The sequence below is a fragment of the Ornithodoros turicata genome, unplaced genomic scaffold (assembly GCF_037126465.1).
Source record: "Ornithodoros turicata isolate Travis unplaced genomic scaffold, ASM3712646v1 ctg00000882.1, whole genome shotgun sequence".
Classification (NCBI taxonomy): domain Eukaryota; kingdom Metazoa; phylum Arthropoda; class Arachnida; order Ixodida; family Argasidae; genus Ornithodoros; species Ornithodoros turicata.
This window is the reverse complement of record NW_026999409.1, coordinates 357,530-429,618: the sequence shown is the minus strand read 5'-3', so window position 1 is coordinate 429,618 and position 72,089 is coordinate 357,530. Positions and strand designations below refer to the sequence as shown.

Below are 72,089 nucleotides of genomic sequence, written 5' to 3'. Positions count from 1 at the left end.
ATGATATGTTATGACTATTTCCTTGTTTACGGTCATAAATTGCCTTCTTTGCGACTATTACTGATCTAGGCACTACAATTGGATAGTATGGGACTACTTGCATGATTTATGACCTGATATGACTATTTCCTTGTTTACGGCCACAAATTGACTTTTTATGACTACGACTGCTCTATGCACTACAATGGGATAGTATGGAACTCCCCGTGTGATTTATTACCTGTTTTGACTATTTCCTTGTTCACAGCCATAAATTGATATTTTTGTGACTATTACTGCTCTATGCACTACAATGTGATAGTATGGGACTACCTGCATGATTTATGATATATTATGACTATTTCCTTGTTTACGGCTACAAAGTAATTCTTTATGACTATGACTGCTCTATGCGCTAGTATGGGATAGTACGGGACTATGGGATATGGGACATAAACAGACAAACACGACACAAGGCTTAGTTGCCTGGGAACAAGAACAACTGAAATATGCATTCATCGCCTGATAATGCCTGATAACAAGTCTGATAATGGAGGCTTTTGAACCACATGAATCCCTTGTCGTAAATAACGAGCTCCAACACGAGCAGGAAAGCGGGGGAATTGTTAAGTGCTTAGCGTCTAACAACACCGCATTCACGTCATTCAATAACAAGGGGCGACACTGTGATCTGGAAAATATTTATTTTCTTTTACTATACAAGCACGCTGTCCGGACATCTCACATGTCACGGCCGTTCATAGCGTCGTCTAGGTGCTTGAAGTGATTCCAGTCGTAGGCCGCAGAGTCTGAACGTTGAATTTTCTTCATTGCTTCTTCCGCAACCTGAAGCAATATGTTGTGACGGTATTCTCTTATAGTCATATCTTGCGGCCTTGCAAGAATTTCGTCCTGCCTTTCAGTGAGGAGTGACTTTACTCCAAGTTTAAATTTAGAAAACATTTCCTCAATAGGGTTGAGAAACGGGCTGTAATGGGGGCAGATACTTTGTAGAGTGTCGCGTGCTCAAGCTCGCGTCGTGCACACGTTTGTGTGCAGGCGCGTTATCCATGAGGAAGACAGCTTAATTCTTCATTCGGCTCGGACTCTTCCGCAAGGCGCGACGCCTCTGCTATAAATTCGTTATACGTCTGCCACGAAACTTTGTCCACAATTTGCCAGTGCAAGAGACCGCCCGATGACATACAAGCAATCAAGTTGATATTCGTACCTTTCGATCCTACTCTTCGGCGCACAGCTTTTGTCCCCCGTTGCAAGCGCCCGTAGCTTCTGCTACACCATATGTTAAAGTTTGTTTCATCCACATAGTAATGGAGCAGCTGTGGAACCTCCCTTTGAAGCCAAGTTGCGTATTGTTTCCTATGTTCTTTGACATCAGGACGGTTTCTGTCGACAGGTTGACACGAGAGTAGCTTTATGGTGTACCCATGACCATCTAAAAGCCTGTTCACGGACGATGTGCTGATGGTGACCCCGTGGCATTTCTGCGTTACGATGTCACGGATTTGTACCAAAGTCAAGCTTGCGTTCTCGTCTACTATTACCTTCAACTTACGGACTATCTCATCACCATACCTCGTAATGGCCCCACCTCTTTAATTTGTTTCCTCTCTGTCCGTTATCACAATTGAACGGGCGGTCTTTATATTCACTTCGAGCATCTCGGCCAGCTGAATTAGATCACCACCGCGCCTTCAATGATCCTCCATCGATCTTGGGGCGACACGCGTTTGTTTTTTCTTCTGGTGTCTCCATGCTGCTTTCGCGGAGGCCCTCGCGCATTTCTACCACGTGCATTCATTCCGGTTCCCGGATTCACACCGATTGATCTCAAAGTGAAAGGCAGCACGATGGTATGGTTCGCTGCATGCGCGCCTGCAGATAGTCGTCTGCTACGTTATCCTCACTCTGTCGTCTGCTTTCGTAGACGACGTCGATTACATATACTCTCAGTTTGCGGTGAACATTTTATGAGGAAAAGAGAAAATGCATATGTCTCAGGCAAAAGTAACTGGTATTGGCCGATTGTCAGTTTTCGGCCTCCTGCAAAGATGCAGACGACGGTCAGTAGCGAGGCAGCATCCGACAGCAAGGTAGCGGACGGCGCTGCGATGCGATACGTCTGCGCGTACGTGGACCTTGTTTCCTGCTTCGGTGCTTCGGATTTCTCGCATTTTTCTTTTACAGTAATAGCTGTGAAGTGGCGGTATCAAGCGCGGCACACTCTAAAGTCGGCGGAAGAGCGTCTGAAGTACTCAAGTTCAGCATGTTGACCAAGAGACCAACGGTTCAGTATGTTGACCAACGGAGGAGACTCCGCCTCTTGGATGCCGACCAATAGGAGGAGGAAGGCGAACACTTCGCAAGCCTCTGTTCTCTCCTGATCTCTCGTCATCGTTACAAGTGTTGTACGTCCCGCTATACACTTGATGAACGTGCTCCAACAGTCTGTTCATAGAGGCCAACGTTGAACGCCGATGTGCCCGATGCCTATGTGAGAAGGGTGGTGTATATGGCACTCACGCTAGCCAAGCTAAAGCGAGGGGGCAATGGCGCTGAAGTGCTAGGAGTCAGCCATTTATCTGCTTCCCAAGCTGAAGGAAAGGAAACAGTGTGTGATCAAAAAACAACAAAAAGAGACCCATATTTTACATGCAAATCCAAACATGGCGAATATATTTGAGCAGTTGGCCACCCAAATGAAATCCAATCCTTGGTAATTTTCGCCAAAGCAACGAATTCCAAACCGGAAATGTGATGTGCCCAACTTGTTCCATGTATGGCAACTTTTGCTAGCCAAATAAATTTTGCGCAACTTTGAACAACATTTGGCATGTCACTTGGGCCTGTATTCATAAATAATAATGACGTTTATCATTATTATTATCCTCATTGGTCACTTAGCATTTTTCTTCAAAACACGTCGAGCTAAAGCATGCCCAAGTGGTCCAGAAACACACAGTACGCACAGAACGGGCGAATGATAGAAAAAATCGCATTTTCACGAGCAAAAATTTAGCGACTTGTCCTGCTGATGACACTAAACAAAACCGTTTAAAATAATTGTCCGGTATGTCCGGTGATAAATATTGTCCGATGTTTCTTTTTGTTTTCTTTTTTCTTTTTGTGTAGTTATACTGAGTCTGTGTCTTTTTTCGTTATTGATTTGCACTAAATGCTGAAACTGCGTCTGCACTATCTTTCAAACTAAGGTTGGACGTTTATCCCGTTCTTATTCATGACACTGCCTCAGCATACTGCTACTATTACTGTTGATTAGAAAAGTACGGAGAGACATTTCATTTAGCGAAATGCTCCACAACTATAACGTTCCATTCTTCAGTGAACAAAATATCCACCACGCTATTGCTTGCGTATGCAGGCGAGGTCGTACGATATTCTAAAGCTCAGTAATCAAGAAAATCCGACGCTCGGACAACGCACGGTGAACGGCCGTTACTTGTGAGATATCAGGACAGTCTTCTTGTATACTGAAAGATAACAGTCTCCTCGTGTCGCCCCTTGTTACTGAATGCCTTGTCATCTTGCAAGGTTATTAGTCGGCGATCACTTACCTAGTGGTCCGCTTTTCAACACTATTAATGTTATTGCTTTATTTCATTACAGTGTACTATGCTGCACATAGCTCATAATTTTTCCCTTCCTAATATAGTCTCGGGCATCCGTAGTCGGATCAGACCCGCGTTTTCGAATGTAGCAATGCCATTCGGGAAATACTGTGACGGAGGTCATTTCATCGCCTCCTTTGTCAAGAAGCACTTGGAGAAAGCACCAGAGGTGTATGCGTCTGTAACTTTCTCTCCTGCTTGAGGTAGATGTATTTGTGTCATTTTTGTCTGAAGGTTGAAGGGTTGAAAGGATGCAAACGGTCGCTCTGGGGAAGATGACCTCCACACTGTTGGAGTTCCCCTGAGAATATATTTTGCTAAGCCGTTGCTTCTTTGTAGTTTGTGAAGCGTCCGCTAATGGAGCTGTATTATCGTTTGTGAAGTTAGTTTTATTGCCAAGAGTTTAGTGATGTTAAGCAGGGGAAGTGAAATATTATGGATGGAATTGTCTGGGCCGTACTCATGTTCGAATGATCAAATCAGGGTTTTTGGGAATCGGGTCTTCGGTTTGGTATTCCGATCTTGAGAGATCTGGAGGTTCAAGAAAGTTCGGGAAGAGATGGTCAGTCTCGACCTTCGGTAATGTACTTATTATCATGTACATAGCGTAATTAAATCTATATAGCTGTTGTTACTCCTGAGCTATCATTCCTTCATTTCAAGTACGGACTCGCGTCATCCCGCCACAATTCCACCACGACAACTTCCCTTGAGACTTCGATCTTCAACGGTGGGACGATGAGGGCAGGAGTTGAGTAACCCGTATGTGGCGCTCATAGTTAACTCAAGGTTTATTCTTGAAAACACAACCTTGTAGCTTAATGTAATGTAGCTTAAAATTGTAATAGTAATGGGGCCGTGATGTCACATGTAAGACGTTTCTGCCCAGTGTGATAACAATATTGTAAGTCATAAATCATGCAGATAGCTATCCCATTGTAGTGCTAGAGTAGTCGTAGACATAAAAAGTCAGTTTATAGCGGTAAACAAGGAAATAGCCATATCAGGTAATAAAGGATGTAGGTAGTCCCATACTATCTGACTGTAGTGCATAGATCAGTAATAGGCGCAAAGAAGTCAATTTATGGCTGTAAACAAAGAAATAATCAAAACAGGTATTACATCATGTGGGTAGTCGCATGCATGACGCAGATTGAGATCCAGTGGAGTACTTTCTATTGTATTTTCTCGGAGCACCCCATATCCTTCTTGTGAATGGAAGACAGGTGGTATAACGGAATCTCCTGCAGAAATAAGGGTTTCCCGTCCAGTTTGCCGTTCAAGTAGCGCGTAAAGAGCGCACGGCGCTGCCGTGATGTTGCCATGCACTTCGATTTCTCGGATGTATGTAAAAGACACTTGCAGTACTTCGGTGTCAGCACACAGTATTTCGAAATATTCGTTAGTTCTGACGCAAATTGTCTGTCTGCCTTCCACACGCATTGTCTACCTCTCAGCAGCAAAAACCGTAGTATCCATCCGTAGTATCCGTCGGTTTGTATTTCACACATGAACACCTGCACGACGAAAAAAAAAACGCTTGTTTCGGCTTACACAAGTGCTTCTACCTGATACATGGAAATTTCACAAAGCAGTCCGTGTTCACGGCACGGTGAGCTACTACTGAGGACGGATGTGATTCCGACTAATCTCTGGACGAGGAATCTTCTGCTGCGAAGAACACAGTTTCCACCACGCTAACGCACGAACAACAGTTCTGTGTGAGCGACAGTTCTCGAATGCGGAATTCCAGCGCACTCATGTTCAAGAGGCTCGACATTCTCGACGTAGAGAATGGTCACAAACGCCCACTGCCATTTTCGTTTTCGCCGGATTAGCGCCCGGAAGTGCACGTATTACATGCGTCCTCGACAGATGGCGCAGGGTCATGCAATTATTGATAGACTGCTCGGTGTCCTACTATGTCCCTGGACATGCAATTATGAAAAATTCGATTACAGAAAGACTACAACGATTTCAGCGGAGTTCTTTGATATTTGAACTTTTGAAGGTTCAAGCTTTTCGTTGAACATAAAGTTTCGATAGGTTTACATTCAGGTCCCTTTACGCCGTGTGAAATGACAACCAATATTCCCCATGTGTTTCTCTACGTTTGGCAAGCCGAATTTCCGCGGGCAGAGAAAGCTAGTAAAAGTAATACAGAAATGGAGTCAAATGATGGAAATATAGCAACACTGCCAGTCACAAATATGCACATAAATATTTGACCTTCAACCACTTGTTGCATTCAAACCTATAAAGCACACTGCAAATAATTCCACAATGACTAGCCAGAAACAGCGAAGACTCTTCCACCTTCTGCATTGGACGTTGAAAGCGGGAGGCCTGAAAGACCGCATAAAGCACACCATGAATCGATTTCGTCCAAGCGACAGACAAAACAAATCTAAAACCAAAACGCCAAAACGAAGATGTCCAAACGAACGCCCTGCTGCTGTTTACCTGTATCTTCGTGGCTGACTGCAGAATATCCATTCCCCATGAGTTCCTTAAAAGTTTCACAAACTTCTACGTGTACAACTCGCCCTGGTGTCCTATGAAACACAAGCCAAGCAGCTCGCAGGATCACTGTTCGGCGTCGACGCCATCATGGAGGCGTTCGAGCTCAAATTTGAAACTCTCGCTGTAACGTTTAAGCGCGATTTGTTTAGGAGTCAAAGAGAGAGGAAAGGCGAAGGGCAGCGGCAAGGAGATTATGCAGTGAAGACGCCTTCAGGCTTTTTTGTGAGCGTTTAACCGTCAACAGAAAATTTTAGGTGTAATAAGTAAAGTGTAAGGACGATTCCATCTGGAAATGACGGCTAATATAAATGATATTCCGCCTAAAGCGAAAGCCGTAACACTTATTCTGCCTGATTTTATTGTTAATAAACGCGAGGGTAAGCCTGACGGCTAAAATTTGTCGCGTTTTTAGCGTTTTACATCTAAATAGGCGTCAAAAATGCTGTAAGTGGTATTTTAAGCGATTCAATACTGAGAGTGTAAGAACGTAAATGTAAGCTCAAGTCATTGAATAATTAACATTATCGATATACTGCTGCAGATCATACCAACAATAGCACACAATATATTTTTTATTGCGTGTTAGCGCCGCAAAGCAACTGTGGCTATAAGCGGCGTACAGACGTGGACATGTGGAGTGAGAACAGCAGGAAGGAATAGGGGGGCTAGTATGCGTCCTGGGCCGACTTCAGGGGGATCTGTGCCGACATTCATCTGGAAAGTATTCGGAAAACCCAGGGAAAACCTCATACGGCACAGCCGGTAGTAGGATTCGAACCCACCACCTCTCAGTCCTCAGCACGACCGTGGTTACCACCAACGAGCGAACGCCTTAGCCCACTCGGTCATGCCGCTGGTCACATAAGATGTTCTGATATGTTCTGCAGTAATGTCTCTGTACCCACAATATTAGTACAGCTGCAAAAAAATACATAAAACAAGTTTTCGTATACATGACACCACTTGAATGCAACACAAGCTTCTGTTGCAATGCCAGAACAAAACAGCTGACAGATTTACCTTACTTAAACCTGAGAAAAAGAATGTACTGTTGCACACGTGATGCCGTTTGAATGTAATGCTCAAAAGTCTCGATAAACACATAATTTATGACCGAAACACATCAGCTGGAAGGTTTAGATTTACCTTACTCAAAACTGAGAAAAGGTATGCGCTGTTGCACACATGAAACTGCTTGAATATAACCCTTGAGGGCCCTGGAAGAACACCTTATTTGTGACCAAAATACAACAGCTGAACCAATACTTAAATTTATACCTTAATCAAAATACACAAGATGTGCTGCCGTGCATGTGATACTGCTTGAATGTACACTCTGAAATCACTGGACTAAGAACATAAACACCTCAGGCATGGTTGCTGTAAGCTAGCGAGCAGCAGCAATGGTATACGAATAAACAAAGTCGAGCACAAGTGATGCAATGCACTAGATTCATCAGAAAATGAAATGTCTCAGTACCAGGTGCGGGTGTGACTGTTCCGTCAACAAAAACAGACAAACTTTGAAAGGGCATCTGGTTGGCAGTGGTGACAGCCTACTGCTTGCAGCCCAGAAGGTGAAAGTTGGGACGTGTAGTGCAAACGTTTTGGTGGTGCCAGAATGTCTGCGAAATCATTTAACAAACAAGGCAAATTACAAATCAGTAGTGAAAATAAAACATGAATATACACCCGCTGGAAACTGGAGAACCTCGTAGATTGTAGCATAGTAAAAAGACCATTATATTCACGAGGTATGGTGCAAGAATTTTAGGGGAATACAAACAAAGAGCCAGGAATACCACTTAGTTGTCCTGAATCTCTACAATTGGAGGCAATAAGTTGATTGTATCTCACATTTAGGATGATCAAGGAAAACTCCATATCAAGCAGTTCTATTGCGCATTACAGTTCGCCAAGTTGCAGCACACGACACATTTGCCAGTGTCGCAACTCCAGGACCAGACGAAGAACAAATAAGGAACATCTTGAAGCAGTATTCATAGTGAAACTGCAAGGAAGCTCTCCTCTACCGTGCTCGGAAAGAGAACGGGTGCCGTGCAGCTGATATAGGAAAGACACTGACAACGTTCGCTACCAGAAGATTGAATGGATAGATGCAGAGGCATTCTAAACTGGAGCTCAATCATGTTCTTGCTCGCTACAGTATTGCCATAGATAGATAGATAGATAGATAGATAGATAGATAGATAATATGGATAAGATAGATTAGATAGATAGATTAGATAGATTAGATAGATAGATAGATAGATAGATAGATAGATAGATAGATAGATAGATAGATAGATAGATAGATAGATAGATAGATAGATAGATAGATAGATAGATATGCTTTATTTAAAGTGCACATAACAGCACAAGGGCCATATATATGTATATTGCACCAACATCTAACAATGATCAACTTATGGAAGACACACCTTGTCAAGTAGTACGTAGAAACAGCACTTTTAAATAAAGAGAAAAAATTAAAGAGGGCAACATCCTGGGGAAATGCATTGTACGCAATCTGCAGCCTAGACGAAGGTGATAAGGTGGAATATGCCGGACAAAAAAGTAAAACCACTGTTATGTCTACAACGAACATGAAAATTCAGAGCGACAAGGAATTGCTCACTCGAAATAATGCCGTTCACAGCCTTGAACAAATACAAGGTGTCCCGCATTTGTCTACGGCTATAAAGTGCACTAAGACCGAGTTGAGACAAAAATATATACGTAATCATAGTAACACCAACGCTGAAAATATCTCTCATCATATACAATACGGACATAAAAAATGGCGATACACGATCATATACGGCGACAAAAAAAAAAAAAAAGAAAGAGAAAAGACACAGATATATGGGGTGGACGAGAGAGCGATCTAGCTGTAAGGTGGTTCTTGGAGGAAATAAACTGACAAAACAGGTACTGCGTTTGTTCCATGATGTATGAAGAACACTACCGTAGACTCCATGCAACTGTGTCAACTATGATCCTATTTCTGGCTCCGTTTTCACAAAGAACCAGATATTCTTGGACACATCAGTGGTACAAAACATTTGCATGAGTTGTTGGTATAGTTCATGATTATGCATGTGCATAAGCGTTGACTTACAAAATGTAAATGTTCTTGAAACATATTTCGACATGTAACAACAGTAACTGACATGGTCCTGTGAATGACAAGAATTATATTAACCATGCGTTAGTGTCATCAGGATAAGTTGTGTGTGCATCCCAGGATAGAAAATACTGAAAAATCACTGGCTGCAGGAAAATAATATAAGCTTATTGCAAAGCAGAATACTCGATGCTTCCAGCCCCCCATTTCCATTTCTGCAACCTTTCTCAATGCTTCCTGTATGTACTACACTCATGGTAACTACGCTGCATCAGGTTGAGAGATGACAAAGCTAGGCTAGATGCGCCACAAGGAATGTTACCCATATGTGGACTAATTTAGCGACACAGAACTCATAGTTTATAGCTTAGCCTTTTTCATAACAGAACCTTTGCATAATACTGTGCACTATGGCATCAAAATGACGTATCGGGTGCACCAGTGTTCGGGGGGAAGCTATTTATGCTTGTATACACCAAAATTATATTTGGCGTGCAAGCTTCAGCTGCATGTGATACAGGATGTAGCGCGTAATTTCATCATAACTGCTTCATGGATGATAATAGAAAATGCTTGGTTAATAGAGGGCTAGCCTACAACAGTAGTGCGTGATTCGTATTTGACACAGATGACGCTCCATGTAGTCTACAATGAATGGTTTTGATATCAGTTCGAATTTCAATAGCATTGCAGTAGGATGGAGGACAATAAGAAGGAAGATTTTAAAATGTGTTTATTACAAGTTTCCTACCACATTACATTTTGTATTTGCACACCAAATCACACAGAAGCAGTACCTGTTTTGTTTGATGAATGTCACATGTGCAGTATTTGTAGTAGCCCAAGCACCATGAAGTCAACAAAAGTTGGGAGTATCTGCGTCAAGAATTGTAGCAATGCAAAGCGAGAAAAAGTTATCTGCAGAGAGTTTCATGTGCAAATACAAAAACTATGCCAGACTCGCTCGGACTGTTGTGTCACCTTTACATTCGTAGTCACGGTTTATTTCTTCTTGTTCCCTTTCTTTTACTACAACCACTTCCACTGTACGATTTGTATTACGCTGCATTGTGCTAATAATATATTACTCTCGTTTACTGGTTTCATTTGCTGTTGCAGTTATTTGTGGATCAGACGATCACAATATATTTTAGGAAACATGATTGACATTTATTATTTGCGTATCACACGCATGCTGTTGTTACTGCGAAAAATGTTTATAGTGCAGGAGGTTTGCATATGTGTGCTGCACGGGGAATACCGAGGTGTGTGTCAAATGACGACGAAGGTGGGATAGATGCAATAGATATAATATATACAACATCAGCATGTATACAACAGCAGACCGCCAGTTGAAATGCTTAAAAATACTGCTTCTGACAAAAATGATCGTACGCACCACGCCTGAACAACGTAGTCGCGGTGTTCACATTTATACTTATTCTCGTTATGCGATACTATTCGAGGATTACGCTTTTGAGGTGATGTAAATTTCATTTCCGAAGAGGTAGAGACGTAGTGCAGTCAAACCAATCGTACTGTGACAACAGCATTTCAATGTAATCGAATAGTGTATTTTGGAGTACGTGAAATCACGTGCGTGAAACAGCTGATACCTGAAATCCACCATCTCGCGTTCCCATCACGAATTGGCATTGATGGGGTACTTGGCCATATAAGTGTAAGCATATATAAGTATATAAGCGCTACAATAAGGCCGTGCTCGGAGCCGTTTATGAGGAGAGTTTGGTCATCCTGTGATCTTTTGCCACCCGGAGAAGGGGAGCCGCCGTGACGTCAGAGCCGTCGTCGATCCGCCCACTTGAACTGGATGAAAGGCGAGCCGTGGCGGCAAGGGGGATTTCAAGGCTGTGCCTCTGCTCCAAAATGGCGGAATGGGATATTTCAAGGCGATAGCGCTGACCCAAAATGGTGCGACTGGCCTTGGCGCCGCCTATCGTATGACGCCAAATGGCGCGCTTTGAGACAGGCTCCTCCCAATGGCCAATCTCTCCTAATAACGTGCTCTGGACGAGCTGTTGTGTGCCGTTGAGGAAGAAAAGCTCCTCCGTTCATCCTAGAGCACTAGAAAAACAAGTTTCAGAGTACCGCCAGCCTTTTCCCTCGCCGCGGCGATGGCTATTGGCCGAATCCACCCACGTGACCGTGATCCGCCTTATCCCTTCCAATTATTTATTCATTCGGATATCTGTTGTACATGTAATGCTGCTGTTGATCACTGGCTCTGTTAATTAAAACACTACGGTCTCACGTCTGTGTTTTTAAATCAAATTATTGTATAACTGAGATTATATTATCGCTACATAGGAGAACTTTTTCGCTTTGTGATTGTCCAGGTCCGTGTATCTGTACGCACAGTAGTTTCTGTACCATCTAGGATAGTGTTGCACAGGTAATCTCACGCGAGCTTACATAAAATTGAATTTGTCGCGGAGCGTTAACACAGCGGCCCATATTGGCGTGGAGGGGAAATGGTTGCGTTGCCTAGTTACGTCAGGTGAGGCCAAGTCAAGCCAAGCGGTTGGCGGTATTCTGAAACTTGTTTTTCTAGTGCTCTAGTTCATCCGCTTTGCTCTCCCTCTTTTGCGCTCTCTCACCTTTTCTTCTAGCCTCTCTCCTGATGATTCTAACGGGCTGAGGGCGTGCCAGACAGTGTTGCTACATCTACAGATTTGTATGGAGATCCACAAATTTTCGGCAACATCTACATATCTACAGATTAATTCTGAAAGCTACAGACTTTTTGAATCCGTGATGAAAGAAGCCTAGCGTGGGCTACACAAAATACACGAACATACACAACGATCGTTGTGTATGTTCCTGTATGTTCACATGCTATGGCTTGTTTCATCATGAATTTCATGCAGCAGCTACCCTGCACTTACGCTATGTTGTCAGATTTTTGGACAATCGTTAACAAAGTTGTGACGAGAAGCCCGATTCACAATGGGCTACTCTCGGATGAAAAAACAACGAATTTTCAACTTCACGTTTGTTTCATGATGTGCGTATAAACAAAAATGACTGTCAGTATCATCTTTCATATTTTGTATCACTCGTGACATGGAAGCTGTTCGCACTGAATCACACGGTGTGTATACCAACCATCATGGTTAGATGTAGTGATTTGTTTGATGATGATGCTTGATTTTTTTCTTATTCTTGCTGCCTCCAATGGAAGCTAATAGATCTCGCGCAGTCGCCGGGGCATTGACACCGACGAACAGGTGGTGATGGTGGTGTGCCATTTCAGAGCGGTTTCCCTGCCGGCTTGTTGCTCGGTTCTTCTTAGAAAGCACAGCTGGCGCCAGGATTCGAACCCGGGAGAGCCAACCCATTCTGCCCAGATCCCCAATAACTTTTGCCATCACATATTTCCGTTACTTCCATGAGTGAAATAGAAAATGCCAGACCATGAAACGCACAAACTCCTGGTCTAAAAACGATGTTAATTAAGCAAATTATATGTTTTACTGCCATCTACAGATTGTTACGAAAGTCTCCATACGTTCTAATAAGTGATCTCCATACTTTTCCTCCGACGAGTGTGGCAACACTGGTGCCAGATGCGCGGGCAAGTCTGAGCGTGCGGGAGGAAGTTTGAAGTACACAATGGAGTACGAACCAAGCACGAGTGGGCCAAGTAGTCGGCAAAGGAAAACAGAATGCGTTCGACGGCGATGGGCTGCCGAGACTGGAGAGCAACGTAAGCAACGCCTGGCTGTGGACGCCGCGGTTCAACGCCGAATCGCGCAAACGAGACCGTGGAAGACCGAGAACTTTGATGTCTCGTTCGTTGCGTAGGGTGGCAGAAAGCCTGAAAAAAACTCTATAGGAAGATGCATTGGTGGATCCCTTGGAAATGCGCTAGCATAACCCTTAAAGTAAACGCTAATACGGACCCCGAAACGCAAGAGGAGGAAGTAAAAGAAGGAATCAAAGAAAGAAGCAAAACAGAAGCCAGGAAGCAAAGGAAGGAATGAAAGGCTTCAAGTGATCCACCAATGGATCTTTCATTTTCTTTTATTATACATTATTATCTTTTCGCCCACCCCTATCTCTATTCTCTCCTCAATCATCAGAAAGAATATAATCAGGAAGCCCTGTAGTTAAAAATTTAACTAATTAATTGCGCCTAAGTATTTAATTGGTGCCCATGAAAAAATTCAGACTACAACACGCGATTCCGCACAATCTTCTGCAGTTTTAATTCGCCGTTGACTCACCGTGTTTTCTCAGACTCGAGTGCATGTCAGCCGAGACACCCTGTATATAGCACCAAAAAGAATCCCCAGATTTCAAAATCTTATCTTTAAAAAAATTATATTGTCATGAACATACAACCTTGAAATATACATCTGAACAGGCAATTTCACATGGTTTTCAGAAATACTCAATATGCCTTCTTCCGGACGCACTGCGTACATCTACTAATTGTTTCATATTTGAGCTAGGATGTCTGGTGTCACTTATGTCCACAGTAGTTGAAACGGAGAACACAGAATGCTTTTTGTTGAGAAGAAAAAGGACTACAAAAGATCATACCTTTTTGGCGGGTCTTGGATTTGACATTCTCGGCAAAAGTAACCTTTTTTTTCTCTCTCTGTCTTCAACGCATACACCAATCCTGACAGTTCTCGCGTGCAATAAAGCGGACATGCACAGCCACCTATGAGTAGCATTTCACGCGCTGGGAGCAACGCGCCTCTGAGACAGGCGGCGTTTAGCAAAAAATGTCGGGTCTTGCCACGTGGCTCATCTTGCCCCACTTTACCCTACACAAGTGGAGGTATCAAATGTGCTAATTGTGCGCAGAACCGAGCATCAGCATTCTCATAAAACACCTTATACAACAGCTAAGCGACCTGCATCATGTATTGACGTAGATATCTCCCCGCTTTCTAATCTATGATGGAGAAGCCTTCCAACTTAGCCATCAGGAAAGTGCAGTAAATCATACTACCTTCACAAGAGATTTGTGTCCAAGCAAACGAAGGTAACACGGCTCATTGTGGATACCCATAGAAGAGTAGGCTTCATCCACCGCCAAAACTGCTTTATGTCCATTTCACAGCTGCATGGTTATACCAGTGAGGGTGAAATATACAGGGCGCTTTTTTTTTTTCGAGGCAGATTTTTCTTAACAAAAATTTTATGGGCTAGAGACATGCTGTTTTCACTTCTATCATCTCTGGGCCGGCGGACGTTCTTGGCCATATGTTGCTCGACCTAAAGATCGTTAAGTAACTTTTTAGTTATAAGAGCTACGAAGTTGTTCCAATGAACATCTGTGGAACATCTGTTGAACATCTGTTCCTTTCGGTCACCAGATATCATAGCCGTTTTCGGAACAAAGATCCGTTCGGTGGACCGTCCACAAAAAAAAAAAAATCGTGAAGGAACACATTTTTTTTTTTTTTCAATGGGCATCTTCGGAGACCCGTTTTTCATTCACCGCCAATGTGAGAGGGTGAAAGAGCGGACTGTCGCCTCTTGCGTCCTGGAAAAAGATTAAAAGAAAACAGAAAATGCAACCCAAGGTAAGGGCAGTTCCAATAGCGTCACTAGATACATGTGGTTTTGTTTTGTTTCCGCACGTTAAAGCTCATCTTCGACGCATGAGGCGGCACTGTGCTCCTTCACCCTCTCACATTGGGGGGTGAAGGAAAGATGCCTCTCCGAAGATGCGCAATGAATAAATTAAAGAAAAAAAGGTATTCCTTAACGAATTTTTTGCGGACGATCTGTACAGCGGATTTTTGTTCTGAAAACGGCTACGATATCAGGTGACCGAAAGGAATAGATGTACTCATTGAGACAGCTTCGTAGCTTTTATAATTAAAAAGTAAATTAACGATGTTTAGGTAATTAGTCATTCGTCGGCTGACCAACAGATCGCAAGGACGCCCGCCGGCCCAGAGATGACAGAAGTGAAAACAGGATGTCTATAGTCCAGGGTGTAAGATAAAGATAAGAGGTGATGACACTCTCTTGTCTCGCCATGCGAAGGCGGCGTCCAGATAATGTTCGCTTTCCAGGCCCCCTCGCCTGATCGCCATCTGACGGTGCGCATAGCTGCCGAGGCAAAGAGCACAAGACATTCGCTTGCAACGCCGGGAAAGGCATAGGTAACCTTTGGCGGTCCTGTCAGTCATACTGCGCGCCGAGAGATGGTGATCAGGCGAGAGGGCCTGGAAAGCTCTATCTGGACGCTCCGATGGCGTGGGTGTCATCACCTCTTATCTTTATCTTACACCGTGCTATAGTCCTTTCATTTTTTAATGAAAAATCTGTGACGACAAAAAAAAGACGCCCTGCACATTGTCTTCAAATAGAACACATCGTTAGAAAAGTCTAGAAATAAACTATCTCAAAGCTAGAGAGGATGTCTGTTCCAGCATGTCAGACAACGTTTATTATTGATGAGAGAAGGAAGTCACTGAAAAGGTTAGCCAGCTGTAGGAGTGACTTCCTTCTTTCGTCAGTATTTCCTAGGTACTAGAGGCTTTCTATGTATTTGTCCTTTCTATGTCTTCCAGATTCAGATAATCAATTCCCAGTACTGTGACGGCGATATTTCTTGGAAGACAATGAGTGGCTTCACCGTGCAACGATTCACAGAAAAGCAAGGAACAATACATACTCTATAACCGACAGCAAAGTGAACTTTAATACCCCTACGACATTTTCCGTGATATTATGGCTCAGCGGTTTCCATGACACATTTAGGTGATTACTTAACAATTCGCGAGAATATAAGCATGCCACAAATCATTCCACTTCCAACAATTCCAATTAAATTAGTGAAAGTTCATCAAGATAGAAATAAGTGGGTAATATGTATACAATGAGCGAATTCATTTCGCCTGTCAGAATACGGTCCAACGAACAAAGGCTGCTATCGCATTCCTCTACATGATTTGTTACGTGGTAATACCACAACTATAGGCAACTACAGAACCTAGTTAGCGACGTCTGCAGAAGTGGAAGTTTAATGCGGCTCGACATGCTGCGTATGTGTCCGTTCCAGTGAGTCATTCTTCTGACGTATTTATTCAATCTCTCCTCGTATCAACATTCGAGGATTGTACGCTTGTTTTAAATTGCGTATTTACGTGTCTTAGAAAATGTTGCATGTTCAAACACCGCGTCCGTGTACATCTAGATTCGATCGAGCGCTGACGATATCCCTCCTTGTGGTCTTCGTGGCTTCGCCAATCACACGTGAGTATTTTGTTTTTCTCCTAACGTTGGAAGCGCACGATGTGGATATTTTCAGGGTCGTAATCGCCTAACCCTTCACCACCACCCGTAGTGCTTTTTAAAGGAGGTCTGCATTCCAGTCCGTCGGCACAACATTTGCTCGTACAATAGTCAAGATGTCTTAATGACTGCAGAGCGGTAATGAAATTTCGCGAACGTTGTTGCGACTCACGTTTCCATTATTTTCTTGTTCTCATTATCATGGTCGGGACGACTACAAGGGTCAGCAAGTAAATGTATTTGAAAAGCATTACATTAATTTCCGTTCCATAAAAAATGCTCCACCTTCGTATCTTACCCCCGTGTAAAATTTGTAAAAACATCCAGATCTTAAATCTCTCTTTCCCTTCTCTAATTTTTTTTCGTCCTGCAGCAGTAACTGCACTCTTGCATTCAGCTCTTTTGGTTTTCAATAGATATAGGTTATATATACATATTTAAAAAAATGCTCTATGGGAGCAGCCGAGATGAGATTCGTAAAGGTAGGTTATACAGCCACGCGGTCTTTCTGTCGAACAGAGTATGTCAATTGTTAGAAGAAAAAATGCCTAAAATTAATTTTTAGACGACCGAACTTTGGAACGGCAGGTTTTCAACGAAATATGAGATAGCAGAATCTGAGCCTGCTCTTATTTAAAGCCGGCTTCATTATTTTAAGCGCTGAAAGAGGACCTACTTCGCGATATGCATCACGGAGTTTTGCTGTGAAATGAGCACACACATGTGCGAATAATTATTCCAAATGCGAAAACATTTCTTCAACGCACTTTTGATGCCTCGGTGAAGCCACGCTGCGTAAATTTCAGGGAGAGGGTCATCGGACAAAACCCCTCTCACTCTACCGAGACACCCTCTCCCCGTCCTACCACTGCGGCTGAGAAGTAACCAGCGGCGCGCTCGCTGGGTGCAGCGTTGACAACTTTGGAGAAATTTTGCAGGTCTAGCCTATCTACAGTTCACTCAGGGAAAACATATTTTTCCAAGATCTAGAGAATTTCGTGGTGGCACCACACACGCAGAGAATTCGACGTTATAACACTTGTAATGTATTGAGTTGGATTTAAAAGAGGAACACTCTTGCACGGCCAATCCTGCTTTATCGGCCGGCCACCGACCGCGCTACAGACAAATCAAAACGCGAAAAACAGTATCCCACACTCGGACGCCTCTCCTCGTAACAAGAGGGTTGCATTGCACAGACGACTAGAGAGTGCTTCATACACGACCAAAGAAGATCAGTGGCTCGGTGTGTCAATTAACTTTTTGTTACTCCACACGGGCGATAGTGGCGGAGTTGGGGCTGGAATCGACTTATAACTCCCTTTTTTAAAGTACTCGTACTTGTCCTTAAAATGTTTTGCAGAGACTATACGTGAATGCACGGCACGTTTTCGCAGGCCGCGGTGGTGATGGTAACAGCTTGCCGTTGTACACGTTTTCGCAGTGTTTACCAAACCTCGTTCGAAACACCTAATCGTTGGCATTGCCAAATAAATGTACTGTCACTCGATTTTTGTTCGATAACGACAGGGATTTTCAGGTATTGCTTATCAGGAATGATGGACGATAATCGGCACAGTATCTGTCCTGTGAAAATATGGTGACATGCACAAAAACTGCGCAATAAATTATGCACATAACAAAATATACGAGATATGATTTTTTCTAAATGCAAACATTAACACATGACCAGCCGAGATACATGTGAGCGGTGCGTTGTTAATTGTTACAACCCGTGACAAGTTTAAGTGGCCAATCAACGAGCGCCCCCCCCCCCCCGCGGAGATACAGTGTAGGAAAACCTCAGGAAGTTTCGCTGTCTGTTCTGGAGAATATGAAGGTGCAGGTTGGCAGCGCTGGTTGAGTGTTCGTACAGCGCGTCTCACGTGATCTCTACATCTGATAAATATCGCCCTTGAATGAACCAGTGTTAACAGTCTTTTCATAAAATGGTGCTGCGAAAGGTAACTGTTAGATTTCACAGGGACTTTTGACGTATTCGGCTATCATTCAATATCAGCGTTACAAAGAAACTATCGTTGAATAAAGTACCAATTTGGCCCTTTTGGCCACACATAATAAAATCGCTAAAACAGTGCTAAAACAAATAAGGACAACACCGGACTGACGCACTGCACTTTCAACAAAGGTTTAATGAGCCGACACCATACACACCTTACAGAACACACCAGCGCCACGTCGCGCCAGACCATAAACCCGATTTTTAGGCCGTGTTCTCGGGGAATTCACGTACTTATCAGAGTAAAAGACTGAACACGAACTAACGCAATTATCTACAAACAACCTTATCTGTCGTGCTTCCTCCAACAATAACGCACTTCTACCCTTACATGTCCTTAAAACCTGGGATTCCTCAAACACGGCCGCACAATTTTTACAGGTTTTTAGCTGTTCTACTAAAGGACTGCCTTCTACATTTTCTGCATGCTTGTGCTCACGCAGTCTTGTGTTCACACATCTGGCAATGTGCCCAACGTATACTTTTCCACAGGTAAGAGGAATTTTATACACAACACTTTCTTTACAATCAGTGAAGTTTTCCTTATGCCTTAATTATGTGACATCCCTTTTTTGTGTAGTTCAACCTCCTAGTAGGTAAGCTTATGCAATTGCTCTAGCGGAACACAACCTTATCCTCCGAATTTTTCCGCATTGTGTTCCGCAAAAGCAATTGGCTAGGCAAGGAGGCTGAACTACGCAAAAAAGGGATGTCACATAACATAAGGCATATAAGGAAAGGTTCACGGATTGCCAAGGAGTGTTCTCTATAAAATTCCTCTTACCTGTGGAAAAGTATACATTGGACAGACTGCCAGATGCGTCAACACAGAACTACGTAAGCACAAGAATGCAAAAGAAACGTAGAAAGCAGTTCTTTAGTAGCAATTGAAAAAGCTGTAAGAATTGTGCAGCAGAGTTTCAGGAAACCCAGGTTTTACGGAAATGTAGGGTAGGAGCGCGTTACTGTTTGAGGAAGCAAGGTAGATCAGCTTGTTCGCGGACAATTGTGTTAGTCCGTGTTCAGTCTTTCACCCTGATAAGATACATGAATTCCTTGAAAACACGGCCTAAAAACGTGTTTATGGACTGGCGCGACGTGGCGATGGTGCGTTGTGTAAGGTGTGTATGGTGTCGGCTGATTAAAGCTTTGTTGAAAGTGGAGCGCGTCCGTCCGGTGTTGCTCTTCTTTGTTGTTGGCACTGTTTTAGCGATTTTATTACAGAAAATATTATGACGGATGTACTAGAAAACTGTAGTAAACGGATATTAATTTTCTTTAACAGTATTCGCAGCAGCGAGAGAACAATGTCAAAGCATTGATACGTATATCGACAGCATCCTTAATGAAGGTCTATCCTGCACCTCCAACTGCCTAGAGCCTGCATCGGTTCGGGAGTTTCCAGTGAACATTACAGTGAATAACACAGTTATCGAAGGAGGATTTCGGAACGGAATTGTTACTGGTCTTACATCGGCTAAGAGGAAGGGGAGTTGCACCGCAAGCGGTAGTGACGACGGAGAACTCTACACGTGTGAGTTGTCTCTCAACGGAACCTTCATAAATTATTACGGCTTTGTGAAGAGAGGCTACAATTTTAGACCCAACCACTATTGCTTCATGGGATTGGCCATCAAGAACAGCACCGTGAAAGCACAGCTGTCAGTAAAAGACGGTAAGTCTAACCCCACACGTACAAAGAAAAACATCTTGCATGCACTCTTCGAAGTATTCCCACATTCAAGAACGTTTCTCATGCAATGCACATGCTATTGCGTCGTAGGGCACTAGAGTATCGCCAAGTACGCAAAGTGTACACCAAAAATTCGCGAAAAATTCGATGAAAGTCAATTGACAGCGTGCAATACTGAGACTTCAGTGGAACCCACGCTCTACTCCCGCACTTGAGGGTTTTATATAGTGCCCGGCATAGTGCTTAACATTTGAGGGTGGAACACCAAAGACAATGCAGCTGCACCGACTTGTCTGCATGTCTCTCCTGCAATATGAAGCTCGAAGAATATCAAGTCATTACAATCAAAAATAGCATAGGCCATTGGCGGGGGGATATGTTTAACGATAACAAAGAAGAGGAACGAGGGACGCCAGACATGGTGTCGGCTTGCTATTAAAAAAAAAAAAAAAAACAGGGAGAGAGTACCCAGGCGGGCACAGTCCGGTTCACAGGGCGATCGGTAGGGCGGTTGCAGGTTGGAATATTTAAAAACGTGATTGTCGACAACGAGTAAGCAATTTCAAAAACAGGAGTGAGCTCCGCATACGTTTGCTCCTAAAGACAACGATAGTCGGCATCATTGTGCTTGACAGTGAATGGTCCCAAAGCCAAATTGAACATCCTAATCAGGAATGATGAATGTTTTACACTTCCGCTTGCTCTTTTCAGATGCAGTCACTTTGAAGACACTTTGCTTGGAAGAGGTCGCTTTCGAGTTCACTCACGTTATTGATGACAACCAGAAAGGCCTGTTTGAAAATAGAGTGAAGCCTATTGTGCTAGATATCTTTCGCGGCCTCTTAAACTCCACATTCCGTGATTCTTTAAGTGAAGCCATGCAGGGAAAAACAGTCTGACAAATTGGCTTGTGTGATGTGTGTACTGTCGATTGATTAAATCGGCTGAATTGATGACATTGTGGCTCAACTAGTCTCAAGTACATTTACGTGAAAATTCCAAGCGAAATCGACTGAGCAACGTGTGGCTCGATCTGTGATGCTGCACGCCCGGGGAGCACCAGCTGCCACTTGAGTCGTTTGTTCGTTGTGATAACGCTCCCTGGTTAGTTTTCGATATTTTTTCCACTACTACATTGCTCTTGTTCGACTACTGTAACGCCTCACTCAGGCATTCGTATTTTCCTTTCTCTTTTTCTATAGTGTGTTCGTGTTAGGGTTGCTATTCCTCCTTTGCGGTGATGCTACCCAACACCTGTCGCACGTATGACCGACGATGCGGAACCTCCATTACTACGTTTCCACTCCCGGGACGACGCCAGTCATCCCACCGCTAAGGAAAACACAACATAGCTAAAGCGTGACGAACAAGGTTTATTAACCCCGACGGAGTCGGTAAACCGCAGCGAAACAGATCCAAGGAAAAAGACCAAAATCCAAAACAAAATACCCCAATCCTCATTGTTGCTTCTTTTTATACCGTACCCTCGATCATGTGCCCATGGTTCTCGGTGCCATCTGGTGGCACAGTCAGTCGACTTAAGCTCCACGAAAAAAAAAAAAAAAAAACACTTTATTGACAACCAAACTCCGTCTGCCGCTTTAACACGGCACTACAAGCCTTCTCAAATTACAGCACTTCTTCCCCATTGTTTAACGAGTACCACAGTACACTGAATAGTATTACACAACGTCCAGGTCTAATGCGTTATCAAAGGGTTTATGACAGACCATTTCAGCTTATCTCAAATCAATGTAAAATACGGTTCTTTGTATTGATGTGAATCTGCATGTAAAGTTTCACAGCGAGGAGGGCAATAAAAGCGCAGAAAACGGGTACCGCGAATACCGAAACCCATGAGCCTCTGCCATCAGTCATTTTCAATGAAGATCAGCCTAGGTACGCTCTCCATGGATAAAGTTGCATGTCGCAAAACCCTGCGAGCATATTGCCGAACTATCAGCAAGTGATCTCCTTTTTACTGAGTTGCTTCGATACCCGAAATACAGACTAGATTTACCCCACCTGAAACGTAATAGCCATTATGGAATATATTGACTCTCGAGGTAGTTAATACAGTTATTGGGGAAAGTGGTTCTGTTATTTCATCAACTTATTAAAGAAGATGACAGCTGCGGGTCTCAGCCGCGTAACTGTTCCAGGAAGGAACAGCCTTTCCCAAAGGCATGCTGTATTGGACAAACTTTTCGGATATATTATGTGGAAAACAAAATAAGCTCCCATCATGGTTGCTACTCGCTCCTCAGCAGTGATAACCCAGCCTCAGCTTATCAACATGCAGGAACATCTCTTCTGCAGTCGGGAAGTCAGCTTCAAAGTGTTCAGTGCACGGTGTGGCTGACAGATCGATCTGCAAGAAAGGAAAAACATAAGGTAAGCACATTAGTAATCGTGTAACAGCTTATTCGCACACAACCACAACTTACTAAACGAGTTATAGCCACCAATGTCGGGTTATATGTTAAATTCGATTCTCTTCCAATGTGTGTGGTTACTCTGATTTCGTACTGACGCCTTTACTTACCTGAGATTCCGAAGCTCTGCATTTATGGATATTAAAAGTGAAACAACCGACCACGTAGCCCATATTTTACACAAAGGGGGTGTAAACAACCCCACAAGTCCCCTGTGTCTGATGCCACAGATGCTTTTGCTGTTGTTCAGTTGAGCTAATGCTGCGATATCGATGTTGCAGTATTGCATAAATTAGAATGAGGCTGGTGCCCCGTGCACATGTCACACGTACAAGGCTCAGGTATCCAGCACACTGATTTAGATATCTGATAGTCGCATTGTGGAAGCAGCCGTGAATTTAGTGTGTAGCAATTTCTCATGGTACAACTTTGTGCACATAAATGATTCCAATCGTTTATACATAACTGATAACGTACACATGCGTATATGCTACATTGTTCCACTGAAAGCTTTGCGCCTCAAAATTTAAAAGACCATGCACTTACATTATCCCTTACAAAGAAGACGTTCCAGTCTTTCGGATCTCTTCAGTCGCGCACAGTATGTCTATGCCCTCTAAGAAAAAAAAAAAAAAAAAGAAAGGAAGTCGCGAGGCGTCAGATGCGCGCTTTACTCGCTTTAGGGTACATTTATGCTGCAGCATCGCTGCTCGCTGCAGCTTCAAGCACATCGCTGCTCGCATAACCGCTAGGGTGCGTTTACCCTGCAGATTGCTCAAGATGCTGCTCGCTTTCGCTATATCAGTCGCCTAGCAGCGTTCACTGTGGAAGGATGGAAACGAGGAAAAGTGGGAAGGAGGAAACCGACTCCATCACAACCAATCGCAGGTCGGATTTCAAGACGCCAGTCATCAATGATACCAGGAAGACAAACATGTTTACATTCCTAGGTGCAGCGAGCAGAGCGGCAAGCAGCGGCGAGGATAAGCGAGCAGCCAGGCTGCAGGGTAAATGCACCAACAGAAAGCTCTGTGTTTGACCTGTCATCGCCAGAAGTCAGGTAGTCCCCGGGCATGTTCAAACATGTTTGGCAGCATTGTTGTGGCGATGATCATGACGTGCATCTTTGGCAAGCAGCGATGCTGCAGCATGAACGCGCCCACAGAGATACATGTGTTTGTTTCGTCATCGCCAAACAGCGATGTGCCATGTGCCAGCAGCGATGCTGCAGCATAAATGTACCCTTAGCCGCTTCTCCGACAATGACTCCTCCCTTCCTTCTCGCACTCCTTCGGGCGGAATCTGAGCGGACGCGGACGTGTGGAGTGTAGAGCCAGGCCCCCACAGCTCCCCCTCTTCGCGGCTCTAAAACAATGTTTGCACGTCATAAACACGTGGTATTACTCCGTCAGGCATCATAGTTGATACCCATTGGCCGAAGGACATTGCGCGCTCCGCTATTGGTTGGCAAAGTTTCAAAGGAGCATTCTTTCGCGGGCTGCCTGTCTGGCGGGCAGTTACGAGAAGAGAAGGGAGAGAAGTGGCAGCGGCGTCTCGCGTCTCGACGATGTCAGTTGACACCACGGCATGTTGGCATTGTTCAAAGAGGAGTCCCAGATTTGTTTGTGTGTCAAAGTGACTCAGCGCGTGTTGTGATGTTTCCCGACACAAGTATCCTACGTACGAACAGTCTCTCGAGTTCAGAACTGGAATGCAGTGGCGAGCTCACGTCTGAGGAACACTTGTGAGCGCCGTCGCATTTTCAAATGCAGTTACAACGGAGACAGGATTCGGTGTCCGTGCGACAAGCATTGCCCGCTTCGTTGAAACCTTCGCACTGCAACCAACGAAAGGAGATGCTAACCGTGAAATCGCGTGCACTCGTGTGAGCGTCGCTCACTTCTGGGAGTAGAGTGTGTGTTTTTCGAGTTCGGACTTGGTCAACGAACGCAACGATTTGGACTCTGTAGGCACGGTGAATATTTGTGTCAGACTATTGAATCAGTACGATGTTTCAAATAAATGTGTATTTTGTCAAAAATTTGCCTAGTTGTTCTGGAATACGGAATAACAAGCGTCGGGCATGAAAACCAGTAAAACTAAAAGCCGATGGTAGCCAGTACTGGCCAGTACCGGGCCGAAAGGCGAGCCAAACTGAGAGACTCCTGATTGGCCGAAAGGTAGGCATCATAGTTCATTTTCATTGGTTGCATGTCCAGTGTTGCCTGAATTATCTCAAACTATGGGCTCTATGGGGAGCTGTGGGAGCCTGGTAGAGCCAGAGGAGGCACTGTAAGGCCGCGTACCCACATCCGGAGAGCGTATTTATCCGGAGAACTGCGCGGTAAACTCTTGCCGCTATGCGGGAAAAGCCACCTCCGCTTTGCGCTTTTTGGCGATCGCGCGGTGCACGATTTTTAGCGGCATCCGGACATGCTCGGCCAATCAGGAAGTAAGCGGAAGTTGTGTGCGTTTTTGTTTTCTTCCGGCCTCCCGCACGGAGAGCATTGACGGCGTCGTTGACTAGAAGGTATGTCGCAGTGGTGCTCACATTTTTCAGCCGGCGAATTTATGACGGAAATAAAATGCCATTGCTGCCTTCATTATAGGGCGTTGCGTTAAAATTACTTTTTGGGGCGATACTGGAATAAAATTTGGGAGTGCAGGTACGTAAAGTGTAAGATATTGACCGTCATAGTGTCAGACAGTTGAAATCTAAACATTGTTCACAAGAAAAGAATGCGCTATCGCCACAGCGAGTGCACACAAAGCCTGTGTTTCCTGCGTCTGCGATGCTGATTTCGCGAAAGCTCAGATGTAAGAAAGAAAACGTTCACTACAGTAAGTAGCTTGACTTCGCTGTCGTTCGCCATCTTGTCATGCTTTCTCCGTGGAGAGTCGCGGGCGGAGGCGGTATAGCAGGGGCGGCATGCATATACGTGTCCGCTTGCGGCAGGCGGTTGCGCACATCTCTACCGCATGTGGGTACACGGCCTAAGCGGGTTTCGCCGCCGCGAAAATAGTGTCGCCGCTGGCATTTCCCGCCAAATTCCCGCTACTTGCTCTTCATTAGCTCTGGTTCCCCCACGTGACCATTCTCGATCATGATTGGCTGAGGCTCATTTAACCGGTGGATTCGGTCGCGTTCGTTTCCTCGGTAACATCTCATTACGGCCCGAGTCTCATTACGGCCGAAGTCTCATTACGGCCGAAAGTCTCATTACGGCCGAAAATCCTTTAATCCCCAAGTGTCTCGTTACGGCCAAAGTCTCAATACGGCCGAAGGTAGTCTCATTACGGCCGAAGATGTCTCATAACGGCCAAAAAGAAAAAAGAAGCATCCACCATAGTAGCTCTGTATATACTGTGTTTTATGCTTCCCAAAATGTGTCCGAGGCGGTGTGCCCCCACGGCTTGTGTCACACACAATGGTTCATGCACACAATATTGCGACAGTGTTTCATGCATCCCTCGTGAAAAATGTTTTTATTGTCATATGTGTCACATGATATTTGTATGTGTTACGCCATTTTCTCTCAGTATTCAAGCAACATCCTACTCGTTGGTTCTGTGAGCAAACTGTATGTGTGTGTGTTCTGAAAAGTACTCCACAAGGGAGCCCACTGGGAGCTCCAGGAGTCACATGACCTATGACCATGATCTTCTCCCCCACTAGCTGCCTTCTACAATTTACGTCCACCTGAAATTTACAAAAAAGTACATAAGCCACTGAACAAAATGACATATGCTCTTGTTTGATGATGACTATAAGACATATGCTGTCAAGCAGACTTTTTTTTTTCATATATTCAAAACATATTCAAGAATTATGGACAACAATGACAATTACGTCATAATAATGCAGCTGCATAGCCAGGAAACTATTTCAGGAGGTGTTTTATGAGGCTTGACATGGGGTGGAGGAGTCCCCCTCGTCAGTGCTTTATCCGGACCCCCCCTAACTTTTTTGCCTGTGCACCCCCTACAGGGGGTTGCCCTTGCGATTTCAGCTTCAGATACGTCTGTAATGATATGTTAAGCTGTAATGACATAACTATTCCAACAATTTTTTCCAACACCCTTCTCGTGCTTGGGATTCTGGATAAACCACTACCCCTTGTTCATTTTCGTGGGGCACTACATTAGAGCTTATGCCACTGCACTGATGTCACAATGTTAAAAGTGTGTGTCACTCTGGGCATTCGGAATTCCTCTAAGCGACAATATGTAAATTCAGAATATCCGAAGGGTAAACATCAGATGTTACCTGCAGGCTTCATGCTGAAACGCGTGTACGCAAAACACTTCCGCCGTGGTGGGCGACGCCGTTAGTGTAATCATACACGCAAGGCAATTGCGGGCACATGGAGTAGTGGCAGCAACCTGAAAACGATACATTTTCTTGTTACATATGAGTAATCAAAAATATACATTCCCACATGTTTCGTTTTGTCGTTTGTAGGAAGCGCTAGTAAGGGAACAGCACTTGGTTGGTCACATGCAAGCCACAATGCGAGAGGTGCCGATATTTCGATTACGCGATCAATAATTAAAAGTCTAGAACCATGCACACTTCCCCATGCAACTACTTCCCCAGCATCGTGAGACATGACACCCATGACATGACACCATGTATTCACGTATAGTGTAATGATATGCAGGAATGAAAAAGATGCCAACATACCTGTAATCCAGTGTCCCATAAGTTTGATTCGATTTTTTGGCAGCTACCATGAAGAGCAAATGCACGATTCACAAGTTTCGTTTCGCCATTTTCATTGTTGATTTCGCAAGCGTCGAGCAATCCCACGTGACCTCCTTTGGATCAGTGAAAAGTGAAAATTACTCGCGTCATGAACATATATGTTCATCTCAGCGCAAATCACGTTTTGCATGCTATAGAAGGAGGGGGGATCAATACTCTTCCTTTCGTGTTTTGATAGCTTGTTGTTTTGCTACTCTCACTTCGGAGTTCGGATGGTGTCTAGCAACGTTGGGTACCTCGTTTCTTGTGTGTGTGAGCGAGTGGTTGCTGTTTACGATGTGTTCATATATCGCTTTGTAGTGCTGTAATGTGCAAATTAGCGGACTTTATAGCGGCTCTCTATTTTCCGTCGTTGTCTTTCGAGCAGCGCCTGTTGTTCCGGTAAAAATCGAGTTGAATGAATCGCCACAGCCCCAACGTATATCGTGCAGTGTTGACCAAGACCAAGTCAAGCAGGAATTCTGGTGAGTAATGCTTTCGTAGATTGCCTGTCTTAGTAGTGTGCTGTCCACACATAGTTGGATTCTCATAAGAGTAATTTAAATTAATCAAAACAGCTGAAGTGCCTGTAATAGATGTAACTCGGTATCCGTTCGTAGGTTTGCGCCGTTTCTAGTTGTTTGCGCCGTTTCTAGTTGGTTGCGCGTTTAGGAATAACAAATTTATTCGAAGACGATAAGATACCGATAATGCATCACCGTACAGCAGCATTTACTCGTATCATTGTGAGCCATATTTCATTTGTTAAAATTTGTCGTCGTATTTCTTCAAAAATAAAAGCGCAAGTCGGCGTACTTGAATTGATCTCCAAGAACTGCTTACGTCGAACGTCTGCAAATGTTGTACTTATGTGCCTTCGCGCACCATAGTAGGCACAAAGCATATCTGATTAGAATAAATACTTCAAGAGGAAGTCATTCAAATACATTGTTATTTATAGCTGGTTTTCCATTCCAGGCATGGTATGTGGCTGCACGAAGGATTCCGAAAAAGAAAAACAACAACATGGCTAATAGGATGTTGCTGCCCAGGGAGTCCTGGCGAAGAGGTGAGCTGTTAAGATCATCATAAGGTTCTGTTGTGAAGTGAGAAATTTTGTAGTAGTGCACGAATGTTAATTCGTGCACTACTTTTATAAAAAAGAAACCAGAAATGGAAAGTTATGCATGCATCATTTCATGAATTGTAATGTATTACTATTTGATATTCACATGTTTCCATTAAGGGAATGAACTACTGAACCTATATTCATATCATGGTCATGCTCTGTGTTTACCTGGAAGTCACATTTTTAAGGCTTGTCATTCTTTTGTCTAAATGAATATTTATGTTAACCTTGTATGAAATAGCAGACACATATCAACACGTGTGCAGCTTGTGCACATTAAAACGAGCCATGTAGAGACAAATGCTTGTTGTTGTTTTTTTTAATATTCTAGCCTATTCATGGTTGCTCATCGCTTCTTGCAGGTTTACTCATTCCAGAAGCAAGAATTGTATCATTGTAAGGCGAATGGAAATAAACTGACATCGACTGAGATAGGTGCTCTGTCATGGCCAATGACTGTAGGATGGCTCCAAAAGCGTCACAACAAAGCCAATATTCATCTAGCTCTCTACAAGTAGCTAACTCCACATAGTAGCCTGCTTCACAGCCTACACTACCTTGTGGGAGTACACATTACACAATATGTTGCATTGTGCTGTGGTATGATAACATACCGTTTGTCTCGCAATATGTGTATATAAATATGATAAGGGCCCTAAGGGCCCAGTGCATGGCTTATACCCTGCTGAATATATATCCATACCTGGCTGCGACATTGCATATCAATGCAGGTTACAATACACATTTTGACATTTGGCCGTTATGAGACATCTTCGGCCGTAATGAGACTGCCTTCGGCCGTATTGAGACTTTGGCCGTAATGAGACACTTGGGGATTAAAGGATTATCGGCCGTATTGAGACTTTTGGCCGTATTGAGACATCGGCCGTAATGAGACTTTGGCCGTAATGAGATACAATCGTTTCCTCCGAGGCGCTGACCCCTCTCCCCGTTGTACAACTGGCTTCTATGTGGGCAGCCGGCAATTTTGTTTCATGGATTTTGAAGATGTTCGAGACACAGCGAAAGCCGGAAAGAAAGGTAAGGAGACAAACGTATGATGCACGTCAGTAATCAGACGTTTAGTACTGCCGCCTAACAGTGTGCATAACTGAGGTATGCGCCTTGTCCTGTATTAGATCACTTTCTGCCGGTCATCAGTCATGACATGGTTGATGTACCTGGTTGACCTGTCCTTTTCTTTTTTTTTTCTTAATAAACATATCCCCCTCCCCCTGCTTGATGTGCTATTCTGTATCGCGTTAGTAGTTGCGTTTTGTTCTGGTATTTGAATGCGTCTGATGTGTAATACACTGGTGTGCACGAAACCAAAAACAGCATGTATCGCGTACGCCTGGCTCCCCGAATTTTGTCACTATTCGACACGTCAGTGCGTAACGATAGCATATATGTCTGACATAGCGTATTCAGTCAAATAACGTTGCTTATGCTCTGCTTTACCATATCGTTAACAGGTTCCTTCTTTTCCATTCAGAAATCGACAGATGTTCGTGGCCATGCAATTCCCAAGCATGTAGCCTGCGTCACCTGAAAATTCTACAGTTGTGCTAGGATGAAGCGAGTGGCTCCTGCGCTTCATTACATGCAATGTATGTGTATAATAATATCTACTTTCACCAAATCGAAAAGGTTCCCTTAAAGATTGTATAATATGATAGCACGCTTTCTGTTGTTCTGCAGTATTTATTCTTTATTTATGTATTCTGCAGTATTCTGTAATAATCGTGTAGATTTACTTCCATTCCCATGTTGCTTCTTGTTTAATATGTTTACCGTGTCAATAAATTTGTACATGCGCATTCCTTCGTACTTCTGTATTTTCAGTTTTTGCTTCCCGATAATATTAGTAGATGGCCTGGCGAAGCGCCGCGTAGCGTCGGTCACCGTTCCTAAACCGAACGCGATTCGGCGCCCGACGCGTTAACGCGGCACCCACGCGAGCGTGTTCCTTTCTTCCGAAAACGGGTTCGTCGACGCGGGTGACCATTTCTTCATGTTTTAAGTAAACTTCGTTCGAAAAATATTCGTAACTCTTTATATCCACGACATAGAGAATTCGCATTGCGTTATAGTGTATATAGAAAATATCAATCCATTCGATTAAATTCTCTGTCACCATGAAAGTGTTCTTAAAACCTTCGCGTATCAAATGAGCCAGCTAAAGCTTGCGTATTGTGAAATTACACTTTCTACAACTCATTTCGTAAATTGCGGCACCCGTTCAAATTTTAATTAAACACTTCCTGATGTGTGATAGTCTCAACTGCTCCGGAATGTGATCTGATAAATTTTAGCAAACAAATATCTTATATACAATGTGTGACTATATAGACGGCTTTTTAATCTATATCTTTAAAAAAAAATAAGAAACAGTGAACAATTTTGACTTTGAAAATACAAGAAAATGATATTTGGTGAGGAGTGTGCGTTTTGTCTCATTATGAGCTAAAAACTTCTAAAATTAAACTATGCCTTTCCCATTTGTAGTTCCTCATATGCTATGACATTCTGAATAGGCCGATAGTTTTTCAGTATGGCTAATGCAAACCTCAGGTACATTCTGTGAATTGGATCTATGTTTATGTGTGATCTGTACTGCTTTGGTTAAGCTTGCAAAAGGAATATTTACTTATTATAATTACATATCTTCCAGTTTGTTTATGCATAGTGCACATCTTCATTGTATAGTGGTTACACATTTCTGATGACAGATGTGTGATTCGATTCTCCCAAAATCTGATTGCAATTGTGTGCCGCGTGTTACGATGATTAGAATTGTCGACGCCACCTGCGCGTCATGCTTGCAAAATCCATCACTTGCATCTCGTCATTTGATAGTAGATTCCTTTCAACATATATTGCCAACTGTCCAACCGTTTGAGAAATATATACACTGTGCAATTTAATTCACAAAATAAGCCGTCGCAAAATATTAGTGATCCTCTTTTGTAAACAAAGATTGATGTAATATGCCTCTAAATTACAATTAGCGATTATTCGACTATTCTATCCTTTGGACGTCGGTGTTGTATAGAGTGTTGTCGTGTAAAATCTCTTTGATTGTCAGCGCTGATTCTATGCGAAGATCCTTGTACGTAGTGTGGAATAAACGTCTCCTTAGCAATCTTCAATCGAGCCATACCAATAAGCTGTTTTCGTTGCGATGTGTAGAATACATTACATTGATGACCAATATTACATTTATTATTTCAGTTATACACTTGTTTATTTCGATAAATTACACTTCTGTTCCAAACTCTGAAGTTTTTGTTTATTGTCTTGTTTGATGAATTCCGAAGACATTAAATAGTTTAGTCTGATTATTGGGCGCTTTAATCCAGCGTTGATTAACGCAGGCGATACGTTGTCGCCGTGTTTGTAATGCTTCAACAACTTGCACTTTGTTGCGATGAACTTGCACAGTCGCTTATTGATGTTTCCTTTCTTTGTATGAATATTCTTGAATCACGTACGAGAGAGTATTAGATGAAAATCGTCCGGTGGTCCACCACAATAGATATGTTCGTTGAGTTTCAATTAATAATAATAACCGAGGGTTTACGTTGCGAGACAACTGAGATCATGAGCGACGCCACAGCGGTGAGTTTCAATAAGTGATGATACATCAGACCTTGTACGACAATATTGGACTTCTGTTCATTCGACATCATTGCAAGAACTGGTAGAAGAAAATAATTGTGTAGACGCTATAGTGGAACATATCACGTGATAAGATTTTTTTATGTACTTTCCATTTCAACCGTTAGATGTGATTTCAACAAATCCGTAATGAATCGCGCGATATAGACTGCTTGTATATGATAATTAGATCTGAGTGATTTCTTGATTAATGCAATGCCCATTGCAATGATTACAATTACATCTGGTCTAGTGTATTTCAATTCTTCATTAGCAAACCTAAAAATTCGACCATCAATCCCAGTGGCCCTTACGTTGTTGAAGTGCAAATATTTTTATAACTATTGTAGATTCGGCATACAAGTTCTTGCACCTTCAATTCCGTAATTTGTACCATATCTCCGAATACGACCATATCTAAGACGCATTGAAATGATGTCATAATAGAATCATTTCGCTGCTCTTCTTTTTCGAAACAGCTTTTTATCATGTCCTCCCATGACCTATGATAACGAGTACAAAATCCGTCCCTCTCTTCGCTGAAACTTCCTTGTTCTGTTTTCTAGGGTGCTTCTACACTTAATTAAGTCATATCAGTTGTGGGCGTCACTGAGCGGCACGTGTGTAAAACACCTGATAAGCGGAATGGGGTCACGCGTCCCAGAAGTAGGGGGCGTAAAAGGGCTATATAAGGGACAGGCACGAAAACCACGGCCTCTTTTTTGGGTTCGGCTCCTTGAGTTGTGGCTGCCTTGTTTGCTGTGAGAAGGTATGGAATAAACCTTGTTTGTTGCTTGAACCCTTTTCGTTTGCTGTGTCTTCCTTGGCGACGGAACGGACGGACTGACGCCCCGAGGTTGTGGAAACACCGGGTTTCCACAACTGGCGCCCAACGTTTGGGGTCACAGTTCGTCCGTTCGACAGCGGGGAGGACGCAGCACGCGTTGTTAATTTTTCCTTTGGTACGTTTTTTTCTTTTTCTTTTCTTTCATTCAGGACCCGCCGGTTTGTTTGTGTTCTTTTTCCGGGGTGTCATTTTTTTCTTTCTTTTCCTCTTCTGAGCTAGCGTTTTGTTTGTTCGAGTGTGTTTCAGTTGTTTTCGAGTGCTTCGCAGCTCCCACTCGGTGCCCGAGCCCAGGAGTCGATGGAGCATTCGCCGCCGCGAGGCCGATACGACCTCCGGAACGGATGGAAGGGCACGGTGCTGCAGGAGTCCCGTACGGAGGAAGGGTTGGTTTCCGGCACCGAGGCGCCTTCGGAGCCGAAAGGACCAGCCGGGGGCAAAGGAGCACATGCAGTGCCTCCGTCCCAAGGTACGTCAATTACGGTATCTGCAGTGCCTGCAGTGCCGCAGTTGGACTCCGCTATAACGACAGAACTCTTGTCACGCATGACGGAGTTATGTTCGTTGGTGGCACAACGCCTTGATGCCGGGTCGGTTTCACCGCCGCAGACACAAGCGCCCCTGCGACTGAATTTACCGGTCCCTACCTTCTCAGGGTACACCGATAAAAAGTCGGTCGCAGACTTCTTGGATGACCTTACAGCCTATCAGACTGGTATGGGAATCTCAGATGAAGTCCTGATACAACGCATCCTGCAGGTTGCTTTGATCGGAGACGCCGCTCGCTGGCTTCGGCTGCAGTCGAGGTTTACGTCCGTTCAGGACTTTCAGAAGCGGTTTAAGAGCGAATTTCTTCCACCGGATTACGAATATCGTATCCTGGAGGAGCTGCATAAGCGTACTCAGCATCCAGATGAGACCTTAGCAGAATTCGTTCGGGCCTTGCAAGACCTGTATAGCAGAGCAGAACCTACTGCTACAGAAGAGCAGCGTGTGACGCGGGCTATCCGTCAGTGTCATCCTCGCTACCGGCCCTATCTTCGAGCCCATCGCTTTAATAGCCTTGAGGCGCTGGCGCAAGAGGCTCGCTCAATTGAAGGAGACCTCTTAGCGGAACTCGACTATCGGCCCCCGCCGCCGCCTGAATTGGCGTTAGAACCGCGCTGTGCGTGGTCAGCGGGAGCAGCCTCGGTTGAGCGCCCACCTGCAGTGGGACTGGATGAGCCGAACCGCAATTATTATGCGGAGCCATCACGCCGAGCACCCGATCCCTTCCGTTATGAACAGAGGGCGATCCCCGCAGGAACGAGCCTTGGCAGACCCGTCCTGTCCCATAATCATGGGCAACCCGGCTATTTAGCTGGCGAAACCCCAAGGAGGCCGCAGGAGCAACGGCATGCTCCGCGGCAGCAACACAGAATGCCAGCCGGCTGTTGGACGTGCGGCAGCCCGGACCACTTTCGTCGGGACTGTCCGCAGCAAAGACCAAACCCCCGTAATGTGCCAACGGGAAACGGTCGCAGCCGACGCCGGTAAACAATCGCTCAGCGACGTCGGCTATCTGCCGAAAGAGCGAACGAACGGTTACAATCCGTGACCCTGATAATTCAGAAGCTGGCTTTGCAAGCAGCAAGATAAAAGGAGACGCTTTAGCTCCTTTTGCTTTTTCTGTCCGAGATAACATCGAGGACAAGGAACCAAACATCGCTGTTCGAATTTTGGGGAGAGATTACATCGCCCTTATCGACACGGGAGCTACAGTCTCCCTTATCGGCGATTGTGTTTACGAGCACTGCGCATCACGGAATGTGGAATTGCAATCCACAGATGTCACTCTACGTCTTGCTTCCAACGACGTGATTCCCGCACAAACTGCAGTTGTGCTCTGGCTTCGCTTTGATGGGAGACGACGAAAGCAGCGCTTCGTCCACCTTCCTGGCCTGGCAGTGCCCGTTATCCTGGGCAGGGACTTCATCATCCGGCAGAAATTTGTGCTGGACCTGCCCAATGGAGGATACGTCTACCACGGATCGTCAGGATTTTTTCCTTTCGCCGTGCCACAGGACAGCAGTTCAGCTAAGCAAGCTGCAGCAACGTCCGTCGAACCGTCCCCGCTCCCGACTGTCTTGGGGTCATTCCATGGTCCCGAGGAGGAGCGCCGTCAGCTTAAACAAGTACTGCGGCAGTTTGACGGTGTCTTCACGGAAAAACCCGGTAAGTCGTCTGTGTTACAGCACAGCATAGACACGGGTAACGCTAGGCCCTGGCGTTGTAATCCGAGACCATTGAGTGTGCATAAGCGTGCTTTGTTAGACGCTGCTCTTGATGAAATGCTCCAAACCGGTGCAGTTCAAAGGTCCCAGAGCCCTTGGGCGTTTCCTGTCGTCCTGGCTCCGAAACGTGATGGTACGGCTAGGTTATGCGTCGACTACCGTCGACTTAACGCAGTAACTGTAAGGGACTCTTACCCCTTTCCGTCCATCGAGTCTATTATGTATTCCCTGGGCAACGCTACAGTGTTTTCAACGCTTGATTGTAGTAGAGGGTTTTTGCAAATCCAGGTTGCCCCGGAGGATGTCCCGAAAACAGCCTTTACCTGTCATAGGGGTTTGTTTGAGTTTGTACGGATGCCTTTCGGTCTGTCTAACTCTCCCGCCAGTTTCCAACGGGTAATGGATACCGTATTGGGAGATGCGAAGTATAACTTCGCGATGGCGTACATGGATGATGTCGTAGTGTTTTCCAGAAACTTTCAGGAACACTTGGAACACCTCTCAATCGTCCTTGCAAGGATGAAGCAGGCGGGGCTAACCATAAACCCCCGCAAGGTGCAGCTGGCATCGCCTAGGATCAGCCTTCTCGGCTTCATGGTGGACGAAGGAACCATCAGTCCTAGCGATGACAAGCTAAAGGCGATCATGGAATATCCGGTTCCCGGTAACGTAAAAGCCTTGCAGCGTTTCTTGGGTATGGTTGGTTTCTACAGACAATTCATTCCTAATTGCGCTGAGTTAGCGCAGCCGCTTAACCGGTTGTTGCGCAACGATACACCCTGGCAGTGGGGAGAGGAGCACGAACGATCATTTCGAGCTCTTTCTCACGCGATCGCTAATACGGCCAGGCTATATTTGCCTGACCTGAACAAACCGTTTGTAGTGCAAACAGATGCTAGCGATTATGGGGTTGGCGCAGTTCTCTTGCAGGAACATGACGCTATTCTCTGTCCAGTGGCTTTTGCAAGTCGCACGCTGAATCCGGCAGAACGGAATTACTCCGTCACGGAAAAGGAATGCTTGGCGATCATCTTCGCTCTCAGGAAGTTTGATCTGTACCTGGACGGCACCACTTTCACCGTCCAGACTGACCACCAGGCACTTTCTTGGCTGCAGCGGCTCCGCAACCCGTCTGGACGTCTTGCCAGGTGGGCCCTGACGCTACAAGGCTACTCCTTCAACGTGGAGTACAGGCGGGGCTCAACGAACGTGGTAGCAGACGCGCTTTCCCGTGCGCCTCTACCGGAGGGGGAAGAGGAAGGCACCGAGGCGCCTTCCCAGTTCCTGGCAGCAGCACAAGTGGCACGAGACGTATCTGCGTCTTGGGGCACGGTCGTGAGCAGAGAGCAGCTCCTAGACGCTCAGAGAGCGGACGGCCTTTGTCAGCGGGTGTCTCAATGGTTAGCTGAGCAGGACTCGGCAGGCACCGGAACGACTGACGGACGGCACGACTCCTATCTGCTGGGCGAGGATGGCATCCTGTTCAGATACATACCCCAGGCGGATGACGATGACGGCTCATCCCCATTCAGAGTCGTGGTGCCACGGAAGTTGCGTAAGTCTTTCATACGTTACTTTCATGATTCGGCCTTGGCAGGTCACAGCAGTGGCAGGAAAACTTATGAAAAGTTATGTCGTGTTGCGACATGGCCAGGAATGAGGCAGGATGTAACAAAGTATGTTCGTACTTGTCCCGTATGCCAGAGAGCAAAACCTCGTGGTGGTTTACCCCCTGGGCGCTTACAGCCTATTCAGAGTAATAGGCCCTGGCAGATAGTTGCTTGTGATGTGATGGGACCGTTTCCACGTAGTCCTAGAGGTAACCAGTATTTGTTTGTGGTTACTGATCATTTCACGAAATGGGTTGAGCTGTTTCCTCTCAGGACACTGACTTCCCAGAGAGTGTGGGAAAGACTACTCGACACCTTTTGCCGGTTCGGGTTTCCTGCTCAGCTCATCACGGATAACGCTACCTACTTTACAAGTAAGGTGTTCTCAGATTCTTGCGCTGTCTTAGGCATTCGGCACAAGAAGACTTCCCCATATCACCCTCAGGCTAACATTACCGAACGTGTTAATCGGAACCTGAAAATGATGTTGGTTGCTTTTACTAGTCAGCACCACCGTGATTGGGATCTTCGCCTGGCTGAACTGGCGTTCGCTACACGGACAACAGTAAACAGATCTACAGGCTTCACCCCGGCGTTCCTGAACTTGGGACGAGAGGCCCCTTTTCCAGTGGAGAATGCTCTGGGCCTCCGGGATGGTGCTACCCGGCCTCCTTATTCAAGGTTTGCTGAGGACCTCCGGAGTCGACTGGACGATGCAGCCCGGACGGCTCGGGAGAACCTGGACGTCGCAAGGTTGGACCAGGCTCGCCAGTACAACCGTGGACGTCGGAACCTCACCTACAGCGTCGGTGACCTCGTCCTTCGACGGACTCACCCGCTAAGTGATGCGTCACGAGGCTTTGCAGCTTCACTCGCAGATAGGTGGGATGGCCCCTTCGAGGTAAGTGCGTGCTCCTCCGGCCTCACTTACAGGCTTCGTCGTTATGACACGGGCGAAGAAACTGGGCCAGTACATATCTCGGACCTGAAGACTTACCACCTCCGAGACCCCGAGAGTGAAGAAGCAGACGGTCAGCTTCCTCCTCAAGACCTGGACCAGGATCCCGTTCCCGGACCTTCCAGGCGCTACAGTTTGCGCCCCCGCAGGCGGCGCATGTAGCTGTCACTATCTCCATCGCTAAACCTAGTGCTTGAGACTTAGTGTACAGTCTCTTGTTCGTGTGGCTACTATTTTTAGCTTCTCACGACATATGCACGAGGGCCTTGCCAGACCCTCGACGTTAGGTGCTTCCACCTGATGGTTCTTATTTATCCCTTTTTTTAGACAATGTCTCCAAGAACGAGAAACCCCAGAAGCCACGCACCTCCCCCGGACCGACAGCAGCACACCTCGCAAGTGCAACGGGAGAGACGACAGGACTCCCGCGGCCCACAACCGCCTCACTCAAGGGCTACCTCCATCGCCACCTGGACGGTGGTGGCGCTGAACAGACCAGTCTCCTGGGCCTCCAGGACCCGGTGGTCCAGTCAACCCAGGCCGCTGCGCGGAATGGACCCCAGCCAAGTGCCCCCACCCTTCAGGGGGCTCACACTGGAAGATCGGCATCCAGCCGACCCACCCATCGCCCTGACCGAAGACGAAAGGCGCCTTCTGTGCCCAGTCTGCGGGGTGCCAGAGCTGCACCGCTCCGCCCATCGTCGAGGCCCCCTCCACCGCGCAAAAGTGGAAGCCCTCCGAGAAGCTCGATCCACAGGATCCGACGTGGCAGCAGCAGTGGCCGTGCTACAGCGGCACCGTCCAGACCTCCTACGGGGCCCGCAAGGTCCTCCAGCCATCCCGGATGACGTGGTCCTTGACATGCCAGACGTTTGAGACTCCTGTGTAGATGGATTTAGGGAGGGGGGAGTGTGGGCGTCACTGAGCGGCACGTGTGTAAAACACCTGATAAGCGGAATGGGGTCACGCGTCCCAGAAGTAGGGGGCGTAAAAGGGCTATATAAGGGACAGGCACGAAAACCACGGCCTCTTTTTTGGGTTCGGCTCCTTGAGTTGTGGCTGCCTTGTTTGCTGTGAGAAGGTATGGAATAAACCTTGTTTGTTGCTTGAACCCTTTTCGTTTGCTGTGTCTTCCTTGGCGACGGAACGGACGGACTGACGCCCCGAGGTTGTGGAAACACCGGGTTTCCACACAGTGCTCCTTTTATTGATTAAAAATTTATTATGTTTTCAGGTTATGGGTTAAATCCTCCCAGTCAGCTTCAAACCTACCGTGGGTGCTCTAATAGCCAAAAGCCGTTCCCTATTGTCAAGCAAGAATAACTCGAACACAAGAGATGTGACTTACATGGTTTAATCCTTGCCGCCAAAGAACACAACTATACACAACGCCCGTCACAGCCCGATTGCATCTCTCCCTGTCTTCCCCCGCGTCCCTTCTCCTCTCGGGGTCCTCCCTTGACCATGGGGACTTGCGGTCGCCCAAGGCCAATACAGAGCCTCTAAAAGCGAACGCGATTCCCCAAGATGAAGGGGTCCTCCCTTCACCTTGGGGACTTCCGGTCGCCCAAGGCCAATACGGAGCGTTAGCCTCGTACGAGGGTGCCATGGAGGACCTCCACCTAAGGCCAAGGCCACATTCTTGGGGTTCAGGAACTTGAGGAGATCTTCATCCAGGGACGCACGGGTCGGCAACGAGTCGAACGCCATACGGTCTTGCCTCGCGGTCTCTGGCACAACTGGGGGACCAACCGGCTGTGGCACAAGGATGGGCGGTGTCCCTCTGGGGTCTGTCCCGTCGATGAGGTCCGGGCGGAAAGCACGAAGGACCTGATGGCAGCTGCGACGACCAGGTCCGGGGTGGCCGCAGCAAGTACCATAGGCTCCTCAGGTGAGGGTGCTGCTGGCGTCACGTCCGGGGTACCCTGCGTGGCTCCAGCGAGGGCAGAGACGGTGCTCGCGTGGAGCGGACCTCAGATGTGTGTAGGCCGGTCGATGACCAGGCCCTGCAGGTGCTGCTCAAACGTGCAGCCTCCTCGTCGCTGTAGACTTCGGCCGGCTCGCTGGGGTTGCGGTCTTGAAGGGTCATCCCCCTTGAAGGTGGCAGCCACGCTGTCCGGCTCTGCACCCCTCAGTGGCCTGGGCTGGTGGCGCCACCGCGTGTGGGACACGAAGCAGGCCGTCGTGTCCCCGACCTGTGCCGTCCAAGTTGCTGCCGACCGGCGTTGAGGAGGAGCGGGCTGGACTGGTCGATCCAGCACCCCTCGGTCCCGTGCGCTGCCCCGTCTACTCCCAGAACGGGAGCGCGGGGCGCCATCCTTTGGTCGTGCTCTGCTGCCAAGAAACCTCCAAGCAGATGTGCGGAAGCACAGCATGGTTAACGAACGCGCAAACTGTATGCATGTGACCGCTGTCCCGCTTCTCGTGCTCCGCCGCGGGTGGAACAAAGAGTCCTAGCACGCCGCCTCGGGTGTGAACCCCCCGAGTTCTGTTCCGGCTCTCGGGACACATCGCAGACCTCAGATTCAGCCCCTCGATGGCGTTTATTGTAGCACTTTAAATCACCAACATGAACGGGACCAGCCTCCTGCCCCGTTTCCACACGGCGGATTCGATATGTCAGGCGGGATACCCGAGATACCACTCGAAATGGTCCCCTCCCAACGCTGAGCCAACGATGCTGCGAAACCCATCGCAGCATTGCTCAGTGGATGCGTTCGCCTTAGGACCAAATCCCCGACTTCGTACAACAGGGCACGATGTCCCTTATCGTATTGAAGCGCCTGATCAGTGCAAGCGACGTCTAGGCTCTCTCTCGCGCAAGTCACCGCGTCCGAGAGCCGACTACGCAACTCGCTCGCGCACTTTGACAGGCTACGAGCAATCGGCGTGGTCTGTCTCAGCACGTTCTCCATCGGAAAGCTCATCTCTTTCCCGAAGATCAAGTACGCAGGAGAAAACACTGTCGACCTATTCACCGTCGTCCTGGTTGCAAAGCCCAACTCAGGTAGACGCTCATCCCAATCCTTATGCTTGCGGTTCACCCTTTCCGTGATATGCCAGAGCTGAGTCAGGAAGTACCGCATAAATACCTTTCGCAGTCTCCTCGGAACCACCACCTTGAAAGGGGAAACACTCTCGTCCTCCTCGTCCAAGCCGGGTGCGTATCGCAGCAAGAGCCTGTCATCACTGAACAAGTATGAGTCCAGGCAGCCATCAAAATCCCTGTCAACGTTCCCGGTGTCAGCTGCACTATTGTCCGCCAGCTTTCCGGACACCCGTTGACATAACCAGTCTGACCTCTGTGCCTCTAAGAGCTCTTCCCTGCTTACGACCGTTTCCCAAGCTGAGGAGTTACCCGCGGGATTCGAACCAATCGCCGCCACGAGATGTCCCATCTCGGTCTGGCTTCTACAACCATTCCTGAGACTAACACACTTACCTGTGCTACCAGTCCCTCTTTCACCCTCCTCGCTTACCGCAATGTCCTCCCGGTCAGTCAACCGTACCGTGGGTGCTCTAATAGCCAAAAGCCGTTCCCTGTTGTCAAACAAGAATGACTCGGACACAAGAGATGTGACTTACATGGTTTAAAATCTTGCCGCCAAAGCACACAACTATATACACAACGCCCGTCAAAGCCCGATTGTCTCTCTCCTTGTCTTCCCCCGCGTCCCTTCTCCTCCCGGGGTCCTCCCTTCACCTTGGGGACTTGCGGTCGCCCAAGGCCAATACGGAGCGTTAGCCTCCTGCGAGGGTGCCAGGTAGGACCTCACAAGGTTTAGAATATCAATAACATCCCGCTGTGAGAATTATGGAAAATGTTTTACAAAAAGATGCGATGTGTCAGGAAAAACGTGTGCTTTCAATGATTCTATGTACAAGACCACGCTATACAGTCCTCCCCTCCCTATCTTGACTTGGGTGGGGGCGAGTTTATGGCCTTTAACTATATTGTGTACCAAGACCGCTGGAGAATTCCCCTACTCCCTGAGGGCGGAACCTTGACGAAAATGTATGGGAATTGTATGGTTAGCAGCTTCCCTCTCTTTTCGAATCCACTAGTATGTCCTGAATGAAAAGGACTGAAAATGAAAAGAATGAAAAGTTTCTTTTGTGTATTCGTGCTGCTTGCTTAGAAAATGTTTGCTTGAATTAATTACTGCATTGGCTTTGTTTCAGATGATCACGCGATTGATATTAATAAAAATATTCTACGAATTGGAAAGGTATTTCTGAGTTGTGTCTGTTGATTTCCTCTGTAGGACACTTTTACATTAAATTACATTTCAGATGTGTTGTTTGTTTGTGACTTCTGCGTGTAGAAATTATTGTTGCAAAGTTATCATAAAAAAATATGTAATTAAATTTGATTCTCGTTTTTATTGTTTTTTTTTAAGAGTATTGTTTCTATCATTGAATAAACTTGACTTTCTCTCTTTGCTTCAGATGTTCACTCGATTGATACTTTGTGAGTTGGGAATTATGTATGCATAATTCATTAGTTGTGTCTGTTGATTTCTTGATTGATTAACAACAGCTTGAAATACAATTTGCAACGTTTCCCGTTTTAATTGAGTATTGTTTCCACTAAGGATAGTATAATGTTTCTCGCTTGCTTAGATACTGTTTGTCTAAAACCAGTTTGCAGTGATATTGATGTCTGATCGTAGATTAGATTTTTTGCTTGCTACTGTTTGTTTTGATAGAATTCCTATTGTGTTCTTGAGAATCGAATGATACTAACATCTATTTGTGATAGTTGATCAATAAAAAATTTCGCCTCTGTGCAAATTTGACCAGTCCTAAGAATATTCCCCTTTGGAGGAAAGAATATGAAGGAGGGAGAGAGTCCCCACCCCACAGATTGACAAAGGATGTACGGTTTCTTCGCTTTGGGTTGTACAGAGGGAGGGAGAGAATGACCCCACCAGGCCCAAGTAACAAAGATAGCTGGCTTGGTTGTACCGCATATTGGATACCTCTGTCAAGGTAATGTTTATAGTGCCTAAGTGGGATGAAAATTGTATATTGTTCGATTAGATTTGGTCGCAAGGATGGATTTATGATAGTTCAAAAGATAGATTATTTCCATTTCAATTCATTGAATTTGTAAATGTTTCTTGTTTGATAGTTTATTTCAATATTATTTTCCTGCATGTGTCTGTTGTTTACACGTTGGCAGATGCACCGTTTAGAGTGTTTCTCTGCTAGTCAGTGTTAAGTAAGTGCATGTTTATCGTTTTGATATATTGTATCTCTTGTTTGGATGATGCATGGGTTTGGCTCCCTATTAGCTGTTGATCGTGTTTCTCGTTATTTCCTTGCATGTGTGCTATTCCGGTCATAAGAAAAATGATTAATTGTGTCGTGTTGGAATATTCAACTTAGCTTCCCATATTCTTTATTATTTGTATTGTGTTTCTTCCGTTTCATGTTTTTGGCTGGGTATTTCTCCTTCACACAAAGTCACAACATAATTCCTGGCACTATTTGGCTTTAATAAATTTCATCTTGTATTTTTGTATATGGCTATGGTTTGCATATCTATACTTGCATGTAAACCGTCCACCGCGCAACTGTTGTAGCGGAAGAAATTACGAATGAAGTCTGCCCAGGTTGAAAATGTGAATGAATTCGGCCCAGGTGTTGTCAGTGTGCACGTCCCTACTTGCATGTAAATCACTCACGCACCACCTGAAAAAAATGGGACTGAAGTCGGCCCAGGCGGAAAAATCATGAATGAGGTCGGCCCAGGGCCAGGTGTGATGGCATCGTCGCTTGGTATGGTTGCCGGTGCGCATGTCCCTATATTTGCATGTGAACTGCCTACTACACGGATGTTGTAGCGAAAAAACTTATGAACGAAGTCGACCCAGGCAGAAAAATCGCCATAGAAGAGGGCCCAGGGTGAAAAATGCACAACGATAAGGGCACGCCGAGCCCTTCGGCCCGCTGGTAAGCACCCGGACAGCTCCTCACCCGCGCACCACCCACCACGCGCTGGAAAAAAAGGACGTAAAAATAGGACGTACTTTTGCTCGTTAAGATTTTGGTGATATAGGATGACCAAATGTACCCTGTGCTTTTTTAAAACTAGTACTCCCTTACTAAAGCTTGCAACTAGTGCCCACCTGCTTGTTAGTGAAATCGGCTCTTCAACAAGCCACAAGTAGATATACAAAAAATGAACTTTGTCTTGAATGCGAAATGCACACGCAAAATTAAAAACCATGAGTGCACAAAAACGTTTAAAGCAGTATGCGATTCAGGACAGGTGCAGGAGCTGTCAGGACAGGCTGTGATAGAACTAGAATATCACCATTGTGAAATAATGTCACCTCGCATATGTTGATATATCGTGCTATGTGGAGCACCAGCTAAACCTGCCCACTGAAGACTAGCTAGCAGCCTCGTCGGCATCACCTTTCCAACTAAACCTTTTCGATTTTTAGTTGCTCATGATAACCTGAGACGTGACAATCAATGCAAAAGGTGTTTTAGGAACATTTCGTTGCTCACAAACAAACATTTTCTCTGACAACACTTTCTTCTTATAATGTCGGTGGGGATCAGTGGCATAGCCAGACCTCCAAGGTAGGGGGGGGGATACGAAAACTCGCCCCACTTCCCCTCATCCCCCTCGCTGATCTTGGATGCGGCAACACACGCATGCACTCTTAAAAATGAACATCAGTGCATAGCACACTTCTAGCCAACAATCATCTCGAATGATATCGTTATCACGGGATAGCGTTGAAAACGGGAGGCGTACGCCATTTTTGTGACACTTGTGCTGTTCATAATTGTCACAGAAAAGGCGTACGCCTCCCGTTTTCAACAAATCAGGGCAGGTAACGATATCATTCGAGATAATGGTTCGCTAGGAGCGTCCTATGCGGTGAAGTTCATTTTTAAAGGGACTATGAAATTTCCCGAACCCCCATACTTTTTTTCGCTGGAAACTGTTCTTCCCGCCGAGAATCTAATATGCCACAAATCGCTCCACTCTGCGAGGAGCGCGCGCTTGAAATGTCTGTTCCGCGTTCCTCCTCTCCAGCGCACGTTCTCCCGTCGATGGTGTAACTGTACGGACCGCACTTCTGTGCCCCGTTATGTCACCCGTGTTGCGCAATGGCAAGTAATGCTACGAGCCCGCTGTGGCTGTCGCCCTGTCGCCTCCCAGTCGCACATAGAAGGTCACAAGGTATCTGGTCGCGTCTGAGGGTTGAAGTTGAAGCATTACGTTTCCTTGGTTGGAGGCGTTCGGATAGCACGCCATAATGAACAGCGTTTTGTGTGTGAATCGTTTGTTACACTTGAGCTGGCAAGTATGTGAGCGGTACTTTTTCATCAAATGTATTCGTCCTCTGCTCTGCGGCCGTTCACAACAAGGAACTCACGCACCTTCGTGGCTTTGAGAGTTTTGCTGACGAGTTACGTGGGCCTCTAGCGATTCACCGCAACGTGTATTGGTTGTATCGCCGTCACCAATGGAAAGCGTCTGGTGGTTGCAGTTATATTTACGTCAGTTGCACTTATTTTTACGTGAAGGAAGTGCGTTGTGAAGTGCGACTGTGAAATTTGGAAGATGCCCCCTTTGTTGCTCGATTTGTTTGCACGAATTATCGTAAAAGATTGGGTGGTCTAATGTTTGGTTTTACTTTGTTTCAACTCGTGTTCTTCGGCATAATTACTGTTATTATTGAAAGCAGCTTCGCGCCTTCAGGAGATTTTGATTTACTCTGCATTTATTGTTCTACAGATGGCTGAATTTCCTTCGGTCGAAGGACTTGCTGTTTGCCTAAGAATATGTTTCATGCAATAATTTATTTATGAGCACGTCACGTATTCTGTATTCAATGTTGAGCACTCGTAAATCTGAACATTTAGCATTGCCAACCACCATGCCTACAGAAACTCAACTGCAGCGTATTGTGTAAGAGTATTCTGCACATCGTAGTTATTTCTGGTAACTGTTTGTCGTTTAACAAATTTATTGTTCAACCAGGTTTCCAATACTGTGTAATATATCCATAACCCTAAGGCTGAGGGACATAATCTAACGACACCACTTCGCCTGCTTCATTGCCATCTTATATTATTGTGTAACGTAAGCTTGAAGTCACCAGTTGAGGTAACTGGAAAGAAGCAAAAAACCCCAGTACTCACGTAGCATGCCCAATATTTTGCAATTAAAAAACAAGTAATTGGTGCTATTTCAAGTAAACTACTTGTTCGTCTTCTGGCGGAAATCTGTTTTCTTCACAGTCACCGGGACAGAGTCCTCAGCTATGCAGTCTCCTCCAAGGGTGTGGGCACTCTTGTTTGTGCGTCAAGGACGAGGGCATCAGGTTCGAACAGCTGAAATGTCGACATTTCGCTCAAATAGTACAATAACTAAGACCTAACATCTACATATACATATTATATGCTATACATGCATAATTTTTATTTTTAATAGAACACAGGATATATTCTATTTTACACTGTCACACAGCTCATCTAAGAATTGTACTGGCACCAGATTTACCAGCAAATAAGGGCTGAAGTAGCTGCACAGGCTTGCAGGATGCCCAGAGCAAGATGAAGTGGTTGAGCACAGTAGTACACCAATGGTATAATAATGGTTGGTAGGGTTATTTTTTGGTAATATGAAACAAAGAACCCTTGGCCAACCTTGGCCAAGGTATTGGTAGTGGATCGCGTCGAACCACGAACCTCATGCCCAAGTGGCTCATGCATTACATGTACAGGCGACAGACGTTACCATAAGTCAGGAGTTGCGACGGTTTCGGGATGTTGAACATCTTGGGATTGAGGATATATCTTGCCCCGCCAGACCTCAAGAGGACCCTGTTCTTCAGCAATTCGCGGCGATAACCCGGTTATCCGAACAACGATACACTGTTCGTCTTCCATGGAAGGAGAGCAACAAGACTCTGGCTGATAACAAGTCGCTGGCTCTGAAACGACTTCACGTCCTAACCAGGAAACTCCGCCAAAGCAAAGGCCTTCTCGAGGTATATGATAGAACTATTCGACAATATATTAATCTAGACCATGCAGAACGGGTAAACCCTTCGTCCTTCGTCTCTCAAGCATGTTACATGCCCCACCATGCCGTAATACGCGAAGATCGGGAGACTACAAAAGTGAGGATTGTCTTTGACATTAGCTCAAAGGGACCAGGATCCCAATCCTTAAACGATCTCCTCGCCACAGGACCCAACCTCAATCCGGAGATGTTGCGGCTTCTGCTCAGCTTCCGCTCTAAAAGGGCCGGACAAAGGGCAGGGTCCGGTCCGGTTCCGGTTGAGGGGCCTTGGAGTACCCTTGGACAACCAGCAAGTTGAGAGATAACTTCTATGTCGACGATCTTGTTACTGGCGCAGACGACTACCCTCAAGCTCTGCAGTTGTTCAAAGAAACTATTCAAATTTTCGATAAGGCAGGTCTACCAGTTCGCAAGTGGCTCCCCAACGAACCTGCACTTCAGAAACAGTTCGAAGAGCAAGGTTTAAGCCGTGCTAAGACACTTTCTGTTAACGTCTTAGGAGTTACTTGGCGCACCACGACCGATGACCTATGCTGTGCTCTGTCTTCCGTATCCGAGTTCCTGAAGCCTAGCCCATGCACAAAGGGACAAGTCTTGCGCGCCGTATCTCGCGTATTTGACCCATTTGGATTCTTGGTGCCATTCACTATATCTGCCAAGGTTCTTTTCCAGCGCCTATGGGAGGAAAAGGCCTCATGGGATACACATCTTAGACCGGAACACTCAACCTCTGGTATCAACTCTCAACTCAACCTCTGGCAAGGGTGGTGTTCAGAAATCCCGAAGCTTCAAAACTTCTCGGTACCCCGCCTTTTGGATCCTGATGTCTCTACGAACTTCGAAAGTTTTGACCTTCATATATTTTGCGATGCAAGTCCCTTGGTTTACGGAGCAGTCGTCTACCTTCGTAACCCGGACACAACACGCACCTCGTTCGTCGTTGCCAAATCTAGAGTGGCACCTTTAAAGCGTCAGACTCTTCCGAGACTAGAACTTCTCGCCGCCTTACTATCCTCAAGACTAATCCAGACTACGTCAGCAGTTTTTAACATCCCCCGCTCTCAATGTTACGCCTGGACCGATTTCATGATTGCTCTATCGTGGATTCGGACAACGCCAACAAATCTCCCACCATTTGTCAGCAATCGCGTCATAGAGGTCCAGCGTTATGTACCTCCAGACCTTTGGAGGCATTGTCCCGGGCATCAGAACCCTGCTGATTTGCTATCGCGAGGAATTACAGCCACCCAGCTTCTGCGAAACCATGCGTGGCTCTCTGGACCTCAATGGCTTCATCAACCTCCTGCCCTCTGGCCTCCGGAGCCTTCCACACTCGGCTCATCAACTCAGAGTTTAGAGCCTCTTTGCTCATGTCCTGAAGAGATCTCGGTCCTGCACACTCACGTATCCTCTCATCCTTTACTAACTCTCCTTGACTACAGTAGCTACATGCGTGTCATAACCGTAACGGCGTGGATTTCCCGTTTTGTTCGACGTTGCCAAAGGTCGCCTCGCGCCCCAGACCAACGATCTCTCTCCCTATCACTTGACGAACAACACATAGCAGAACACTATTGGTATAAGGCCGTGCAACTAGAAGCTTTCGGTCTGTATCCTGAAAGACACGACTCTGTCAAGACTTTCGAGATTTTCTCAGATTCTACTGACGGTCTTCTTCGACTCAAAACCCGACTTGTCTTCAGCGACCTAGACAAGCCTTCATTATATCCCATAATTCTACCTGGCAGGCGCCATTTTACTAGGCTCCTGGTGACACATATTCACATTCAATGGATCTTTATTGCTGAACGCGCACCCTGGTGGGGCGGGTTCTGGGAGCGCCTCGTGAGGTCGGTGAAGGACTCTTTGCGCAAGTCCCTCGGTCGAACGTGCCTATCCTTCAAGCAGATTACCACCGTCCGCACCGAAAGCGAAGCCATAATCAACGCTAGGCCTCTAACGTACATATCCGACGACCCCAGGGATTTTTCTCCTCTGTGTCCCTCCCACTTTCTTGTGGGAAAACGATTAACTGTTCTATCGGACTGTTCAGACAGAGGTAGCGTGGCCAATGATACGCGCTCTTCGCTCCTTGAAAGGATGCAGCTTCGACAAACCTTGCTCGACGAATTTTGGCGCAGATGGGCTCGCGAATACATCTCCGAGCTACCGTCTGCCCATCGCTTCCAGTACAGCTCCACCGTGCCATTCCAGGTGGGCGAATTAGTACTCTTTTCTTCTATCTTGGTAGAGCCTTGTGGCCTCTTGCACGCGTCACAGAGATTCAGACAGGACGTGACGGCGTCATTTGTGCCTGTAAAGTCATGCTCCCTAGTGGATCTGTCCTACGGCGACCAGTACAGCTTCTGCACAAACTGGAGATCTAGCCAGATGCTCGCCATATCTACGCCGCGGGAATATAAGAAATTGCGAAGAGGATAAGGATCACCTGACCCCACCTGCGTACAGCTTCGTTAATCGTCAGAGCTCGAGCTCGAGAGTTGCTCGTTCGTGTTGGATTAAACACTTGTTCTGCATTGGAGTCATTCTTTCCTACAGTATGATAATGGTTGGTAGGGTTACTGTTTGGTAATATGAAACAAAGTGCAGAGTTGTAGCAGGAACAAAATCTCATGAGGACATAGTGCATCAAAGGTACGTTCCTTTAATTTAGAGGTGACCTGCAGAGCGCTTGCTGGAGTTGTTCTGGCATGTTACCCTGGTGAAAGACTTCAGCTGCCATACACATGGGCTGCCCTGATTTGAGAGAAGAAAATACACAATACACAACTCCAGTTCCGGTGAATGCAAATGATGTAATCTAACTGAGCAACGATTATAAGATAAGAAGTGTAAACAAGAAAATGTCCCCCTCAATATCATATTTGTGCACATGATAAAGCAAACTGTAAATCAAATAACAAAAAGGTAAAAAACTGGAACTAAGGAATCTGGAAAAATGGTGTACAGCATTTGTCTGCTCTGAATGGTGGGTTGCAATGATCATGCTGTCTCACCTAAGGGGCTTCAGGCTCCGCTGAGGAAGTCACCTGTAAAAAAGCAGACGAGTGAAGAGAAAAGAACGGATACGTATGTTCAACATATTACATAAATATTCTGTTGAAGTATGGTTTCTAAGATCATGCTAAACGAAGTGTACTTTTATCAACAGTGCACCACCTGAGTTTAGGGACTAGATTCGGTAACTCCTATTTTCTTTCCTTTTAAGCGCGACCCGCATACGACGTTTTCTCGACGGAAAAGCGTCGACTGCTCGACGGTTTTCCGCTGAACTCCGAAAACAATAGGCGCAGGCCAGTTTCGCCGACGTCTGCGGTGAGCAGATCTCGACGGTTGACGCCGGAAGTAACGCGTCCTTCCTGACCAATTGGGTGTCTTGCCGGAAGTTGCCGCCTGAAAAGCAAACTATCATGGCGTGCGGCGTAGAAATGTGTGCACCGAGGGTTCCGTTTACCATTTCGTGACCGCAAAATGAAAGACACAAGGGTGATAGCGCATGAACTCAAATTGAGGACGCAGGAACATTCCTCTCATGCAACTAACCAAGGTAAGTCGTTGCAGTTGCAAGTCAGATTGTTGCGATGGTTGTTTGCGAAGTAGACGAGGGAGTCACTCGAAGAATACGCATTTCCTTTTTTATTATTTATTCTGTCGAAAAAAGAAACGTATTCTCTGAGTGACTCCGGTCTCCTTCCCAAACAACCATCGCAACAAACTGTCTTGCAACTGGGACGACTTGCCTTTGTTCGTTGCACAAGAGGAATGTTCCTGCGTCCTCAATCTCGGTTCATACGCTATCTCCCTTGTCTGTTCATATCACTGTTCTCGGATCGTTCTTGAGCTGTGACAAAAGTAAAAGCTTTTGTTGACAGCCATCTGTATATTCTTTTTGCAATCTCCTCTCCCTAACCCGGCCTCTGGATGTCAAATAAAGTACTCATTGCTGGTTCTAAGTTTCTGTCGTCTGCTTCTTGTCGTGTTTCCTTCATCCTCGAGGAGTTGAGATGGTTTCACCGGGAATGTCAAAAGCACTCTTAAATGAAAAGCTCGTCGCTGAAGTGCACATGCGAAGGCCGCTATGGGATATGAGAAGCCGTGAATACAAGGACCCGAAGAAAAAACACCTCTTGTGGATTCAAGTTGCCGAAACGCTCAACTGGAACGGTAAATTCTAAGCTGCTTTCACTGTAAAACGCAATGATAAATGCGAATCTGAAAATTTAACGCCGTTCAATTAATCACATTGCTCTCCATACAGTCACTGAAGTTCAAAACAGATGGAAGAGCTTACGAGATGCATTCGCGAAACGACTCAAAGCGATATTGCAAAAGAAGAGGAGCGGCGCGGGCTCGGGAGATATAGAAGAAGTGGATGCAGACAGCGACGACTGGACACATTTTAAGCAGTTATTCTTCCTTAAAGACATATACAACACCAGGAGGTAAGCAAGTAAGGCACTGTGGTCAAAGCTTTTTTACACTCCCCTTCTTGTCTTCTTTTTTTTCCCCTCGCTCTTTTCTTTTTCTAGTTTTGAACAGGGATGAGCAAAAATAAATTTTGGTGGTTTTACATACTTTTAGGGGAACTGTGCCGACATATGTGTAAATACTTTCATAAATGCATCGAATGAGCAAAAGATCAATGTGGACTAAGTAACTGTTAGTATTGGTATTCAAGGACCGTTACAAAGAAACAGCATTCCTGCATCATGGTGATTTAAATGATGAAATGATTCTGTCATCCATGCAGCTCCTGTTTGATCAGACAGTGTTGGTTTGCGAAACCTATAACATCGATGCTATTCGACGGCTGACATCGTGAAATCTATCCAGGACATCTGGAAATTTACAGATATGTCCCCTGCCTGCACCTAATAGCAGTGAGACAGCACAGTCATTACTTGAGAGTATGGTGACAGAATCACACACAGGTTCTGTTTGCCTCTCGGGATTGACCCCTAGCTGCACATCACCACCTACAACATCCCTTTTGCTGCCACATGCCCCACCTTCCCCAGTTGCTCAAGCTTCTCCTCATATACCATGTGAAGATGCTGCGACACGACCCTGTGAGACCAGCCTGTCACTCCACTTCGCCAACCTTTATCCTCCCAACCAAGAAGAAAACGTACCAGGAACGACCACGAAAGGCTTGATGCTGAACTGCGTCTCATTGATCAGCAGCTGCAGGAAAGGCCTGACGAACATGACAGCCTTGGAAACATAATTGCAGCAGGTGCGCGACGCTGCCGACGCGAATATTTGCATGGTTTAAGAATTGAATTGCTGGACGTTCTCCACAAGTATGAAGAAATGAGCAGGCAATAAACAGTAGTCTGTGCTGTGCAACCGCATGTTATTTCACAAGTAGACAAAAATGCACAACATGATACAGTATCAACAATGTATACAGCATAGTGGGTGTATTCCAAATACACAGTCAATGATGCATCACAATAAGTGGAGAGTATTACCACCACTACGTGTTCAAAAAAGGTTCGAGCTACTGGTCACCTATGCAACATATCTAGAGCACTGTGTATGTATATGGTATAGGAATATGTACATATACACTGTGATTTTCCTCCTGTACAGATACAAAAAGGCTGTACGTGGCAGCACTGATGCTATTTTTGCAGGTGGAAATCCTGTGGGAAAGCACATGCAACTACTGGGTTCACCTAAAACTCTACTACGTTGTAATTCCCCAAAAACATAAGCTAATTCATAAATTTTAGGTAATTAGTTGTCAAGTTATGCTTTCCAATAGGATGTCCATCAGATTTCTATGTGCTACGGCACCAAAACGGAAACAAAGCAGGAAATCAGGTGCAAATGAAAGGACTGATTATGAGCTTAAAATAATCGATGCACAGCTTCAGGATAAACCAGACTAACATGACAGCTTTTCTTATCGCTTTTAGGATGTACCAACAAACAGCCCGGTTCTTATCGCATTTTAATAATGAATAACCATTCTAACATTACTGATGAACTTCATATACAGTAGACTGGGTACTTTGAAAGATGCAGTTGATGACACACGACAAAAAGGGAGATTAGCAACAGTTTAAACTGAGAGCTTTCTATGGAAAAGGACTTCAACAGCAGCGCCTATTCATGAATAATTCATCAGGCGACGTTTGTAGAACAACCTCCACAACACACAAAATTTATACAATAGTAATATACAAAACATATAGTACAACACAGCCATATTCACAGCCTATAACTATTCACATTTGCTTTCATGTAACCAAAGGAGTCACTATTCATATGTACATTATGGTTGTCACCTTCTCCATCAGCCAATGACATGGGGGCAACGCAGTAGGCTTTGCATTTGAATTAATACGATGTATTAAACGTTTCTTTATGTAACCAAACGTTGCTTTAGTTACCTCAGAATACAGAAAACCAGTAGAAGTTGATGACAGCCTGGTCACACCGAAAGCCTAGATAAGCATTCAAAGTCTTGAGATACTTCCATAGATGTGGTTATTACATCGTGGACACATTGCACTGCAGCTAAATACAGAGGGGGAAAAGTTATTCTTCTATGTGTCGTACTTAGTGAGATACAAGCCCTCAAGCACACTCCTGAGCAAAGCGCGGACGTCCCAGACCTCAGAGTTGCGTGGATTTTTATGGGCAGCTGTAAGCACGTGACTTCTTGTGTGCTACTTCACTGGCGGCAGTGAGATCTGTGATGACAGAGGCACATGCATCTTGGTATCTGTGGTGCCTATTTTCGTTGCTTCTATTACCCTCCCGGCTGTGAAACTTTCAGTGCAGGTTCACATCAGTGCAAATAACCATTTTTTATGTTTATCTGGGATAACCTGTCGCAACCCCTTTTTGGCCAGCTGGAATGCATAACGTTGCATTTTTATTGGTCCTGTCAATTTCATTTGCATTGTGCCCAGTTCTGTGTGAGCTATCTCAAACTATGCACTCTATGGGGTGCTGCACCTGTCTACTGTATGCACTTCACCCAGACACCAAAAGCAAGACCGGAGAGGTGACAACTCTAATGTACATCTTTCATGAAGAAACTGCCCTTCATTGTGGTTGTACCCTTGCCCACTGCCATGACAACTCCCCAGCTGGACTACAGAAGTATTCAGTAAATGCTTCCCTGCTTGCAGCGGCATCCCTGCTGAAGTTTCTTGCATGGGTGCGATGCAGAGAAGGCAACACTGAACAACCCTCCAGCTCCTGATGCCATCTTCCTTCAGTAATGTTGCTGTAGACATCCTGATTGTCACCATAGCTCACAGTGTCATTGTTGTGAGTGCTCAGGAAATTGTGAAGCACACAAGCTGCCTTTGCAACACCATCTGCATTTTCTGGTGTTAAGTTGATGGTCCTTAACAGGATCCTCCACCGTGCACAGAGAATGCCGAATGCGTTTTCAACGCAGTTCCTACATGCGATGTAAATGGCATGTATAAGAATATTTAGCTCATTCAAGTGTGTAGAAAGACAACTAGGAAAAAAAAAGACAGAACAGAGCAGAAAACATGAACATAAGGAACCGAAACAGAGTTATATCGTTAGGAGGTTCTGCACACACTTAAAACGAGACTTCTGTGGATGCAGCAACTCTTCAAGTTACAAAAATGACCATGTGGTTTTGTCTGCATGTTCTTATGCTACTTGAATGCCACAATTATATTACCCCACATGTGTCTGTCCTGGCATATTACATTTCCATAGCATGCAGTTTCATGCATAAAACACTTATTTTAAATTAATGAAGATGCCTTAACGTTTACCCACATTTTCGTGTCAGTACCAGTAACTGTGTGGCTTGCAAAATGCTACACAAATAATGCATATGTATTCTACATGAAACAGTACAAAACCATACAACTGAGGTACTGTTACGCCTACGTAATAGTGCTAACAAGCAACATGTAAAAGTAATTGTATATCCAGAACTTTGCAAAAATACATGCATTACCTGGCACGGCTCAACCGTAAGTTGAAGACCCTCTTTTCTATAGGCAGGCCGAGGCCTGGGTAGGGCCTCAGAAAATCGGGTCGTAGCTGGAATGCCTCATCCCCAATAAACACGTGGGGAGTCACCAGTTCGCTTCCAAGCAGTTTCTTCAACCCTGGGGTGTCCAAGGTGCCGCTTTCAAGGTGGTGGCCAATTGGTGATGCCTTGGGCACTCCAGAATCACTTTGTCGTCCCTCGGCGCCAACATCAATCAGGACAAACCTGTAGCGACTGTCTACGACAGCCATCAGAACTATCGAAAATGTCCCCTAGAGGACAAGAATACCTTAATAAACATGCATACAAGTAGCAACAGAGCTATGTGACACAGCTATGACATTCTGTATGTCATATTCAGAGAACAAAAAAATTTGGGTTACATGAACTGCCTCGCAAAGAGATATACATGAACATCTGTTTTAATGTATATGTAAACGACTTCAACGGATAGGATGTACAAAGCACAATTTTCCAGTATGCAGATGACAAAGCTGTCATTGTTGGTAGAAATAATTATCGAGATACTGCATTGCACATTCGACATAACAGGAGCCATGAAACGCTAGAATCATACAAAATATTTGTTAACCTTTTGATACAAGTTGTACATATGTTCTAGGAGTAAAAAAAAAATGAAAAAGAAAATATTGTTGAGAACCACTGGTCTACTCCATAATGCAAGTTACAAGTTAGTAACAATTATTGCCCGGATATCTCGTGGCTGACTGGTATGGCCAACAAGACAACAGGCTACTGCTGCATATGCTGAATATTGTAACATTTAAGTATGAATAAAAAATGCTATGTTACCTTGTAGTTGTAGTACTGGGACCCAGTTTTTTTTTTGTGCAACAATTCTGACGTGCTTGCCGTCAACTGCCCCTAGACAGTTTGGAAACTGCCACCGTTCATCAAAGCCTCTCGCAATGTCTGCCCATTCTGCAGGACCTGGTGGCTGTTGAGCAAAATACACCAGTTATATTTGCGCTCTGTGTGCATGTGATTATGACTAGCTGCTGATCTATACCTTCATGTACAGGTCCCTCAGTCTTTCCCAGAGAACACTGCAAGTTAAGTGAATAGCCTCCCGTGCAGTTTCAAGTCCCACTCTGAAGGCCATTGCTACATCCTTAAAATCTAAGCCGGATGACAAGTACCTGTGAAAGAGACAAAGTCATGAGATGCCAGTTCACTAGGCTTTGTTTGTTCATTCGACCTAAAAGCTTGAGAGTATAGTCAACCACTGCTGAGCGAATTAGTAATAATAATAACGCTTTTTTATCGTGTACCCAAAAACAGCCTCAAGGGCTTTGGTGTTCGTGTATGCTCACAAAATTCTACATAATGCCTAAAGGCGACACATGCCCAGGAAATGGAGAATACACACGCAGCTTACGTAGCACACACAGTTCACAGAACATATATGCAATAATGTTGGTGGATAGATTGCTTATATCTAAAATTACAGGCAGATCTTAAATAATACATTACACATTACAGATACGTGAAGCTAGGAGTAAATTAATAAATTATAAGTAAATGATTGTAGAAATTATATGCAACAAGAAAAACTGCAGGATGTCCGGGAGAAAAAAAAGTTGGATGCTTCCATAACGATATGCATGAAATAGCAAAATGCAGAGATCCTAGCAACTGTGGGGCAGTCAATTTGTGAATGAATGCACTTGTATAAGAAAGTGGCATCGGTAACGTCGCACTGAGTTGAAAGGGGAATGAGGCCAATGTGGCGGAGCAGTTATTCATAATTATACGACTGGAGCCCCTGGGTGTGACGGAAATATAGATAGTGCAAAATATGAACCGCTTTTTTTTTGACAGCTTCGGTGAGAATCCAAACTATAGCATAGGAGATTATGTTACTTTTACGAGAGAAATACATTGGTTTTGGCTGCGTTAATTACAATGTTATTCGAGGGCACCAGTGGATGCAGTTATGCTTATACATATGTTATGTGTGGAAGGGTACTATCACCCCTTCCTATTACCTTAGTGTAAATGCAAGTCGTTCAGTTGATGAAATCGGTTCCCTGCAGAGGTGGGCTTTTCGCAGATCATCTTCGACCAACCTGTGCAGCATGTCGAAAATTTCGGGACCCATGCGGAAGTACTTGTGGAAGTAGCTGCTGTCCCCGCTCTCTCTCAGTTTTCGCATCTGCAAAAGCAAAGCGCATTATGTTGTGAACGTAACACGGTGTCACTGCACCTACAGTAACCATATACTACGCTTAGCGTAGCTTATATAATGACTGCAACTGCACAGTGCAAGAACGCAAACGTACGCAAAGTGTACGCTCGCGTGAGCGCATACTGGCATCGTAGAATATCAAATGGTACTCACTGCTGTGTGGAATTCACTTTCAGTCTTCCTATCTTCCCAAACAGGTCGAACCCACCAGTTCTTCTTGTGCAAAAGCTCCTTCTTCTTAAGAAGAAGCACTTTCTTTTTCAGAAGTAGCAACTTTCGGTGTTCGTCCATCGCGGTGACAGCGGCAGTGAACAGAGAACGGAAGCGGAAACGCAAGCGAAACACGGGATCAAGTTTCGTCTTCATGGGCTTTTGTTGCGAAGTTATGTGTACGGAGTATTTTGTGCTACATTCTACACCAAAAACCATAGTTCTCCGTCGCCTATGTTCTTCTTGTTAACTTTCGTGACTGAAAACTCCGCAAGGGGTTCCAAAGGCCAAGCCGCCGAACATAGCCGACGCCGCCCGAGGAACCGTCGTATGCGGGTGGACTCGGCGGTTGACCGTCGGGGTGACGTCACAACTGCGGAGTTGGGCGCTTTTCCGTCGAGAAAACCGTCGTATGCGGGTCCCGCTTTATACTCTCTCTGTGCCGTTAGCGGCGGCAAGGTTCAGAGTCACGCAGATGAGAATTAATCCATTTACGCAATCCTGAAATCTGTGATAGCATTTGAACCACACGGACTGAGAGACCTTTGTTAGCCCCAATAACGAAAAATACTCACACCTTAGCGCCGTTTAGGTGGGTGTTCTTTCCCCGGTGTAGACAGGTATTGTGATGGTGCTACACCTTGATTCAGACGACACTGAGCTCGTTATCCAGTACGTTGAACAGGTTCAGCGTACCCTTCGTAAATTCGATCATGCAAATGTCCGCTACAAACACGAGCAGTCGATGGCACCACATCATCTTTCCGCTCCGGCGGTCCGATTGCTTCGTGGCATCAAAAGCTGTCCGTCTCGTCACTGGGAAGCATGAGACATTGGATGCCAGGCGAATATTGACGTAAATTAGTGCAACCTATCCAACTATCCAACGTCGTCTCGGCATGTCGACGAAAACCACAGGATGCGACTGCGATAGACTGCGACAATCGCGCGGAAGCTGCCGTCATGGAGATTTCCACTCCCGATGAACGCATACGCGGGATCCTACGGCGCATGCTCCTGGCGTGACGCGGGATCATAGGTCGGCGAATTCACTCATGATATCCATCACCGACATCATTCACCATCACATTACTCAGAATGATGTGATGTTGTGCAAACAATCAGTGAAGTCACTGCACCGGGGTCCGGGCAATGATGTTATGTGATGTTGAGTGAAGTTGAATGATGGGCAATGATGTTATGTGATGTTGAGTTTGGTGTTGAATGATGGGCAATGATGTGATATGATGTTGAGTTTGATGTTGAATGATTCAATGATGTGATGTGATGTTGAGTTTGATGTTGAATGATGGGTAATGATGTGATGTGAATTTGAATTTTATGTTGAATTATGAGCATTGATGTGATGGTGACAGTAATGTTGAGTGACGGGCAATGATTTGATGCTGAGTTTGATGTTGACTTATGTGCGAAGATGAGATATTGAATTTGAAGACCCTGCGGTGGGTTTTTCAAGTTGAAATCTGCGGTTTAGGGTGTGGGGTTGACATTAGTCGTGGGTGGTTGGATGGGTGCATACAACTGCCCATAGAAGTAAGCATTGCAAGTATGCATGACTCGACATGAATATGGTACCACATTTTCGGCGTACCTGTTCTCGTGCCCTGTGATAATCTGAGCTTAACGGTAGTGGCGGGAAGGTTTCAGTTGTATGTGTGACCTTGCTGCTGGTGGGTGGGAGGGAGAGGGGAGTTTGCAGTTCACCGTTACGTTCAGGCTTTGGAGTCGGGGTCTCGGTCGTTTTTGCGGAGCTGCACTTGGATGAATAACAAGCAGCAGGGGAGGTGGGCTGACCTTGGCGCGCTCGCGCTCTTAGTTTTGCGTCGCCTCAGAGCAGGTGTGGTGTTGTGGGGATGGCTCCAGCATTAAGAGCGGCGGACTGTTATATCTGATGTGTCATGTGTGGGAGGGGAAGGGCTTGCCGTTCAGCGTTGTATTTCGAGCTGGGGACTCTGTGGTGCTGCACTTGGATGTCATCCGTAAGGGACAGAAAATGAGGGTTGACCTTGGCGTTCTCGCGTTGTTTGGTCTGCATCGCTTCAGAGCAGGTGCGTTGTGGAGGTTGGTTCCAGAGCATAAAGAAGCGGCGCGTTCTGGCTTATAAATCGGTTATGAAAATCAATCTCTTGGCAGTCCTTCCTTTTCTTTTGATTACTGGTGGCAATGAAACATTCCTGGTGTCTGGGCGAATGAGCAGGTAGATGGAAAAATTGGACGGGTATTGTGCAGTATGAACTCGGGGAAAGTCACTGTCACGTGAACAAAATGACAGCATCAATTGCCCGACATCGTTTTGGGCAACCAGAGCATACCAAGCTTCCACCTTATGATTTTTTCGCAATTTTTTGCAAAGGTAGAATGCAAGCATAAATGAAAAATTGTCCAGGGGAACCTGGCATGAAACCGGGTTGCATAATTTTGGCCCGTACTCTGCACACGTACAGCCGACAACCCAGTATATTATGCTAAACAGCTTCGGACAGCAGCCCCAATGTTTCATTGCACACGATTTTGTTTTTGTGGTTTCGTTATCCGAACTTGTCTTTTGTTTCTGAGTACAACGGTCAAAATAGGTTTCTGTCAGGAACAGCCTAACAGGTTTAGTACAGAATAGGAAACAAAGTGACGACTGTGGTGGTCCGCAGGTATGGTCGGTGACTGTATTCGACACGTCAATGAAGTCACTACAAGAGAGACGACTCACATAAATGAAAATACGTGTAGAACGATTCGGCCTCACGTACAGTGTGCTCTCACGTCTGGACCTTTATGCATTTCGTGGCAATGGAATCGGTATATAGACACTTCGAACTGCCGAAACCGTTGTCCGGCCTGACCTTTCGAGTGCCGTCGAGTTTTTGATACACTCCGGTTATGGAATAGGATCACAGATCACTACGACGATCCCAAAGGAACTGCGCAAAGGTGCGCGCGTTTCTTCCAGGGTTAGCATAGAGTATGAGTCACATGATATTCATGTTGTTCGGCCCACGTCGTATAGACGATATCAAACCAAACCAACGATGCTTCAAGCCGAGAAAGCCCTTTGGTATCAGAGCTCAGAGGGAAAGCAGACCCGCGTACCGCCGAACTAGCGGATGCACGAAACATGCCGCCAAAGAGGGTTCGCGCCGGTTGAAGCCGACTGTGAGCGGTTGAATGCCTAACCCAGTGCAGTGCTGCGTGGATGGGTAGCGGACTGGAGAGACGTGTCGGCCGTTTCAGCAATCACGGCTGCCCATGGGCGTGCCCAGGATTTTTTTCGAGGGGGAGGGGGAAGTGCCAGGGGAGGCAAGCGTGCTATCGCCTACCACCTCTTTTTCTGGAGGCGGACGTTGCGGACTGTGCGGGTGCTCAGAGGTTCTTATTATGACATCTGAAAATAATCATTACGGCCTATGTCTAAAGTAGAAAGTAAAAAATGGACACGTATGTGCACTGGTGCGACCAGGTGTTCCAGGACGCTTGACGTGTGAAAGCACTGAATGATTTAGAATATTATTTCAGCACGTGTGTCCATGAGGTCGTTCGCCAGTGCACACAGCGCAGCGAAATTCCACAAGACAAGGCCTATTCCATCACCTGTTGCAAAAAGATGCCATCGTGTTCAGAAATTGAGCTGGGAGATTCAGTGATACATGAATAGCGACCCATCGGTAATCAATAAAGGAGTGCTCATAAATATGCACTAAAAACTCTGCAGAAGTATGCATGCAACTATGCTCTTCAAAATATGCATTAAAAATTGATAATGTAAGTATTGTTTTTCGTCGTTTTTGGTGTGAAGGTATACAACAAAGAAGGCATGCACCACAGACATCGTCTGCTTTTTGCACCGTACCACAGTGCATATTGAATAATAATATAATTGGGAGTAAATTTACGCGCATCGTAAGTTAGCCCGTTTGTGTGAAGAGATGCTGCACGTACAACATGGTAGGGCTGCTGATAATTTCGACCACCCGGGGTACTTTAGACGTGCCAAAGCAATCTTTAACACACCGGTGCTGGAAGCAATGTTTATCGCTCCCACATTGCTACCATTCTCGGCCAGGATTGAACACGCGATCATGAGCTCAGCAAATGAACACGTTTCCAACAGAGCAACTGAGGACGGCACTGGAGATTGAAATGCGAACGCGGTAATTTTCCTAACTGTATACAGAAAACGAAGAAGCAGAGTACGGCCCACCAGACTCAGAAGCCATGCTGCTTACACCAGTGCATCTAGAAATACAGCAAGACATACACACACGCACGCACACACATCCACACACACGCGCGCGCACACACACACACAAAGGCAATTGGAGCAGATGGCAGTATCCCAAAATACGCGCTGTGCGAGTATTTTCCGTATATGCCGTGAAGTATGAAACATTCATTTATACGCACTATAGAATCCACTAATTGGCCCCGAACCATGACCAAACGTGCTTCTATCGTAGAGATACGACGCTATATCGAGAGGGAAAGAGAGAGAGAGAGAGAAAACAAAGATGCATTTGCCTGAAAATCCGCCGTTTCACTGCTAGATATTTGCAATGCACCCCCAGTTCAAACACCCCAGTGTAAAAGTCCCAGTTGAAACAGCAGCACGTCGAAACCTCTCGACTGGGAAAAGAAAAAAAAAGGAAATCTCAACGCACGCAGAAAAACGGGGAAAGAGAGAAACGGGGCGAAGTCACGATACTCCCCTGCACCCTCTATTGGCACATGCCTCCTTCCCATCATGGGATCCCGGTCATTCCCCGATGGAGCTAACCGGCTACCGAACACCGACGAGCAGTTTCATCACCCCTCCCGCCTCTCTCCACACAACCGCCACCTTCCACATACGCAGCAGAAGACGGAAATATGCCAGCTCTATGAGCACCGTGCAGCGCCAAGAAACTTGATACCATAAAGCCACCGGATGCCAAGGCCAAGACCTGCCATGCCTTATCTAATGTAAAAATATCAGCAGTCGATCGGCGCGTTGCGGAACAACCCGCAAACTAGGAGGACAGCGGCATAGCAGCTGCTACGCCACTCGCCAATACTCACCCTACGCACCTGGTATTTGCATTCACGGTTTCAGTACAACCCTATCGCCACCCCGCCCCGTCAAGGCTCGCTCCGGGAAGTGGGCGGGCGCCCCGCCAAGCCCCGCCCACCATTGCGACAGCACAAACACAACACCTGTTTAGTTTACGAACGTCACTGTAAACGGCCGCCACCCAAAAGATGACATCTGCCCAGGAGCCTGGACGCACGGTCACCGAAGCCCCGAAGCCAAGTCGTCGCCGAAGCGTTCACAATACGATTACATGTAGGCTGTCATGACCAATCAGGCGGCGTCAGGAGTTTGGAAGTATTTTGAAAGCTCTTACTTTGAAAACCATTCATGAGTGCTGTTTAGGTAGATGCCATGAACTCCAAGAACTTTCGCGATCGTCACACTGGTGTCCCCCCTGACACATTTTTTCTCCTCGGATTTGCGCGGTTCGCGTGAGTTGGTCCGTGGCAGGTAATGGGGCTCGTGCCCCCCCCCCCCCCCCCCCATGGCTACACCACTGGTAGAGATACTCTGGCTCTAACAAAAACGCAGCAATAAACAGAGTACACATCACATATGGAATGCTCTGATGAACAATTTTATGGTGAATGTCGCTCTTGTTACGCATAGATGGCAGTGCAGTGTTAAGCTTATCACAAAGGCAAATGAATGAATTGCCTGCTTAGCTATGTGGCTCAGAGGAAATCAACAGTAAATAAGCAGAAAGTACTCAAAATATTGACTCTCACAGAAGAGGGAATGACTGTCTAGCACAAAATATAATGGAAATTTCCCAAAACGTCGCCAAAATATCCATCTCTTCGGAGCATTTTTTTTAATTAAAATCTTTCTTGGTCTTCGCATGGGTTCACTGAGAAAATCATTGCTACCTGGTCGCTACATTAAAAACGCTGATAAATTTTCTTCCTAAAGGTAACGTACCAGATTTATTCTGTCATTCCTTTTTGACATTACACTTATCGTCTTTTAGTGTGATCAAGCACAATTTAAAGAAATCGTGATAATCTTCTGTTTAAAAATTAGCAGGATGCCTAATTAATTGTACAACTCCTCCACAAACTTAGATGGGTAGAAATCCAGCGAACCGGTAGAGATGTAGGAAGGGAGTTGCCTCAGGACAGAAGCCGCCGATATTTCGAACAGAGACTGTTCTTCTTCTGGGCACCGTCCTCATCATTGGCATGGTATTTAAAGGGTTAGGTGTGACGTGTTTAAAGGTTCATGCGAATTGTGGGTCAACAGCCCGGAGGGAAGAAAGGTTCCGTACGAGTTTCTACGGCCGGAGTGAATGGCTGCTTTGTTAGAGTGTGGAGGGGATTATGTGAACGTAGTGATCTAGGCTACAGACCGGTTACAGAAAAATGGAAGGTTCACGAACACGTGGACGAAACGGGACAGCAGGCAGGAATTGGCAAGCCTAGCGAAAGATAAGGAGGTTAGTGGTTACGTGGGGAAAACAAACTGTAAACTGTAAACTTCCACAAACTGTATGCTGTTCTTCGGAGCCTATCTCACGTTTGAGGTGGAGCATCTGTAAAGATACAACATGTCACTGGATGTCTAGCAGCTATGTAAAGTAAATGACGCATTGCAGATAGTGTGCTAATCGCCAACAAGCCCAGTCAGATGTTTTAGGGAATGATGCATAATTTTAAGCAAAGTGTTGCAGAAAGTGGTGTTGTTTGCCCACAAATTAAAACGAATTGTACTTGCACACAAATCACGCTCGACAGTGATCATAGTGGAAACTTCTCGAACTCCATGATAGGCAAGCCTGAGCGATGGGCAAGACACGTAAACAAACACAAACACGAAGGCTCAAAACTAGCAAGACGTTTAATTGATAACAACGAACTTCATGAACATGTAGACGGTGCGAGGGAAGACAGAGAGAGGGGAATAGGGAATGGAGGACAAAGTGAGGTGAAGGAAGGTCAGAGGAGGTGCTTGAAGGCCGGGTGGATACATACAGACGGCACACTAGAACAATTGCCCGCACTCTCTATGGCCAACGCTTCTCTCAAAAGACGTTTTCACCTGTCTGGTTCCCACGCCAGCATCGCATTTACGGAAGAGCATCCTACCGACGGGAAGTGTTTAGATTTGGCCTTACACTTCAAAGGTGGGTTATGCTGGGAATATGGTGCATCAAGTAAAAAACCCCTTCTGCCAAGAAGAAGTTGTCATTCTAAGTTGGTGAAAAATGGTTTGATAAATTCCTTGATAACCTGTGCCTTGACCAAGTCTTGCTCGCATTTTGTGTTCAGTGCTCTCAAGCTACAGACCGCCAAATTATAAAGAGCAGGATATGAGTTTAAGCTAATACAGCACAATCTACTTGCTCAGTTTCAAGCTCGCCTGAAATGTTTAATAGAAGACAATGAGAAAAACAAAACAAAAATTGCAGTAGTTCCGTACTACCACAAGATTTCACATAATTTGAAGGCTATGTCGAATGAGATGGGGGTCCGTCTCCTCTTTAGGAAATACTTCAGGTTAGATCGTTTAACGCCTTTTTTTAAACCAGAGTCTGGCTGTAATGTTGTGCGAAAAATGCTGTATATAGGATCCCGTTAGGTTGTGCTTTGTATAGATAGGTCAAACATCTCAATGCGTAAACAAAGGTTGGGCCAGCATAAAAACAGCCCAGATTCAAATTTGTCGGACCATCTAAGAATCTGTAATAATTGTCAACCCCTATGGTCCCAGACGGCGATGCTGCCGTGGGAACCAGACAGGCGAAAACGTCTTTTGAGAGAAGCGTTGACCATACAGAGTGTGGGCAATTGTATTAGTGTGCCGTCTGTATGTATCCACCCGGCCTTCAAGCGCCTTCTCTGACCTTCCTTCAACTCACTTTGTCCCCCATTCCCTATTCTCCTTTCTCTGTCTTCCCTCGCACCTTCTACATGTTCTCGTTGTTATCAATTAAACGTCTTACTGGTTTTGAGACTTCGTGTTTGTGTGTGTTTACGTGTCTTGCCCATCGGTCAGGCTTGCCTATCATAGAATTTATCCACCAGCTAGCCTGCATTTACGCCATTCCTTCTAGAACTCCTAAACCAATATCCTGTTATCCTGGAACTTCTGCAAGATGTGCCTCAGAAAAGAAGTGACTCAAATTATTAGGAGGACTGTTCTAATTGAGAGGTATTAGTGAATGTTTTCTATATGTTACACGACACAATTGTGCATCAGTAATGAAATCTTCAACGAAAGTACTGGCGTTTCACAAATCAAAGGAAAATTTGGGAGCGGTGTAAAATGCGCGTAAATTTCTGGAATAAATTTTATAAAAATTGATACTGTGGGAAAGCGGCATGTTTTTCTTAATTTTACACTCCATTCTCCAACTCGGGGCATCTCCGGAAGCAGGCAATATTTTGGCTCCACTGCGCACTTGTATACGTTTCACTGACATACAACCATGGGCATAGCCAGATTGCGGGAGGGGGGGGGGGGTTCAACAGGCCCGAAAATTGTACCTTTGGTAGTGCATTTGGGAAACGGAAACACCTCCTACCCCCATGTAAAGTCCCCATAGCTCCCTCCCCACACACACAAAAAATATTTTTCTGTCTACAATACCGCGTGTCAGTGCCCTATTGAAAAATACTTCAGAAAATCTCATAGAAACATAGCATTCTCTCAGAATTTCCTATCGTAGGATCCAGATTCGTATACATATCCTCACAGGCACAACAATGAGAACATGTCCTGTGGGATAATTTAGGGTCTGGCCTTGTGATATCTATGAGAAAACAGCGTGATTCATACAGGGCTGACCTTCTCAGGAACTTCTCCTCAGTATTAAGAGGGGATACGAGTGAGGCGGCATCTCCGATTCACGATTTTTTCGCATGTAGATGGCGGCACACGAACATACGGGTCTCAGCCTGAAGGAAGCTCTAACGATTACCCTTAGTACAAATAACTCACTCCTCCGCAGGATTGTGTAGTTCCATAAACACGTGTGACCTCCTTGACTATTGAGACGCAGGGATTTCACGTCATGTTTGTGTTGCCAAGGTTAACTCAGCTACAGAAAAAGAAGGAAAGGAAGGAGGTCCCGACGAACGCCAATTCTTTTCTTTTGTCCCTTTGTGGACTGCATCTGGTGACTTCTTGGTGTTATGCTCTCTTAGCTTGTCTGACTTTCTGGACACAGCGCAGAGTCCTAATGTTATATTTCGTTGGCCTTCCCCTATTTATATTCACCTGCCGATTTTTCTTTGGCGCTGAGTTCTCACACTAGAACATTTTGCGGACGGAATGTATATATGACGCAATGTTTGTATTTAACTGACTATTCAGTTTTAGTGTATTTACTTTGCGTCTGTGTGCAAGTGAATCGAAATTTATTAGTCGCTACAAACATTAACTGAATAAGTCCTTCGAGACCTAGACAAGATAAGCCGTGCAGCGGACCTTTGCATTTTGTCTTCTTTCTTTGTTTTTTCACGGATAGCGTGGATGTGCAGAGATCCAAGACTGCAGATGCATACTCTAAATGAGGTGGGACTAATGTTTTGATTGACTGATTTGTAAAAGAAAAAATGGAGATGTTAGTCCCGAGCCACTCGGGACTAATGCTTTACATGTAAACAATTTAACATGTTTTGTTGTACCATGGCGAAATTTCTTTCTTAGTATCCACAGGCTTCGAGTGGCTTTCGCGCACATATAGATATCCCATTTCAGAACTTTCTCTTTAAATTTGCCGCCAGCAATGAGAAGGGTGCCCAGAAGAAGCACAGACTGTCGGCTGCTCCCAAAGTGAGGCCACTTTCTTCAATATGTGTAGTGCGTCGGATTGTTCCCACTGTTCTGTTCAGCTGCGTTGTTCGTAAATGACAAAGGTTTTAAAATGACCAGTGGCCTCCCCTCTTCGGCTGAAGAAAGCAAACAAATAAATAAAAAAGCAGAGGAAACTGATTGCCCGCACCGTATGCTCGAATCAAAAGTTACAGAAAAACAGGTGCGTACGACGGACTTCACGGAGCTTTGAACTCCTTTCCAACAAACGGTATTCGACCAAACGACGATGAAATGGGATGAAATGGGCGGACACCCAGTTTTAGTTTACTTACTTTTCGCCTATGTGCAAGTGAATCTAAATTTGGTCCTTACAACATACATGTATCATTCGAAACCTAGACAAGATATCAGAAGGGGAAGCCTATCAAAAGGCCGAAAATCATAACGCCGAACTATCATAAGGTCGAAAGTCAAAAGGCCGAAAAATCATAACGCCGAAGTGTCAGAAGGCCGAAAGCCAAAAGGCCGAAAAATAATAAGGCCGAGCAATGAGAAGGCCGAAAGTCAAAAGGCCGCAAATCAGAACACCGAACCGAACACCGAAATAAAACGGCCAAAGAAGCAGAACACCTAGTGTAAGCATCCCTGTGAATGACCACTGAAAGGGAATTGCTCTTTTCATTAAAAAAAAAGCAATAAACTATAACCTCGTATTGCCAACCTAATCTAGTAATAATCTATAACATGTTTACTACAAAGAGAAAGTGTGTGGTAGGTGAATGCCACTGAATGAATTGTAGAGGAGATGGTGTTTCTCTACATTTGGTAACCCGAACCTGATTGTCACCGTGTATCTACTTTTCCTTTTTGTTTTCCCCTAAGTTATCGAAAGTACTTAGGTGAAAAATATGAAACGATTTATTTGCTGTATTAATTCCCAACAAGTTTATTCTATTTAATCTGTAGAGCTATTTTTTTTATCGCAGTTGGAATACCAGTTCTGCTATCCTGGGTTCCTCATTTGTCGGCGTTTCGATAATTCGGTTTTGTGACTTTTCGGCCTTGTGATTTTTCGGTGTTTAGATTTTTCGGCCTTCTGGTTTTCGGCCTTATGATTGCTCGAGGTTTTGATTTTTCGTCCTTTTGATAATTCGGCCTTGTGAGTTTCGGCCTTATGATTGCCACCCATCAGAAGGCCGAAACTTAAAAGGCCGAAAAATTAAAACATCGAACAATCAGAAGGCCGAAAATTCAGAAAACCGAACTATCAGCAGGCCGGAAAGCCAGAAAACCGAATTACCGTAAGGTCAAAAAGTAAGGAACCCGAGATAGGTTATTCCAACTGCGATAAAAAATGAGCTCTACAAAAAGTAGGATAGACTTGTTGGGAATTAATACAGGGAATAAATCATTTCATCCAACTTCACTTCAGATAACGTACTTTTGATCACTTAGGCGGAAAACCAAAAACAAAAGTAGACATGACTGTGTCATTGCATATGTGCTTAGTGTACACGATGACAATCACGTTCGGGTTACCAAATGTATAGAGCGACACCATCTCCTCTAAAATTCATTGAGTGGGTGGTACAAGTCATTCACTGGCAATCACCCACCAGGCACTTTCTATTTGTAAACATGTCATAAATAATTGCTTTTCTCCCTCTCTGTCTCTCCCTAGCCAGTTTATTTCCGAGCACCAAATGCTATGCGTTCCAATTATTTGATTTCTAATAAAAGAGTTAAATAAAATTTCTACAAAACCTTTTCCTAATCATCCCCTTCTTCTTCTGTCTTCTAGGTCTTTGGCCTTTTTATTTTGGGGCTTCTGATTGTTCGGTGTTCCGATTTTCGGCCTTTTGGCTTTCGCCTTCTGATAGTTCGGCGTTATGATTTTTCGGCCTCGTTGCTTTCGGCTTTATGATAGCTCGGCGTTATGCTTTTTCGGTCTTTTGGCTTTCAGCCTTCTTATAGTTCGGCGTTAGATTTTTTGTCGTACCATGGCGAAATTTCCTTCTTAGAAATTTGATGAAACCCAGAAATTCGACGTTTTCCATCAGTCATCCCACCCAGCCAAAACACAGTATGTTCTCCCCCGCCAAACATTCTTCTATTATATTGTGTTACAGGATACGACACGTAGCTTGCGAAAACAACAGGCACATAAGATACTTGGTGTGTATTTGTCCGACCGTGCATTCAAAGCGCTTTTTCAATCACGTAAGTGCATGGGAAAAACATAGTAACATATATTTTTACATGATAACAATATAACAATAATATGATATTTTTGTAACAAAGGCACACATCAGTGAAAGGCATCAACAAAAGCTTGCTAAATTCTGAATGTATGGTGAATACGGAACGGCAAAAATAGTCACTGCTGTAATTTTTCGTTTCACATTGCCCCGCCAAAAAGAATGCGCACCGAGTTGTCCGTGCACCGAAGTGTCCGTTCTCCTAAACGTTCGTGCTCCGAAATGCACGTGCACCGAAATGTCCGTGCACCGCCGTGCCCGTGCAAACGTCCAGTTCCATCCTTACGCTGTGTCGATAAGAGCCAACAAGCTCGAAACGGTCGCCCACAGCTGGGATTGTGGCACGATGAAAATTGATGTTCTGGGTCTGGAGCACAGAAGAAAGGGCAAACAAATATTCACAAAGTCCAAGTAAAAGGCAAATTCCGAAGTCGACCAGTACACGCGTTCCAAAAGCAGATATTCCTCAGGTGATATTTTTCCAGGGCACGTTTCTTCAGGGAACATTTTTTCCGGGGACTTTTCTGGGAACATTTTTTTCCTGGACCCGCCCGAGCCTGGGACACTTATGAGATATTGATCTAAGACATTAATCTTACGACATGTTTGTGTGTGAGACTACATACTTCACTCTGTAGGCTGAAAACTAAAAAGGTCGAGAACTCGGAAGACCGAACTATCGAAAGCCAGAAGGCACCAAGAAATGAAAAATATATATTCGAAAAGTTACATCTGCCACATAAGGTAGTTCCACAACGCTGTGCTCAGGAAAGGTATTGGGAATTAATGTGCTAAATGCTTTTCATGCATTTAAAATAACTTTGTATGACCTTGTCCAGCGCATGCCACTTTTTGGCACAATCCCTCGTGTACTGGGGTTGATCTTACAGCTGTGGATAGAGAAAGAGCTTTTTTTTGAAAAAGTTATCTTAAAAAGTGAATTTCTACGTGGATTCTTTTTCAGCGTTTTATTCTTATTTCGCAGACATCCTCTTGGAATTCCTTATTTTTCGGCCTTTCCATAATCCAGTCTACGACTGTTTGATATTACCTCATTAAAAAAAAGAAAGAAAGAAAACTGTCTTTCAATTTCAACACATCGGGAGAGCGAATGATAACACCAACCGGTCTCACTGTGCCCAGTGGCGTATCTAGAGCTACCTGCGCCCATGGCAACATGGTTAACATGTCCTTGGGGATGCGTTTTCTTGTGGTCCGCACTAGGTTTCACACTACAACCTCCCGAGTGGCGGTTGCTTTAGATCATTTATGAATGTGCCAGGTTGAGTGCCCGACCTGGCACATTCACACCTGACCACATAATGGCGCCCCTGTTCAACTGGCGCCCATGGCACCTGTCCACACCTGCCACACCCTAGATACGCCACTGACTGTGCCTCACCTCCCCCAGCCCTACCGTTCTTTTTACGTGCATGCGATGCGAGACGAATATTGTGTAAATCCATTGGCAGGCTATTTAGCAAAGGTTTCCTGGTCTAATGCCGCCTATTCTCCCTATTCTCAAGGCCTTCCCATTATTTTGCAACGACCTACCCAACGTGGATCTCCCCAGACAGGTTTCACGACCCCAATTTGGCGCTTCCGCTGCCGGGGAAACCCCTTCTGGGATAGGGTGCCAGAACAGTGACTGCATTCCGCGGAACGATATGAAGTTCTCTTGGGACCGGCAATGTGGCGCTAGTGTACGATGGCAAGGCGGGGCAGTTCACGGAGCCGTACATACCTTAAGTTTTTTTCAATATTATGAACAACTGGAGGCATGGACAGACATAACATGGACACGTACATATTCAAGAAATAATTCCGCGTAAATGCTACTGGTTACATTTCACATATGTGCTACAGTAAACGAGCTACGAGCTTGCAAAAGCGGGAGACCGAACTTATAATATTTTTGCAGCTTTCGTAACGTTTTAAAAACTTCTGCAAAAAAAAAAATGCAAATGTCTCCAATGCGAATTGTTTGAAATTCGAAAATCTATCGAACAAGGTCATTTTGGTCCAAATCGGTTCAGTATTAGCTGCAAAAGATCGCATTGTTTCGCCCATAGAGAATACATGGGGCCGCCGGAGGTCGTATCCCCTCTTAAGAGAAATTTTCAAGTATATTTCCTTGTCGGATGAACATGAAGCAAGAACTGACGGGCCGCAGAGAGTGATATGTCGTCCGTGTTGGAAAGTAGTTCGTGCGATTTCGTATGTTTGTGAATAATCCCTCTTACGTAGAAGTGTCATGGTTACTCCGCTTTGTCGTTCCTATTGAAACTATTAAATATATAACCTGTTATGACTTTCCATCGTACATTAGTGGAGGCGTTTATTCCAACTGCCAGCAAGTTAGTTAGTCTGCTTTGAAACGAGGAAGCGCATGGACGCAGCTACGCATCTCAAGCAAATATCGCCTGGCATTCAGGATTTTCGTTGCTTTAGAGGTGTATAACACATGTGCGTGTGGCAGATAATCGTCCGTGCTATGCATTCCCATTCTTTATGCGTCTTTACCCCTGGTTCGCAGGTATTTTGTGGATCGGAAGGTAGAATGC

General features: G+C 45.4%; 3 protein-coding genes and 1 long non-coding RNA gene across 5 annotated transcripts; 2 read left to right on the top strand and 2 right to left on the bottom strand.

Moving 5' to 3' along the window:
• The first annotated feature begins 16,219 nt into the window (after positions 1-16,219).
• On the top strand, positions 16,220-21,234 carry LOC135375510 (uncharacterized). 2 transcript variants are annotated; one of them, XM_064608201.1, is made up of 4 exons: positions 16,220-16,329; positions 16,466-16,524; positions 19,869-20,258; positions 20,988-21,234. In XM_064608201.1, the coding sequence occupies exons 1-4, from the start codon at positions 16,295-16,297 to the stop codon at positions 21,173-21,175; spliced, it is 672 nt and encodes a 223-aa protein (XP_064464271.1). In that variant the 5' UTR covers positions 16,220-16,294; the 3' UTR covers positions 21,176-21,234. The 2 variants fall into 2 exon arrangements, with proteins under 2 accessions (XP_064464271.1, XP_064464270.1); XM_064608200.1 differs by lacking the exon at positions 16,220-16,329 and having other exon boundaries at positions 16,340-16,524.
• A 4,990-nt stretch (positions 21,235-26,224) lies between these two features.
• On the bottom strand, positions 26,225-27,647 carry LOC135375511 (uncharacterized). Its single transcript, XR_010417260.1, has 3 exons — positions 27,396-27,647; positions 26,979-27,094; positions 26,225-26,411 (listed from the first exon to the last, which is right to left on the bottom strand). It is a non-coding gene; the product is annotated as an uncharacterized LOC135375511 (long non-coding RNA).
• A 3,579-nt stretch (positions 27,648-31,226) lies between these two features.
• Positions 31,227-63,750, top strand: LOC135375509 (uncharacterized). Its single transcript, XM_064608199.1, has 2 exons — positions 31,227-35,313; positions 63,609-63,750. The coding sequence occupies exon 1, from the start codon at positions 33,389-33,391 to the stop codon at positions 34,622-34,624; it is 1,236 nt and encodes a 411-aa protein (XP_064464269.1). The 5' UTR covers positions 31,227-33,388; the 3' UTR covers positions 34,625-35,313; positions 63,609-63,750.
• Positions 54,063-56,166, bottom strand: LOC135375490 (uncharacterized). Its single transcript, XM_064608185.1, has 4 exons — positions 56,041-56,166; positions 55,824-55,968; positions 54,975-55,282; positions 54,063-54,434 (listed from the first exon to the last, which is right to left on the bottom strand). The coding sequence occupies exons 3-4, from the start codon at positions 55,259-55,261 to the stop codon at positions 54,071-54,073; spliced, it is 651 nt and encodes a 216-aa protein (XP_064464255.1). The 5' UTR covers positions 55,262-55,282; positions 55,824-55,968; positions 56,041-56,166; the 3' UTR covers positions 54,063-54,070.
• Positions 63,751-72,089: the final 8,339 nt, after the last annotated feature.

Bases quoted from the DNA above. Each gene is read 5' to 3' on its own strand.
- LOC135375509 (XM_064608199.1), top strand. From the start codon at position 33,389: ATGGAGCATTCGCCGCCGCGAGGCCGATACGACCTCCGGAACGGATGG.
- LOC135375490 (XM_064608185.1), bottom strand. From the start codon at position 55,261: ATGGCTGTCGTAGACAGTCGCTACAGGTTTGTCCTGATTGATGTTGGC. The intron at 54,435-54,974 runs GTAATGCATGTA...CATCGCATGTAG, and splicing joins TTACGGTTGAGCCGTGCCAG to GAACTGCGTTGAAAACGCAT.
- LOC135375510 (XM_064608200.1), top strand. From the start codon at position 16,428: ATGTTGCATGTTCAAACACCGCGTCCGTGTACATCTAGATTCGATCGA. The intron at 16,525-19,868 runs GTGAGTATTTTG...TTTCTTTAACAG, and splicing joins CGTGGCTTCGCCAATCACAC to TATTCGCAGCAGCGAGAGAA. The intron at 20,259-20,987 runs GTAAGTCTAACC...TGCTCTTTTCAG, and splicing joins ACAGCTGTCAGTAAAAGACG to ATGCAGTCACTTTGAAGACA.